Source organism: Coregonus lavaretus (assembly GCF_964263955.1).
Source record: "Coregonus lavaretus genome assembly, chromosome: 3".
NCBI classification, from domain to species: Eukaryota; Metazoa; Chordata; class Actinopteri; order Salmoniformes; family Salmonidae; genus Coregonus; species Coregonus lavaretus.
Genome location: NC_139990.1, coordinates 34,903,522 through 34,974,667, shown reverse-complemented (window position 1 = coordinate 34,974,667; position 71,146 = coordinate 34,903,522). Strand labels below are relative to the sequence as shown.

At 44.9% G+C, this 71,146-nt stretch overlaps 1 protein-coding gene across 1 annotated transcript; it reads right to left on the bottom strand.

Annotated features, from left to right (window-relative positions):
• Positions 1 to 22,193: 22,193 nt before the first annotated feature.
• On the bottom strand, positions 22,194 to 64,372 carry LOC311123329 (protein argonaute-3-like). Its single transcript, XM_084158168.1, has 19 exons — positions 63,837 to 64,372; positions 48,770 to 48,941; positions 48,451 to 48,571; positions 48,125 to 48,333; positions 46,118 to 46,254; positions 45,655 to 45,789; positions 41,183 to 41,270; positions 40,565 to 40,712; positions 40,269 to 40,388; positions 39,856 to 39,999; positions 39,364 to 39,530; positions 37,852 to 38,036; positions 31,616 to 31,775; positions 29,810 to 29,900; positions 29,404 to 29,598; positions 29,040 to 29,174; positions 28,831 to 28,932; positions 28,350 to 28,549; positions 22,194 to 28,127 (listed from the first exon to the last, which is right to left on the bottom strand). The coding sequence occupies exons 1-19, from the start codon at positions 63,853 to 63,855 to the stop codon at positions 28,019 to 28,021; spliced, it is 2,637 nt and encodes an 878-aa protein (XP_084014294.1). The 5' UTR covers positions 63,856 to 64,372; the 3' UTR covers positions 22,194 to 28,018.
• Positions 64,373 to 71,146: the final 6,774 nt, after the last annotated feature.

Here is a 71,146-nt window from a genome sequence, read left to right as displayed (position 1 = left end):
TCCGTACCTTCAGGCTCTGATCAGTCCCTACACCCAAACGAGGGCATTGCGTTCATCCACCTCTGGCCTGCTGGCTCCCCTACCTCTGCTGAAGCACAGTTCCCGCTCAGCCCAGTCAAAACTGTTCGCTGCTCTGGCACCCCAATGGTGGAACAAGCTCCCTCACGACGCCAGGACAGCGTAGTCACTCACCACCTTCCGGAGACATTTGAAACCCCACCTCTTTAAGGAATACCTGGGATAGGATAATGTAATCCTTCTACCCCCCCCTTACCCCACCCCCCCAAAAAAAATTATTTAAAAAATATATATATATACAGTGGGGAGAACAAGTATTTGATACACTGCCGATTTTGCAGGTTTTCCTACTTACAAAGCATGTAGAGGTCTGTAATGTTTATCATAGGTACACTTCAACTGTGAGAGACGGAATCTAAAACAAAAATCCAGAAAATCACATTGTATGATTTTTAAGTAATTAATTTGCATTTTATTGCATGACATAAGTATTTGATACATCAGAAAAGCAGAACTTAATATTTGGTACAGAAACCTTTGTTTGCAATTACAGAGATCATACGTTTCCTGTAGGTCTTGACCAGGTTTGCACACACTGCTGCAGGGATTTTGGCCCACTCCTCCATACAGACCTTCTCCAGATCCTTCAGGTTTTGGGGCTGTCGCTGGGCAATACGGACTTTCAGCTCCCTCCAAAGATTTTCTATTGGGTTCAGGTCTGGAGACTGGCTAGGCCACTCCAGGATGTTGAGATGCTTCTTACGGAGCCACTCCTTAGTTGCCCTGGCTGTGTGTTTCGGATCGTTGTCATGCTGGAAGACCCAGCCACGACCCATCTTCAATGGTTTTACTGAGGGAAGGAGGTTGTTGGCCAAGATCTCACGATAAATGGCCCCATCCATCCTCCCCTCAATACGGTGCAGTCGTCCTGTCCCCTTTGCAGAAAAGCATCCCCAAAGAATGATGTTTCCACCTCCATTCTTCACGGTTGGGATGGTGTTCTTGGGGTTGTACTCATCCTTCTTCTTCCTCCAAACACGGCGAGTGGAGTTTAGTCCAAAAAGCTATATTTTTGTCTCATCAGACCACATGACCTTCTCCCATTCATCCTCTGGATCATCCAGATGGTCATTGGCAAACTTCAGACGGGCCTGGACATGCGCTGGCTTGAGCAGGGGGACCTTGCGTGCGCTGCAGGATTTCATTCCATGACGGCGTAGTGTGTTACTAATGGTTTTCTTTGAGACTGTGGTCCCAGCTCTCTTCAGGTCATTGACCAGGTCCTGCCGTGTAGTTCTGGGCTGATCCCTCACCTTCCTCATGATCATTGATGCCCCACGAGGTGAGATCTTGCATGGAGCCCCAGACCGAGGGTGATTGACCGTCATCTTGAACTTCTTCCATTTTCTAATAATTGCACCAACAGTTGTTGCCTTCTCACCAAGCTGCTTGCCTATTGTCCTGTAGCCCATCCCAGCCTTGTGCAGGTCTACCATTTTATCCCTGATGTCCTTACACAGCTCTCTGGTCTTGGCCATTGTGGAGAGGTTGGAGTCTGTTTGATTGAGTGTGTGGACAGGTGTCTTTTATACAGGTAACGAGTTCAAACAGGTGCAATTAATACAGGTAATGAGTGGAGAACAGGAGGGCTTCTTAAAGAAAAACTAACAGGTCTGTGAGAGCTGGAATTCTTACTGGTTGGTAGGTGATCAAATACTTATGTCATGCAATAAAATGCAAATTAATTACTTAAAAATCATATAATGTGATTTTCTGGATTTTTGTTTTAGATTCTGTCTCTCACAGTTGAAGTGTACCTATGATAAAAATTACAGACCTCTACATGCTTTGTAAGTAGGAAAACCTGCAAAATCGGCAGTGTATCAAATACTTGTTCTCCCCACTGTATATATATATATATATATATATGCAAGATAAATAATCATGGGGGATTGGAAGTGATGCAGACAATTACATTAATGGAAGTTACAATCTATCTGCAATATTAAAGCTGATCTAATAATAATAAATAAAATAATTATCATGCAAGGAACAACGCAGCTAACTTGGCTAGTCTTGTGAGCTAGCTAGGTGGTCTTGTTAGCTAGCAAGCTAGCTTGTTATGTATGCTTGTTGTTAGCTTCTAAAACTGATGTGTATAATTATAAGGGACACTTCATGTTTTGTGAATATTTACATTTACAGTGGGTGAGCTCCATTCCTGACAGGCTGATCACATTCAATTTCAGTCTCGGAGGCTGAGAAGTCAGGATGCTGCCTAGTGGGGTGTTCCATAGGCAGATCAGCTGTCAAAGTGCTTTATAGGCAGGTGCATATCTGATCCAGGGAGTGAGCTCTATTCCTGGCAGGCTGATCACATTCAATAGCAGCCTCTGAGGCTGTTAAATCAGGATGCTGCCTTGTAGGCTGTTTCATAAGGTTCCTTGCAGACAGCTTACAGGCAGCATCCTGACTTATTAGCCTCTGAGGCTGCTATTGAATCTGATCAGCCTGCCAGGATTAGATCGCACCCACTCTTGATCATATACATAATGCACTGACTGCGAATTTGCTTGCAAGGAACTTTACCTATAAAACAGCCTACAAGGCAGAATCCTGACATATGAGCCTCTGAGGCTGCTTTTGAATCTGATCAAGCTCTCAGGCTGAAATTGAATATGATCAGCCCATCGCTAGCTAGCTAGCTAGCTAGCTCTCTCTCACTCACTCATTCACTCACTCACTCACTCACTCACAAGACTAGCCAAGTTAGCTACGTTGTTGCTGCATTCGATTGGCTGTGGTCTTGGGGGTGGAACACAACCTGGGAGATAGAGCTACCTGTCAGGCATCATTCAGGGCTTAAATGCCCCACTAGGGCATAATGCCACATGAGCTTTTAGCTCAAGGTAAAGGACATTTAGCTTGCTAACATTCTAACTTATAAACTGATGAGCTCCAAACACAAATTAAAGCACAATGTCTCCAAACAAAATTGTACAAAAGGCTGTGAAGTATTTGTAGTTAATCATACTAGTAATGTTAGTTCATCATATCAGAGGTGTAGCTCCGCCCACCGGTGAAGTGGAGCAGAGCATGCTGGGCGATCTCCAGCTTAGAGAAGAAGATCAGCTGGAGAGAAGTCAAGTGAGAGAAAGCTCCAGCCATCCTTGTTTTCCCACCAGTTAGCTTTCATTGTGTTAGCCAAGGCCAGTGTGTGTCCTTGTTATATGTAAGTACATATTTCATATCTTTCAGGTGTCTGAAGATGCACTCTGTGACAATAATGTCATATTTATGGTTATACTAATTAGTCGTTTCTACTGCAAGCTAGCTATTGTGAGCTGGCTAGCTCTGTTTTGGCTTTCATATCATTTCGGACATTTAACCCTGTATTTGTAAAGGATAATGTCCCCCAGTTCGTTGTTTATGTGCCCTGTAATTGTATAGGTGTATGACAGTATTATATGGGTATTACATTATATTTCATTGTTTAGAGGTATTCAAGTTCATTATGCAGTTGTAGTCCTGTACTGAAGATGATGGTGCTATGGTTTGGAGCACACGTGAGGTGGCAAGAGATGTGAATTGGAGATTGTATTCTGTCATTCACTATTGTATCTTTATTTCTCTCTTTACTTGCAGACCACACACACACTTTGGTGTGTGCCTTAGCCCATCCATACTACATACACTGTGTGGTGCTGTTCAGTGCCTGTGCATATTCAGCGTTATTAAACCACCTCAACTGGAATCCTACCTGTCTGTCATCTGTGCCCTTACGAGTACACGGGAGCGAACACAACCTAAAGAATATACAGTCTACCAAGTCCTCACTTACATTGTGGTTCGTTCGAGCCGGATAAAGGTGTTTACTCCCGGATCAAGATGCAGCGAGTTACCAGTGAAGCCTGGACCTGGTCTGATCATCCAAGGTGCCAAGCTTCATCTTATCCAAGTTATAGTAGCACTACACAGTATGTGCATGGGCAAGAAGACTAAGTTCAGCCTCGCATGGAGGGAGCTGCCAAGATGACACCCCTCACTCCACCCAGTCCCTTCCTATCCAGCCAGGCCAGATGGGACACAAGTCCAGATGAGTGGGAGACCTTAAGAGAGTACAGGTCTGTCCTAAACCCTCATCTGACCCACGAGAGCAGAAGGATGAGCCACAGTAAGCAGAGTAAGGAGCAACATAGAGGTCTGTCCATGGTCTACAACAGTCACTGGGAACACAGGAAGCGACCTACAGAGCACGAGCTAGTGAGAGAGAACATTGAGCAAGAGAGAGCCCAGCTGCGGCAGTCCCATTAAGCTATGCAGGTCAGACTCACTCAGCTACGTGAGCAACAAGAAGAGATGGTACAGCTCGCCGAGACTCTCCGCTCCGTGCTGCCACAGCTCACATCCCAGTCTATTGCTAGTCTCTCTCCCACTAAGCCACCCCCTACAGAGGCCTCATCCCAAGGTATCCTTCCAGCAGAGTTCTGCTGGCACCACCACGGCCCACGTCAGAGCTGGTTGAGCATATGAAGCCATCACCCAACGAAGAACATACGGCTTGCGATGGACAGTATGACAACAGTGAGTGGCCTGACCCCCCCAACATGGCCTCCAGCATTTGATGAGTCACTACTGCCATGTCATCCGTGACATTCCAAGCCTACAGTGCGGCTACCAAGAGCCTCCTCCAGCAGCTATGAGTTCCCTCAGTCACTCCACCTGTCAGGAGGCTACTCCTCCACCAGTGGTCCAGCTAAGAGACATACCTACCTGTCAGCTCCTAGACACTCCCAGTGTGGAGTACCAGCCCACTGACGGTGCCAGGGTGTGTCTACCCATCCCTTCCATTTGGTTCTCAGTTTGCCTCAGCATGGGTATCCAGCCTGTTCCTGACAGGGTGTTTCAGTCTGCCGCCACGAAGGACCTATCAGTCAACATTAGCCTGCAGCCAGCCGCTATTTCAGAGTTGCCACCCGCTCCTGCTACAGAGCCAAAGTTAATCACTGAGGTGGACTCTTCAGCTGCTCCGGCTACAGAGCATCAGCCAGTAGTAGCCATTGTGGTGCTAAAGACCAAGATGGTGCTACAGCCCTCTCCGCCCACAGGAGCTCTGCCTACCCCTGTCCTGGAGCCCAGACCAGCTACCACAGATGGGGCCCAGTCTGTCCCTTCCCCAGGGTTACTGCTGATCCCTACAAAGCTAACCCATTCTTCCCTCAAGTTCCTGTATGCAACTGACTATGGGGCCGAGCCTACCCCGTGCGCTAGTCTCCTGTCTCTTCCTGCTATAGGAGCTCAGCCTACCCCTGTCAAGTCAGACTCACTGTCTGCCAGGCATGAGGAACAGCCTTCTCCAACCACGAGGGCCCAGCCTGCTTCCGTCATCGTAGACCCGCTGCCTCCTACCCGGGCAGCCCAGCTGGACCTGAAGGTACAACTTGGCCCTGTCTTCAGGTCACCAGCTCCTGCAACAGAGAGCCATTGAATTGCAGCCACAGGCCCACAGACCGCCGTTGATGCAGATCATCAGCCAGCATCTCCCTGGTTGCCACCAGCCGCAGCCCAGTGATCCTCAGCCCCTGTCTCAGTATCTCTGGCACCAGCTGCAGCCCAGAGGCCACCACCTGGCTTTACACTAGGAGTCATCCCTGTTTCAGTTAGGGGGGCTTCACCAGAAGCCAACGACAAGCCCCCACCTGCTCCTGATGAGGAGCCCAGTTCATCTCTAGCCACGGGCCCTCCACTTGGCCCTGGCTTCCAGACAACGGCTGCCCATGCAGTGTGGTTCCCACTTATCTTAGTACAAAGAGACCAGCCCAGCTCCCTTGGGGAGCCCCCACCTGGTCTTGAGTGGGAGCTCACTATGGCTTCCTCCACAGGGGCCGCTTCAGCCTCCACCCTGAGGTCCCATCCTCGCCAGCAAGGTCATCTCCGATCCTGTGGGGAAGCTTCCACCTGCTCCTCATCGGAGACCTTCAGCGACGCCTCCTGAGAGGCCAGAGCTTGACCCTGACTTCTGGGCCCTTCAGTCTTCTGCCCTACAACCTCCGCTAGTCCCTGCCTGTGAGGTCCATCCTGGCTCAGTCGAGGAGCCCCAATCTGCCACTCAACGAGAACCCTCTGCAGCTCTAGCCCAGGGTCCATAGTCACACCCTGTCTGGGGAGCTCTGCTGCTTTCTCTGGAGAACACATCTGTCCCTGCTGTGAGACCTCAGCTCAGCCCGATTTTCAGCTCAGATCTGGCTCCTGACCCCTCGTCTGGAGGTCCCTGCCTGATCCGGTTGGGGAGTCTCCGCAAGAGCCGGAGCCCTTTATGCTGTCCACCATAGAGCTACCACCTGGCCCTGCTCTAGGGATCAAGCCAGTTCCTGCCAATGGAGCCCAGAGCGCTCCCTCCTTCGAGTCTCTGACTGTGTCATCCCCAGAGACTGTTCCCTCTGACAAGTCTTCCCCTAGTACAGATACCCTGCTGGTAGCCCCAACAGCCTCTGATAGTCAGTTACTGGAGACCTGTTGAACCATGTAGTAGGACCTGCCTGCCAGCCTTTACTTGCCACAGTGTCCTGCCCTTAGTTATTAGTCAGGCCATGTTGCCAGGCCTTTAGCTCCTCAGTCACCAGACACTCAGGTGTCCCTGGTGCCCTATTAGCTAAGCAGTCAGGTGTTCCCCCTAGTTTCCTGCCAGCTAACACCCTAATAGTTTGGACTGTTTCCTGCTGTTGGAACAAAGCAGCGATCCATCAGTGACATTCACCCCTCTCCCAGGAGGACATTCTCACCACAGTGTGCCCCTGATGGACTAAGTGTTCCCACCCGGCTGTTATGGACATCAGCTCCTCTACTCCAAAAGAGCAGGGAACCCTTTCCATCATTTAAGTACTGGACTAGAGTTTATTTGTTATTAGTGGTTATACCTAGCCAGGCCCTCTGCTGATAGGGCGGATAGACACCACTAGACATCTGGTCTCATGTCTGTTAAGTTTGGGTATGATATGTAAGGAAGAGTTCATTTAGTCAAGTTAAGTATTGAGCCTTTCTTAGGAGTGAATTAACATAATGAATTCAGGGGCAGCTGTACAAAAGGCTGTGAAGTATTTGTAGTTAATCATATTAGTAATGTTAGTTCATTATATCAGAGCTGTAGTTCCGCCAACCGGTGAAGTGGAGCAGAGCATGCTGGGCGATCTCCAGCTTAGAGAAGATCAGCTCGAGAGAAAGCTCCAGCCATCCTTGTGTTTTCCCAACACTTAGCTTTCACTGTGTTAGCCAAGGCCAATGTGTGTCCTTGTTGAAATGTAAGTACATATTTCATATCTTTCAGGTGTTTATGTTTGAAGATGCTCTCTGCGACGTTGTCATATTTATGGTTATGCTAATTAGTATTTCTACTGCAAGCTAGCTAGCTCTGTTTTGGCTGTCATATCATTTCGGACATTTAACCCTTTATTTGTGTCCCCCAGTGCGTTGTTTATATGCCCTGTAATTGTATAGGTGTATGGCACATCATTATATGGGTATTTCACTGTTTAGAGGTATTCAAGTTCATTGTGCAGTTGTAGCCCTGTACTGAAGATGATCAAATCAAATCAAATTGTATTTGCCACAAGCGCCGAATACAACAGGTGTAGACCTTACAGTGAAATGCTTACTTACAAGCCCTTAACCAACAATGCAGTTCTAAGAAAAAATAAATAATAATTAAAGAGCAGCAGTAAAATAATATAACAGTAGGGAGGCTATATACAGGGGGTACCGGTACAGAGTCAATGTGCGGGGGCACCAGTGAGTCGAGGTAATTGAGGTAATATGTACATGTGGGTACAGTTAAAGTGACTATGCATAGATGATAAACAGTGTAGCAGCAGCGTAAAAGAGGGGGTGGGGTGGGGTGGAACAATGCAAATAGTCTGTGTAGCTATAATTAGCTGTTCATGAGTCTTATGGCTTGGGGGTAGAAGCTGTTAAGAAGCCTTTTGGACCTAGACTTGGCGCTCCGGTACCGCTTCCCGTCTACGACTAGGGTGGCTGGAGTCTTTGACAATTTTTAGGGCCTTCCTCTGACACCGCCTGGTATAGAGGTCCTGGATGGCAGGAAGCTTGGCCCCAGTGATGTACTGGGCCGTACGCACTACCCTCTGTAGTGTCTTGCGGTCGGAGCCCGAGCAGTTGCCATTCCAGGCGGTGATGCAACCAGTCAGGATGCTCTCGATGGTGCAGCTGTAGAACCTTTTGAGGATCTGAGGACCCATGCCAAATATTTTCAGTCTACTGAGGGGGAATAGGCTTTGTCGTGCCCTCTTCACGACTGTCTTGGTGTGTTTGGACCATGATAGTTTGTTGATGATGTGGTCACCAAGGAACTTGAAGCTCTCAACCTGTTCCACTACAGATGAATGGGGGTGTGCTCAGTCCTCTTTTTTCCTGTAGTCCACAATCATCTCCTTTGTCTTGATCACGTTGAGGGAGAGGTTGTTTTCCTGGCACCACACAGCCAGGTCTCTGACCTCCTCCCTATAGGCTGTCTCATCGTTGTCGGCGAACAGACCACTGTTGTGTCGTCGGCAAACTTAATGATGGTGTTGGAGTCGTGCCTGGCCATGCAATCATGGGTGAACAGGGAGTACAGGAGGGGACTGAGCACGCACCCCTGAGGGGCCCCCGTGTTAAGGATCAGTGTGGCAGATGTGTTGTTACCTACCCTTACCACCTGGGGGCGGCCCGTCAGGAAGTCCAGGATCTAGTTGCAGAGGGAGGTGTTTAGTCCCAGGGTCCTTAGCTTAGTGATGAGCTTTGAGGGCACTCTGGTGTTGAACGCTGAGCTGTAGTCAATGAATAGCATTCTCACGTAGGTGTTCCTCTTGTCCAGGTGGGAAAGGGCAGTGTGGAGTGCAATAGTGATTGCATCATCTGTGGATCTGTTGGGGTGGTATGCAAAATGGAGTGGGTCTAGGGTTTCTGGGATAATGGTGTTGATGTGAGCCATGACCAGTATTTCAAAGCACTTTATGGCTACAGATGTGAGTGCTACAGGTCGGTAGTCATTTAGGCAGGTTATCTTAGTGTTCTTGAGCACAGGGACTATGGTGGTCTGCTTGAAACATGTTGGTATTACAGACTCAGTCAGGGACATGTTGAAAATGTCAGTGAAGACACTTGCCAGTTGGTCAGCGCATGCTCGGCGTACACGTCCTGGTAATCTGTCGGCCTTGTGAATGTTGACCTGCTTAAAGGTCTTACGCACATCGGCTATGGAGAGTGTGTATTCGGGAGAGTGGTCGGGAGAGGTTGTGTTTTCTCTAGCAGGAGGTAAGCTTGGCTTCTTATATGGTGTTGAGTAAAGCTTAAACCATGTATTTAGATTGTAGGTAGGTATTGTAGTTAGGTATTGTAGGTAGTTTACTTAGGTAGTTATTGTAGGTTATTGTAGGTAATTATTGTAGGTAAGTATTGTATTCGGCGGAGCCCGGCGAAGCACGAGGCTAGCTAACCCACTACCTGGACCAATAAAGCTAGCTAGCTAGCGGGTAGCTACTGGTAACTTTTAGCAACTGTGGATAGTTGTTTCCAATGTTATTTCACGCTTAAGAGTACCTGTAATTAAGCCAGCTAGCTACCTACCATTCAGCTGTTTTTCTAACCTCATTATCCGAGGCACTAACGCTAGGTAGTTAGTAGCTACTGTACTTAATTACAGCTACTGATTGCAGAAGACCAATGTCTTCTTGTCTGCCACCCAGACAGCTGGCGTCGGGTAAGTTTGGCTTTATACATAGCTTGGGCTTTGTCGAGTAAGGCTTAAACTATGTATTTAGATTGTAGTTAGGTATTGTAGGTAGGCATCGTGGGCTGTTGTGGGTAGTTATTGTAGGTTAGCATTGTATTCGGCGGTGCCGGGTGTAGCACGAAGCTACCTAGCTAGCTAACTCACCTCCTGGACTAGCTGGCGAGTAGCTATTAGCAACGGTAGCAACTAAATACAATATCCTTTTAGCCAGCTACATTTGTTCGCAGCGCCGCCGTTTTTCAAACAAAGTCAACACAGCAGCCATTGCTAGCTAGCCAACACGACCAGCTAGCTGTACTGTAGCAGCTAAATACAATATATTTGTGCTAGCTAGCCAACGTTTAATTATTGCTGCGTTATGAAAGGAACTAGACACGGACACGAATTATCTGTTTAGTGTGTTAACACACTATTGGTAGTTTGTTGTAACCAAGTATTGGTGCTAAACTGTGTGTTATTGGATGCTAGCATGCTAGTTAGCTATGGCATCATAGTTAGCTAGCTGAATAAAGTAAGTTGAGTCTATTCCTTGAAACATTGAACCGCTGTAGTTCACAACAATTCTAATTTCTAAAGTGGAAGTTGGGAGAGTTTTATTCGGGTGGTTCAGTGAAACAATTATAGTTTCTGAGGTGGAAGTTGGGAGAGTTATATTTGGGAGTTTTGGTTTTTACTCTCTCCTTTCCCAGATGTTTAGTTCATTTCATTCCGATCTCCTCTGCATTATTGTAGCCATTTGCTACAGCCTGTCAACTATGCCTCTGCCTATGCCTGTTCTCTCCTCTCCGCACAGGCTACACAAACGCCTCACACCGCGTGGCTGCTGCCTCTCTAACCTGGTGGTCCCTGCACGCACCCCACACCTGGAGTTCCAGGTCTCAGGCAGCCTCTGGAACTGCCGTTCTGCTGCCAACAAGGCTGACTTCATCCCAGCCTATGCTACCCTCCAGTCCCTCGACTTCCTGGCGCTGACGGAAACATGGATTACCACTGAAAACACTGCTACTCCTACTGCTCTCTCCTCGTCTGACCATGTGTTCTCGCATACCCCGAGAGCATCTGGTCAGAGGGGTGGTGGCACAGGAATCCTCATCTCTCCCAAGTGGACATTCTCAATTTTTCCCCTAACCCATCTGTCTATCTCCTCATTTGAATTCCATGCTGTCACAGTCACTAGCCCATTTAAGCTTAATATCCTTGTCATCTATCGCCCTCCAGGTTCCCTTGGAGAGTTCATCAATGAGCTTGATGCCTTGATAAGTTCCTTTCCTGAGGATGGCTCACCCCTCACAGTTTTGGGGGATTTCAACCTCCCTACGTCTACATTTGACTCATTTCTCTCTGCCTCCTTCTTTCCACTCCTCTCCTCTTTTGACCTCACCCTCTCACCGTCCCCCCCTACTCACAAGGCAGGCAATACGCTTGACCTCATCTTTACTAGATGCTGCTCTTCTACTAATCTCACTGCAACTCCCCTCCATGTCTCCGACCACTACTTTGTATCCTTTTCTCTCTCGCTCTCCTCCAACACTACTCACTCTGCCCCTACACAGATGGTAATGCGCTGCCGCAACCTTCGCTCTCTCTCTCCCACTACTCTCTCCTCTTCCATCCTATCATCTCTTCCCTCTGCTCAATCCTTCTCCCTCCAATCTCCTGATTCTGCCTCCTCAACCCTCCTCTCCTCCCTTTCTGCATCCTTTGACTCTCTGTGTCCCCTATCCTCCTGGCCGGCTCGGTCCTCCCCTCCAGCTCCGTGGCTTGATGACTCATTGCGAGCTCACAGAACAGAGCTCCGGGCAGCGGAGCGGAAATGGAAGAAAACTAAACTCCCTGCCGACCTGGCATCTTTTCACTCCCTCCTCTCTACATTTTCTTCATCTGTTTCTGCTGCTAAGGCCACTTTCTACCACTCTAAATTCCAAGCATCTGCCTCTAACCCTAGGAAGCTCTTTGCCACATTCTCCTCCCTGCTGAATCCCCCCCCCCTCCTCTCTCTCTGTGGATGACTTCGTCAACCACTTTGAAAAGAAGGTTGACGACATCCGATCCTCGTTTGTTAAGTCTAATGACACTGCTGGTCCTGCTCACACTGCCCTACCCTATGCTTTGACTTCTTTCTCCCCTCTCTCTCCAGATAAAATCTTGCGACTTGTGACTGCAGGCCGCCCAACAACCTGCCCGCTTGACCCCATCCCCTCCTCTCTTCTCCAGACCATCTCCGGTGACCTTCTCCCCTACCTCACCTCGCTGATCAACTCATCCTTAACCGCTGGCTATGTCCCTTCCGTCTTCAAGAGAGCGAGAGTTGCACCCCTTCTCAAAAAACCAACACTCGATCCCACTGATGTCAACAACTACAGACCAGTATCCCTTCTTTCTTTTCTTTCCAAAACTATTGAGCGTGCCGTCTTTAGCCAACTCTCTTGCTATCTCTCTCAGAATGACCTTCTTGATCCAAACCAGTCAGGTTTCAGGACTGGTCATTCAACTGAGACTGCTCTTCTCTGTGTCACGGAGGCTCTCCGCACTGCTAAAGCTAACTCTCTCTCCTCTGCTCTTGTCCTTCTAGACCTGTCTGCTGCCTTTGATACTGTGAACCATCAGATCCTCCTCTCCACCCTCTCCGAGCTGGGCATCTCCGGCGCGGCTCACTCCTGGATCGCGTCCTACCTGACCGGTCGCTCCTACCAAGTGGCGTGGCGAGAAGCTGTCTCCGCACCACGTGCTCTCACCGCTGGTGTCCCCCAGGGCTCAGTTCTAGGCCCTCTCCTATTCTCCCTATACACCAAGTCACTTGGCTCTGTCATATCCTCACATGGCATCTCCTATCATTGCTACGCTGACGATACACAACTAATCTTCTCCTTTCCCCCTTCTGATAACCAGGTGGCGAATCGCATCTCTGCATGTCTGGCAGACATATCAGTATGGATGACGGATCACCACCTCAAGCTGAACCTTGGCAAGACGGAGCTGCTCTTCCTCCCGGGGAAGGACTGCCCGTTCCATGATCTCGCCATCACGGTTGACAACTCCGTTGTGTCCTCCTCCCAGAGTGCGAAGAGCCTTGGCGTGACCCTGGACAACACCCTGTCGTTCTCCGCTAACATCAAGGCGGTGATCCGTCCTGCAGGTTCATGTTCTACAACATTCGGAGAGTACGACCCTGCCTTACACAGGAAGCGGCACAGGTCCTAATCCAGGCACTTGTCATCTCCCATCTGGCTTACTGCAACTCGCTGTTGGCTGGGCTCCCTGCCTGTGCCATTAAACCCCTACAACTCATCCAGAATGCCGCAGCCCGTCTGGTGTTCAACCTTCCCAAGTTCTCTCACGTCACCCCGCTCCTCCGCACACTCCACTGGCATCCAGTTGAAGCTCGCATCTGTTACAAGACCATGGTGCTTGCCTATGGAGCTGTGAGGGGATCGGCACCTCTGTACCTTCAGGCTCTGATCAGTCCCTACACCCAAACGAGGGCATTGCGTTCATCCACCTCTGGCCTGCTGGCTCCCCTTCCTCTGCGGAAGCATAGTTCCCGCTCAGCCCAGTCAAAACTGTTCGCTGCTCTGGCACCCCAATGGTGGAACAAGCTCCCTCACGACGCCAGGACAGCGGAGTCACTCACCACCTTCCGGAGACATTTGAAACCCCACCTCTTTAAGGAATACCTGGGATAGGATAAAGTAATCCTTCTACCCCCCCCCCCCCCCCCCCCTAAAAAAATAAAAAATAAAGACAAAAAATAAAAGATATATAATAAATAAAAAATAAAAAAATAAAATAAGATATTGTAAAGTGGTTATCCCACTGGCTATAGGGTGAATGCACCAATTTGTAAGTCGCTCTGGATAAGAGCGTCTGCTAAATGACGTAAATGTAATGTAAATAGTCATCCGGAACAGCTGATGCTCTCATGCATGCTTCAGTGTTGCTTGCCTCGAAGCGAGCATAGACGTGATTTAGCTCGTCTGGTAGGCTCGTGTCACTGGGTAGCTCGCGGATGTGCTTCCCTTTGTAGTCTGTAATAGTTTGCAAGCCCTGCCACATCCGACGAGCGTCAGAGCCGGTGTAGTACGATTAAATCTTAGCCCTGTATTGACTCTTTGCCTGTTTGATGGTTCGTCTGAGGGCATAGCGGGATTTCTTATAAGCGTCCGGGTTAGAGTCCCGCTCCTTGAAAGCAGCAGTGCTACCCTTTAGCTCAGTGCGGATGTTGCCTGTAATCCATGGCTTCTGGTTGGGGTATGTACGTACGGTCACTGTGGGGACGACATCATCGATGCACTTATTGATGAAGCCAGTGACTGATGTGGTTTACTCCTCAGTGCCATCGGAAGAATCCCAGAACATATTCCAGTCTGTGCTAGCAAAACAGTCCTGTAGCTTAGCATATGCGTCATCTGACCACTTCCTTATTAACCAAGTCACTGGTGCTTCCTGCTTTAGTTTTTGCTTATAAGCAGAACTCAGGAGGCTATAATTATGGTCAGATTTTCCAAATGGAGTGCGAGGGAGAGCTGTGTGTTGAGTAAAGGTGGTCTAGTTTTGTTCCCTCTGGTTGCACATTTAACATCCTGGTAGAAATTAGGTAGAACGGATTTAAGTTTCCCTGCATTAAAGTCTGCTCAATCCCTTTGTTATGACAAGCCTAAATAACTTCAGGAATAAAAATGAACTTAACAAGTCAGATAAGTTGCATGGACTAACTCTGTGTGCAATAATGGTGTTAACATGATCTTTGAGTGACTACCCCATCTCTGTACCCCACACATACAATTTGTACGGTTCCTCAGTCGAGCAGTGAATTTCAAGCACAGATTCAAGGACAAAGATCAGGGAGGTTTTCCAATGCCTTGCAAAGAAGGGCACCCATTGGTGCAATAAGACACTAAAGTAATACTGCAAAAAATGTGGCAAAGAAATGAACTTTTTGTCCTGAATACAAAGCATTACGTTTGGGGCAAATCCAACACATTTTTACATTTACGTCATTTAGCAGACGCTCTTATCCAGAGCGACTTACAAATTGGTGCATTCACCTTATAGCCAGTGGGTTAACCACTTTACAATGTTTTTTTTATTTTTATATATATATACAGTGGGGAGAACAAGTATTTGATACACTGCCGATTTTGCAGGTTTTCCTACTTACAAAGCATGTAGAGGTCTGTAATTTTTATCATAGGTACACTTCAACTGTGAGAGACAGAATCTAAAACAAAAATCCAGAAAATCACATTATATGATTTTTAAGTAATTAATTTGCATGACATAAGTATTTGATCACCTACCAACCAGTAAGAATTCCGGCTCTCACAGACCTGTTAGTTTTTCTTTAAGAAGCCCTCCTGTTCTCCACTCATTACCTGTATTAATTGCACCTGTTTGAACTCGTTACCTGTATAAAAGACACCTGTCCACACACTCAATCAAACAGACTCCAACCTCTCCACAATGGCCAAGACCAGAGAGCTGTGTAAGGACATCAGGGATAAAATGGTAGACCTGCACAAGGCTGGGATGGGCTACAGGAAAGTAGGCAAGCAGCTTGGTGAGAAGGCAACAACTGTTGGTGCAATTATTAGAAAATGGAAGAAGTTCAAGATGACGGTCAATCACCCTCGGTCTGGGGCTCCATGCAAGATCTCACCTCGTGGGGCATCAATGATCATGAGGAAGGTGAGGGATCAGCCCAGAACTACACGGCAGGACCTGGTCAATGACCTGAAGAGAGCTGGGACCACAGTCTCAAAGAAAACCATTAGTAACACACTACGCCGTCATGGAATGAAATCCTGCAGCGCACGCAAGGTCCCCCTGCTCAAGCCAGCGCATGTCCAGGCCCGTCTGAAGTTTGCCAATGACCATCTGGATGATCCAGAGGATGAATGGGAGAAGGTCATGTGGTCTGATGAGACAAAAATATAGCTTTTTGGACTAAACTCCACTCGCCGCGTTTGGAGGAAGAAGAAGGATGAGTACAACCCCAAGAACACCATCCCAACCATGAAGAATGGAGGTGGAAACATCATTCTTTGGGGATGCTTTTCTGCAAAGGGGACAGGACGACTGCACCGTATTGAGGGGAGGATGGATGGGGCCATTTATCGTGAGATCTTGGCCAACAACCTCCTTCCCTCAGTAAAACCATTGAAGATGGGTCGTGGCTGGGTCTTCCAGCATGACAACGATCCGAAACACACAGCCAGGGCAACTAAGGAGTGGCTCCGTAAGAAGCATCTCAACGTCCTGGAGTGGCCTAGCCAGTCTCCAGACCTGAACCCAATAGAAAATCTTTGGAGGGAGCTGAAAGTCCGTATTGCCCAGCGACAGCCCCAAAACCTGAAGGATCTGGAGAAGGTCTGTATGGAGGAGTGGGCCAAAATCCCTGCAGCAGTGTGTGCAAACCTGGTCAAGACCTACAGGAAACGTATGATCTCTGTAATTGCAAACAAAGGTTTCTGTACCAAATATTAGGTTCTGCTTTTCTGATGTATCAAATACTTATGTCATGCAATAAAATGCAAATTAATTACTTAAAAATCATACAATGTGATTTTCTGGATTTTTGTTTTAGATTCCGTCTCTCACAGTTGAAGTGTACCTATGATAAACATTACAGACCTCTACATGCTTTGTAAGTAGGAAAACCTGCAAAATCGGCAGTGTATCAAATACTTGTTCTCCCCACTGTATATATATATATATTTTTTAAATATTTTTTTTTGGGGGGTGGGGTAAGGGGGGGGGGTAGAAGGATTACATTATCCTATCCCAGGTATTCCTTAAAGAGGTGGGGTTTCAAATGTCTCCGGAAGGTGGTGAGTGACTACGCTGTCCTGGCGTCGTGAGGGAGCTTGTTCCACCATTGGGGTGCCAGAGCAGCGAACAGTTTTGACTGGGCTGAGCGGGAACTGTGCTTCAGCAGAGGTAGGGGAGCCAGCAGGCCAGAGGTGGATGAACGCAATGCCCTCGTTTGGGTGTAGGGACTGATCAGAGCCTGAAGGTACGGAGGTGCCGTTCCCCTCACAGCTCCGTAGGCAAGCACCATGGTCTTGTAGCAGATGCGAGCTTCAACTGGAAGCCAGTGGAGTGTGCGGAGGAGCGGGGTGACGTGAGAGAACTTGGGAAGGTTGAACACCAGACGGGCTGCAGCATTCTGGATGAGTTGTAGGGGTTTAATGGCACAGGCAGGGAGCCCAGCCAACAGTGAGTTGCAGTAATCCAGACGGGAGATGACAAGTGCCTGGATTAGGACCTGTGCCGCTTCCTGTGTAAGGCAGGGTCGTACTCTCCAAATGTTGTAGAGCATGAACCTACAGGATCGGGTCACCGCCTTAATGTTAGCGGAGAACGACAGGGTGTTGTCCAGGGTCACGCCAAGGCTCTTCGCACTCTAGGAGGAGGACACAACGGAGTTGTCAACCGTGATGGCATGAGAGGAGGACAAAATGGCTTCGGTGGCGGCAGAGGTGGTTACTAACCAGACCCGACCCTGCTTAGCTTCCCCGGGAGGAAGAGCAGCTCCGTCTTGCCAGGGTTCAGCTTGAGGTGGTGATCCGTCATCCATACTGATATGTCTGCCAGACATGCAGAGATGCGATTCGCCACCTGGTTATCAGAAGGGGGAAAGGAGAAGATTAGTTGTGTGTCGTCTGCATAGCAATGATAGGAGAGACCATGTGAGGATATGACAGAGCCAAGTGACTTGGTGTATAGAGAGAATAGGAGAGGGCCTAGAACTGAGCCCTGGGGGACACCAGTGGTGAGAGCACGTGGTGCGGAGACAGATTCTCGCCACGCCACTTGGTAGGAGCGACCGGTCAGGTAGGATGCAATCCAAGAGTGAGCCGCGCCGGAGATGCCCAGCTCGGAGAGGGTGGAGAGGAGGATCTGATGGTTCACAGTATCAAAGGCAGCAGACAGGTCTAGAAGGACAAGAGCAGAGGAGAGAGAGTTAGCTTTAGCAGTGCGGAGAGCCTCCGTGACACAGAGAAGAGCAGTCTCAGTTGAATGACCAGTCTTGAAACCTGACTGGTTTGGATCAAGAAGGTAATTCTGAGAGAGATAGCAATATATTTGGCTAAAGATGGCACGCTCAATGGTTTTGGAGAGAAAACAAAGAAGGGATACTGGTCTGTAGTTGTTGACATCAGAGGGATCGAGTGTTGGTTTTTTGAGAAGGGGTGCAACTCTCGCTCTCTTGAAGACGGAAGGGACATAGCCAGCGGTCAAGGATGAGTTGATCAGCGAGGTGAGGTAAGGGAGAAGGTCACCGGAGATGGTCTGGAGAAGAGAGGAGGGGATAGGGTCAAGCGGGCAGGTTGTTGGGCGGCCGGCCGTCACAAGTCGCAAGATTTTATCTGGAGAGAGAGGGGAGAAAGAAGTCAAAGCATAGGGTAGGGCAGTGTGAGCAGGACCAGCAGTGTCATTTGACTTAACAAACGAGGATCGGATGTCGTCAACCTTCTTTTCAAAATGGTTGACGAAGTCATCCACAGAGAGGGAGGAGGGGGGGAGGGGGAGGAGGATTCAGCAGAGAGGAGAAGGTGGCAAAGAGCTTCCTAGGGTTAGAGGCAGATGCTTGGAATTTAGAGTGGTATAAAGTGGCCTTAGCAGCAGAAACAGATGAAGAAAATGTAGAGAGGAGTGAGTGAAAAGAAGCCAGGTCCGCAGGGAGTCTAGTTTTCCTCCATTCCCGCTCGGCTGCCCGGAGTCCTGTTCTGTGAGCTCGCAATGAGTCATCAAGCCACGGAGCTGGAGGGGAGGACCGAGCTGGCCGGGAGGATAGGGGACATAGAGAGTCAAAGGATGCAGAAAGGGAGGAGAGGAGGGTTGAGGAGGCAGAATCAGGAGATTGGAGGGAGAAGGATTGAGCAGAGGGGAGAGATGATAGGATGGAAGAGGAGAGAGTAGCGGGAGAGAGAGCGCGAAGGTGGCGACGGCGCATTACCATCTGAGTAGGGGCAGAGTGAGTAGTGTTGGAGGAGAGCGAGAGAGAAAAGGATACAAAGTAGTGGTCGGAGACATGGAGGGGAGTTGCAGTGAGATTAGTAGAAGAACAGCATCTAGTAAAGATGAGGTCAAGCGTATTGCCTGCCTTGTGAGTAGGGGGGGACGGTGAGAGGGTGAGGTCAAAAGAGGAGAGGAGTGGAAAGAAGGAGGCAGAGAGAAATGAGTCAAAGGTAGACGTAGGGAGGTTGAAGTCCCCCAGAACTGTGAGGGGTGAGCCATCCTCAGGAAAGGAACTTATCAAGGCATCAAGCTCATTGATGAACTCTCCAAGGGAACCTGGAGGGCGATAGATGACAAGGATATTAAGCTTAAATGGGCTAGTGACTGTGACAGCATGGAATTCAAATGAGGAGATAGACAGATGGGTCAGGGGAAAATAGAGAAAGTCCACTTGGGAGAGATGAGGATTCCTGTGCCACCACCCCGCTGACCAGATGCTCTCGGGGTATGCGAGAACACATGGTCAGACGAGGAGAGAGCAGTAGGAGTAGCAGTGTTCTCAGTGGTAATCCATGTTTCCGTCAGCGCCAAGAAGTCGAGGGACTGGAGGGTAGCATAGGCTGAGATGAACTCTGCCTTGTTGGCAGCAGAACGGCAGTTCCAGAGGCTGCCTGAGACCTGGAACTCCACGTGGGTGGTGCGTGCAGGGACCACCAGGTTAGAGAGGCAGCAGCCACACGGTGTGAGGCGTTTGTATAGCCTGTGCGGAGAGGAGAGAACAGGGATAGACAGAGGCATAGTTGACAGGCTGCAGAAAATGGCTACAATAATGCAATGGACATCGGAATGAAATGAACTAAACATCTGGGAAAGGAGAGAGCGGGGCCTCCCTCACCACAACACCCAAATATAACTCTCCCAACTTCCACCTCAGAAACTATAATTGTTGTAAACTACAGCGGTTCAATGTTTTCTAGGAATAGACTAACTTAGTTTATTCAGCTAGCTGACTAGGTACAGTATTCTTCCGTGAAAATCGTCCAGGGCACCTAGTCATAAGATGCCGCAGCCTGCTAGCATTCCGGACTCCAACAACATGGTTTAGCACCAATACTCGGCCACAACAAACCACCAGTGTGTCAGCACGCCAAGCAGATCGTTCGTGTCCGTGTCTAACGTTGTGGGTTAGTCCCGACAGCTTGAGCGAGTCCGTCGTCAACTTATTCAGCCAGTTAGTTAGCTAGAATAGTTAGCATACTAGCTAGCCATTGCTTTCAGACAAAGAAGAAACCCCTCCTTTCACGGCACGAACACACACGAGCCAAACTAACGTTAACTAGTCACCCATGTCCCGAATTCCTTGAACGACTATGGCTACCAAAAAACACAAATGTATGTTATGACTTACCCCTAGCAGCTACTGTTAGCTAGCCAAGTGCAAAGCTAGCCACTGAATTGACTCAGCCAGTTCGCGTCTGTTCGCGAGGTCGTTCCAGCTATTGTTTACTAGTTGCTATCCAGGTAGCAACAAGCTAGCTAAATTTCAAGCACAGTAGCCACTTACTACCTAGCGTTAACGGTTCAGACAATGAGGTTAGAAAACAGCTGAATGGTAGGCAATTATTGTATGTAACTATTGTAGGCAGCCAGCTGGCGTAATTACAGGCACTCTCAGGCGTAAAACAACTATACCGTTGCTAATAGTTGCCAGTAGCTATCCGCCAGCTAGTCCAGGTGGTGGTTTAGCCAGCTAGCTTCGTGCTACGCCGGGCTCAGCCGAATACAATACTAACCTACAATAATTACATACAACAACCCACGATAACTACCTACAATACCTAACTACAATCTAAATACATAGTTTTAGCCTTACTCGACAAAGCCCAAACTATGTATAAAGCCAAGCTTACCCGACGACCTCACCCTCACCCGACGACGACCTCACCCACCGACGACGACCTCACCCGACGACACAACCTTCAGCGTCTGAGTACCACTCTTCAGATTTGCAAGCATAGTGGTGGCTGCATCATTTCAGGGTATGCTTGTCATCGGCAAGGACTAGGGAGTTTTTTAGGATAAAAAAAATAAACTGGGCTTAAATGCCCCACGAGGGCATAATGCCACATGAGCTCTTAGCTCAAGATTAAGGACATTTAGCTTGCTAACATTCTAACTGATGAGCTCCAAACACAAATTGTACAAAAGGCTGTGAATTATTTGTAGTTAATCATATCAGAGCTGTAGCTCCGCCCACCGGTGAAGTGGAGCAGAACATGCTGGGCGATCTCCAGTTTAGAGAAGATAAGCTCGAGAAGTCAAGTGAGAGAAAGCTCCAGCCATCCTTGTGTTTTCCCACCAGTTAGCTTTCGTTGTGTTAGCCAAGGCCAGTGTTCATCCTTGTTGATATGTAAGTACATATTTCATATCTTTCATGTGTTTGTCTGAAGATTCACTCTGCGACGATAATGTCATATTTATGGTTATGCTAATTAGTAGTTTCTACTGCAAGCTAGCTATTGTGAGCTGGCTAGCTCTGTTTTGGCTGTCATATCATTTCGGACATTTAACCCTGTATTTGTAAAGGATAATGTCCCCTAGTGCGTTGTTTATATGCCCTGTAATTGTATAGGTGTATGGCACATCATTATATGGGTATTACATTATATTTCTCTGTTTAGAGGTATTCAAGTTCATTGTGCAGTAGTAGCCATGTACTGAAGATGATGGTGCCATGCTTTGTAGCACACGTGCGGCATTCACTATTGTATCTTTATTTCTCTTTACTTGTAGACCACACACACTTCGGTTGAAACAAGTTGCCAGATGACTAAGTGCCTTAGCCCATCCATACTACCTGCCTGTGCATATTCAGCATTAATAAACCACCTCAACTGGAATCCTACCTGTCTATCATGTGCCCTTAACAGCACACGGGAGCGAACAAAGTAAAACCTAACCTAAAGAATATACAGTCCACCAAGTCCTCACTTACACAAATGAAAGCATGAGGTTTGCATGAACTTTACCATCCCTTAATGTAGCAATCAATAAAAATGTATGTGCTGATCCACCATGGGCTCACTGCCTCAGCCATACTGGCAATCTATCATCAATATGTCCACTCCTATTTGTAGAGTTTATTTTGGTATCTCGACAAAACAACTTATGTCGTGATCATGAGAAATAAGTAGCTACGATGGGAAAATAATTTCAAATCCATCATGGTATATTATTGAGGGGTCAAATTGGCTTGTCTCTTCTATTGGGGGCCCTGACCCCCATCCCTCACTCAAGTTACACTCCTGACTCCAGCACCATCACAGTTGAAAACCATATCTCAGTCTGGCTAGGAATGAAGCAGAAAAAACTGCAAGAATCAACATACATTACTCATACATTCTCTCAATGAATACACCAACACAGATTTCATACATACAGTATTTAATTAAAACAACAATTAAATATGACAACCAAATAAAAAGGCTCAACTTAGGACCAGGATCAGACAAATACAAAAAAAAAATCTTTACATATAATTATACTTCTAAAAGTGTCACAATTATTTCAGAATCAGGCAAAAATTCTAGCACATACTGTTACCAAAGCAATTTGTCAATTGTATCTTATTAAGTATGATATGCAGCCAACCACACTAGAGATGCAGGGTTTGGAGATTTTCAGAGGAATCCTTTCTTAGGCAAGCAGGCACTCCTGTGGCACAACTGGACCACTGCATGTTGTTCTCTGTCTATAAACCTCTAGCTGTAACACATTAAAGTTCTTTCAATAAAGGTCTTGAGAAGAAATGTATACAAATGTATAATGCCAGAGCAGTGGTTCTAAACAAATAGGATGTATTTCTGTCTAGGCCTAGAATAATGGTTGGGTTATACCAGGGCTGCTTCCCAAATGGCCCCCTACTTCCTATATAGTGCAATAATTTTGGCCAGAGCCAATATTAGTGCACTATAAAGAGAATAGAGTGCCATTTGGGAGTTTGAGAGCATTTAGCATCCAAAATGTGGCAAATGGAATGCAAGCGGCTCTCACACGACAGTCATTAAAAATAGGTGTGCTTTGGGTGAAAGCCTGGGGTAGTGTCCGAAATGCCACCCTATTCCCTTCATAGTGCTCTACTTTTGGCTCTGGTCAAAAGTAGTGCACTATATAGGGAATAGGGTGGCATTTGGGAAGCAATCCTGGTGTAACCCAACAGCCAGTTGCTCAGAGCCTAAAGATCACATTGTTTATTGCTGTTCACTTTAGAACACCCCATCACTGAACATCTACTAAAGGATTAAAGGGAACCGGGGTGAAAATCCCATGCATTACAGTAAACTGTTTGCCACCTGAAGAGGGTGGCAGTCTAAAATAGCCACTAGTGCCCAGTTATTAAATGCAACATTTTTGGTTGTGCCATGTGATTGCCTGCCCACCTTAACATCCCCACAAGCTTTTTTGGTCCTGACACCTCAAAACTGATTGGTTCTGCATATTGTTGTGTTCTTGGCATACTGTATGTCAGTGGTACACAGACATGTTGTACAGTATTGTCATGTATCTATGTAGAGAGGGGCATATTGCCCTCAATGTTTTGAAATTAAGATATCTTTGATTTACTTGTTTTCAGCACCATCAGAAAAAGGCACGGTCTATGGACTATTGTCCAAGTATTAACCTTCACCCCTTTCCCACGAAAAACTTAAGAGATTCAGACAAATGTCTCAAATTAAATCAGCACTCAAAATGGAGGTCACATTCACTACCTGTTCTAGAAGACCAGGCTCTGTGAGATTAATGGAATCTACTGAATGGAAACTAGGGTAATTTCCAGAGATCGTTAATTCAATGAACAGAGAGGAGGGTGATGGGAAATAGGGGGTGGTTCATCCAATCGGTCACTACACAACACCTGCCCCGAAAAATCAACAATCCCCCTCACAGTAGGTCATTTAAATGCAGCAGATGTAACTTCGGTACGACACGCTTTGCTTTAACGTGGAACAAATAAACATATCAGTCTAGTGCATTATTCAATTTGGATTATTTATTAGTTACTATATTACTATTGTCTTCTATATTATATTATTGTTCTATTTTTATAGAATCTGTTAGCAAAAATAAGTGTTCATTATAATATTATTACATATATTTTAAATATACAAATATCTCCATTTCGGAATTTAAAATGCTTTAGAATAATGTGAAAGAAGGCATCTGATGTCCAGCTTTTAGAGAGGGGAGGGCATCACATGGAGGAGCCTGGTTTGATTCCCAAATGCCCAACATAGTGCACTACTTTTGCCAAGAGCCTTATGGGCCACCCCATTCCCTACATGGTGCACTACTTTTGCCCAGAGCCCTGGTCAAAAGTAGTGCATTATATAGGGAATAGGCTGCCATTATATAGGGAATACAGTACTTTCGGAAAGTATTCAGACTCCTTGACCTTTTCACATTTTGTTACGTTACAGCCTTATTCTAAAATGGATTAAATTGTTCCCTGCGTTGTCTTGGCTGTGTGCTTAGGGTTGTTGTCCTGTTGGAAGGTGAACCTTTGCCACAGTCTGAGGTCCTGAGCACTCTGGAGCAGGTTTTCATAAAGGATCTCTCTGTACTTTGCTCTGTTAATATTTTCCTCGATCCTGACTAGTCTCCTAGTACCTGCCACTGAAAAACCTCCCCACAGCATGATGCTGCCACCACGCTTCACCGTAGGGATGGTGCCAGGTTTCCTCCAGACGTGATGCTTGGCATTCAGGCCAAAGAGTTCAATCTTGGTTTCATCCGACCAGAGAATCTTGTTTCTCATGGTATGAGAGTCCTTTAGGTGTCTTTTGGCAAACTCCAAGCGGGCTGTCATGTGCCTTTTACTGAGGAGTCACTTCCGTCTGGCCACTCTACAATAAAGGCCTGAATGGTGGAGTGCTGCAGAGATGGTTGTCCTTCTGGAAGGTTCTCCCATCTCCACAGAGGAACTCTGGAGCTCTGTAATAATAATAATAATAATAATATGCCATTTAGCAGACGCTTTTATCCAAAGCGACTTACAGTCATGCGTGCATACATTTTTGTGTATTGGTGGTCCCGGGGATCGAACCCACTACCTTGGCGTTTAAAAGCGCCGTGCTCTACCAGCTGAGCTACTGTCAGAGTATCCATCGGGTTCTTGGTCACCTCCCTGACTAAGGTCCTTCTCCCCCGATTGCTCAGTTTGGACAGGCGACCAGCTCTAGGAAGAGTCTTGGTGGTTCCAAACTTCTTCCATTTTAGAATGACGGAGGCCACTATGTTCTTGGGGACCTTCAATGCTGCAGACATTTTTTGGTACCCTTCCCCAGATCTGTGCCTCGACACAATCCTGTCTCTGAGGTCTACGGACATTTCCTTCGACTTCATTGCTTGGTTTTTGCTCTGACATGCACTGTCAACTGTGGGACCTTATATAGACAGGTGTGTGCCTTTCCAAATCATGTCCAATCAATTGAATTTACCACAGGTGGACTCCAATCATGTTGTAGAAACATCTCAAGGATGATCAATGGAAACAGGATGCACCTGAGCTCAATTTTGAGTCTCATAGCAAAGGGTCTGAATACTTACTGTATGTAAATAAGGTATTTCATTTTTTATTTTTTATTATACTTTTGCAAAAGATTCTAAAAACCTGTTTTTGCTTTGTCATTATGGGGTAGTGTGTGTAGATTGATGAGGGGCGAAAAAATAAGGCTGTAATGTAACAAAATGTGGAAAAGTCAAGGGGTCTGAATACTTTCCGAATGTACTGTAGGCTGCCATTTGTCTCCCCTGTATTACCCCCCCCAGCATTTCTCAATGAGTTCAAAGCACGTGAATGCATCCAATTGGTATATACGACTTCACAACTGGTAAATTTCCACCTCCCACTTGGTTACGAACGGCAGCATAAGCTCCCAATGCCCCGCCTCCTAGATGCCCACTGGGCTCTAGAGGTCGATTCCGTGGCATTGTAGAGATAATTCCTTCCTGTGTTACTGCTGTACAGACATAAAACATATATTCACACAAGCAGGGCAGCTACACATTAGCCCACAGTTGCAGTTGATCAGATCATACCTACAGTGTTCTTCAAGTAAAATCAAATGCTGGTAATGTCTGACATCTTGCAGGAAAGTGTGCATTTTGCTGGGACTTAATTCACACATACCCCGGGGGCCGAGCTGTATTGATGACTAAAAGATCCTCTGGGAATTAAAGCATGTCCCCTGTATCGTAGGTGGAAAGTCCTCTCTATGTTACTCCTGATCCTTTAAAAACACTGAATGAAGCTCATATTGTCTGACTACAACAGAGGGGGCCTATCCCACCCCACCACTCGACACACTGCACGTCTCAGCACCAGGGCATGTGTCTCACCTGAAACACATGCATCTTTAAGTGCAGTAAATTGTCATATTCTTATAGTCTTTGTACAAATATATATGAACGAAATAAAATGTGTTATAGCAGCTAGTTTGGTTCTGGTAACACGTAGCTATAGGACAATGAGCGTGGCAGAGTGCTGGCCATGCTACAACGCTGCCGCTTCTTTTGCAAAGGCAGTGATGGATCAACAGTATGCCAGTCAGACAAGGCTCATACCACCCATGCTCCAAGCCCCATGCAGATGACCCCAGTCCTCCCCCTCACAACCCCACGAGGCACATTGGTTTGGTCCAACTGGAACGAGACAAAACTCAAAGGCCTCACCTGGAGGATACTGCACAGCAAGGCAAAGGGAGAGTGACAATGCCCACAAAATGTGACAAAACGGCTTGATAAAACTTGTAAATATGAAGGCTTACTTTGAACAGTGCAAAATGAGTCCAACAACCAGAGGGCTAAAATGAACGAGACAGATCCGTTAGCTGACTGCCCCCACCTTCAATTGATCAGTCTACATATTATAAAATAATTTACATTAAAAACCCAAGACAGTCCTAGACAACATATCATGCTTACAGTAACACCTGGATGAGATTCTTTGACTATATAATTAAACTAACGAACTGATCTCAGAGGAGCTCCAACTAAAATAGATACGTCTTTCAAATTCTTCTTCTTTCCACCTAAAAACGGGCACATAATTCACCCCATTTACTAAAGAAAACGTACTTTGTCATAGGTCACCCCCCAGATAACCCACAACCATTTTGTGGCATCAATCCTTGCCCCAGTTTACATTCTTTATCCATTATCACCTGCCCATGTCCGATCATAATGGCCCAAAAATATCCAATCGGTATGTTAACCATAGAACCCATTTTCTGCATTAACGACTTATTGCACTAAAAAGGTGTGACATCATCAGTTACTTAGTTAACATTTGAAAAACCTCTATGGTCGTCGACAAACAAACGAACAGTGCTCTATTGCTGAAAATGAATGTTAAATAAGATTAATCTCAAATAGCAGGAGGAGGAATAAAACAAAGATAAAGTGAAATCTGTAGCTACCACAGTGAACTCTGTAAAGGTTCTGAGTAGGTCCATGGTGTGGCCAGGGTTGATATTCTATAAGTACTCAACAGATAATCCCTAAAACAATGGCTATATAAAAAAAAAACGTTTAAAAAACTTGATACTGATAGAGAGTGCAGTGTTACAAACTCTGACAGGCGCAATGACTGCAAGTAAGTCACCATTGGCTTAAAGAGTAGTGACTGGGCGAGCAGCTTGCCGTATGAAAAAGGACGTAGCTGTGATTCACGAGCGTTCTCGACTAACAGGCATCGCCATAGCAATCAGACTTCTACAGAACATACGAAAATGCACATATAACGACAACAAGCTAACTAAGACATGTAAAAGACGTCAATTTATATGATTGAACCCCATGGATAGGAAAGTCATCATATCATCACTGGGTTGAGGAACAAGACTGATCCTCACTGGACCTGCTATGTCCCCACACACCCACTGAAACCATCCTTATCAATTCCCCTGTATTGTCTTCTACACTCTGGCATTTTGAAAGTAAGACAAAGCAAAAGTTGAGCACAGCTCAAGGAGCAGTATCAGATAAAATCCATAATTAATTAAAAACACAGCAAAGGATTGGCTGGTTTCGTATTGCATAACGTTGCTGTACTCCTCTCTGGTTGTTGTTATCCTTAGCGGCTTGGCATCCACTCGTCAGGACCAGAGCTGCGCCAGCCCAGGGTCCGATATGAGACCCCCACTAGGACACAGAGGCTGATACGGTGGAGTGTTGGGAGGGGTATTCAAGCTCTCAGGCGAAATACATGGTCCTCAGTGTGTCGTGATGAATCTGAACAGCCTTGGCGAGGGCCGTGGGGTCTCGGCCGTTACTCTGCCCCGAGACGTGGCTGCCCTCCGCACTGCGTGTGTTCAAGAGAAGGAAGTGAGGAAATGAGAAAGGGAAAAGGACAGAAAGAGAGGGAGAGAACCTTTATCTTGAATGAACTTGAATATTATTTTATAGTCAATACATGATATCGGCCTCCAGTTTCTTTTTACCTGATAAACAGCACAAGACAATGATTTTAGCCCTACGGAAAAGTATACTCATCACACCGAAATGAATCCCTTTCCCCCCTCACCTGTCATGTTCTTTGTCCACCAGGTGGTAGCGGGCGCGGAAGGCCACCAGGTGGGCGTAGTAGGCTGGCGCGGGGATGGAGACCGAGCGGGTGCAGCGGACATAGGTGTGGCACAGCTGGTAGGTGAGCAGCTGGAACTCGTCAGCAGTGAAGCAGTTGTCGTCCCACAGGACGTGGTAGTGGGATGGTCGGCTCGTACCCTGTAGGGAGAAGGCCAAGTCTGTAATACCACAGGGACAATGCAGGTTCCATGGAGAGAATACCAGCATTGATTCAACACTGACAATTAAGTGTAGTGGAAAGCAATAGAGGCCGACGAACCTCTGGGAAAGTATCAATGACGGCAAGAATCGACATTAGAGAGAAATAAGCAGGAGATACTACCTGAACTTGTCTAATAAGAAATGCTGACTTTAGTTTTAGAATGTTTTCCTATTTTATGCATATTGAACACAACCCTGGAATGAGTCTTGACACACACCTGTATTCCTGCGTGGCTGCAGAGGTAAAAGTCAAACTCATAGGGGTGAGTGATGTCTGTGTCCACAGTGGTGCCTGCAGGAATGTTACCACTTCGTCCAACCTGCCAAAGAAACAACACCCCATTTAAAAACAGTTCAACAACCAATCTAAACCTAGCACATAAAGTAAATCATTAATGTACAAGGAGAGATCCATAGCACCACTTACCCGCTCGTTGCGGTCGGCACAGAAGAGGCGTGTGTGGTGGCGTTTCTGCACCACGATGTAGGTGATGCCTGGCTGGTACTCCTTCTCCAACATGATACAGGCTTCCCTGATGGCCAGCAGCTCATAGTACAGCACCTGCCACACAAAGAGAAGTCAACTCACCAGCAAAGAGTGGCGAGCGGTGAAGAATTCAAGGTTGATGGCTAATAGCTCATGATAAAGCTTAAGACTCAAGCTTAAGGCTAATAGTCTATGAAGAACATTGCTATTTGTAATAGATGTATTTCTCAACATAGGGACATCATTTGGCTTGGCTGCCAACTTTAAATGAGAGATTGAGGGGGACATAAGTATTTGAACTAACCTGTCTGAACTGACCCTCTGACACGCCATCCCTGTAAAATATTATTCTGGTGGGTTTGTAGCGGGTGGACTTATAGAACTGGATGAGGAGCTCCCGCACCATGGAGGCCAGGTCCTGGATCACCTCCTGTCTGGGTCTCTGGACCCTCACGGTGGCACAGTACCTGCTGGGGTGGGCGTCCATACTGCCCACCACCTGGATAGGGCCAGAGAAGGGGAGATGGTCAGAAAAATGACTTCTGACACCATGTTTTCAGAACGCTATTGTAGGGGTCTGGGTAACAAAACAAACTAGTAGATTACCAATGTACTAGATCCATCAGACCCCATGACAACTAGATGGACAGACAAGGCAGTGTTTTAGAGGAAAGTGCCAATGGAAACTAGAGTGACAGGAAGAGACTGACCGCGGCGATGGATGGCTTCTTTCCGTCTCCGGCTGGAGGGTGAGTGACGTCGGCCCCCAGGAAGATAACAGGCTGCTGGAACACTGAGGGACTTGGTGGGGAGAGAGCGAGAGAGACAAACATCAGACATACACTACCGGTCAAAAGTTTTAGAACACCTACTCATTCAAGGGTTTTTATTTGTACTATTTTCTACATTGTAGAATAATAGTGAAGATATCAAAACTATGGAATAATGTAGTAACCAATAAAAGGGTTAAACAAATCACAATATATTTTACATTTGAGATTCTTCAAATAGCCACCCTTTGCCTTGATGACAGCTTTGCACACTCTTGACATTCTCTCAACCAGCTTCACCTGGAATGCTTTTCCAACAGTCTTGAAGGAGTTCGCTGCTTTTCTTTCACTCTGCGGTCCGACTCATCCCAAATCATCTCAATTTGGTTGAGGTCGGGGGATTGTGGAGGCCAGGTCATCTGATGCAACACTCAATCACTCTCCTCCTTGGTAAAATAGCCCTTACACAGCCTGGAGGTGTGTTGGGTCAATGTCCTGTTGAAAAACAAATGATAGTCCCACTAAGCCCAAACTAGCTGGGATGGTGTATCGCTGCAGAATGCTGTGGTAGACATGCTGGTTAAGTGTAATCACAGACAGTGTCACCAGCAAAGCACCCCCACACCATAACACCTCTTCCTCCATGCTTTACGGTGGGAAATACACATGCGGAGATCATCCGTTCACCTACACCGCGTCTCACAAAGACACGGCAGTTGGAACCAATAATCTCCAATTTGGATTCCAGACCAAAGGACAGATTTCCACCGGTCTAATGCCCATTGGTCGTGTTTCTTGGCCCAAGCAAGTCTCTTCTTATTGGTGTCCTTTGGTAGTGGTTTCTTTGCAGAAATTCGACCATGAAGGCCTGATTCGCACAGTCTCCTCTGAACAATTGATGTTGAGATGTGTCTGTTACTTGAACTCTGTGAAGCATTTATTTGGGCTGCAATTTCTGAGGCTGGTAACTCTAATGAACTTATCCTCTGCAGCAGAGGTAACTCTGGGTCTTCCATTCCTCTGGCGGTCTTCATGAGAGCCAGTTTCATCATAGCGCTTATGGTTTTTGTGACTGCACTTGAAGAAACGTTCAAAGTTCTTGAAATTGTCCGTATTGACTGACCTTCATGTCTTAAAGTAATTATGGACTGTCGTTTCTCTTTGCTTATTCAAGCTGTTCTTGCCGTAATATGGTATTTTACCAAATAGGGCTATCTTCTGTATACCCCCCTACCTTGTCACAAAACAACTGATTGGCTCAAACGCATTAAGAAGGAAAGAAATTCCACAAATTAACTTAAGGCACACCTGTTAATTGAAATGCATTCCAGGTGACTACCTCAGGAAGCTGGTTGAGAGAATGCCAAGAGTGTGCAAAGCTGTCATCAAGGCAAAGGGTGGCTATTTGTGGCTATTTGAAGAAACTCAAATAAAATATATTTTGATTTGTTTAACACTTTCTTGGTTACTACATGCTTCCAAATGTGTTATTTAATAGTATTGATGTCTTCACTATTATTCTACAATGTAGAAAATAGTAAAAAAATAAAGTAAAACCCTTGAATGAGTAGGTGTTCTAAAACTTTTGACCGGTAGTGTATATCCAGTCCAAATAGGTGTGTTTGTCATAAAGTATATATGCGTTTCTGCTAAATAGCACATAAGTGTTTTCTAACCCCTATTTGGGTGATAGAAAACACTTTTCTGCCCGTGGCCACACACACCCGCTCTTTCACTCTGCTTTACCGTTGGTGTGGCACCAGGATGTTGTTGATGCCCCCCAGTTTGACGTTGATCTTGAGGCAGAGGTTGGAGAGGGTCTGGGGGGACGTCTTCACCACGTTCTTCACCTGGACACACTGAGTGGCCATGCCCAGGAGAGTGTCTCCAACCCGCTTCACCTCAGCTGTGGGAGAGACAAAGGAAACCATTTTACACCTGGTGCCTTATTGTAGGACACAGGTAACTATTTACACCCAATGCAATATTACAGGAAACCGGTAACCTTCTTACACCTAATGACATCTTGTACATGGTATGCTCAGGCTATGGAAACAACAAAGATAAATACACACACACACACACACACACACAGTGCATTCGGAAAGTATTCAGACCCCTCCACATTTTGTTACGTTACAACCTTATTCTAAAATTGATTAAATAAAAAAAATGTCTAATCAATCTATACACAATACCCCATAATGACAAAGCAAAAACTGGTTTTTAGATTTTTGGCAAAATTATTAAAAATAAAAAACATACCTTGTGTACATAAGTATTCAGACCCTTTGCGATGAGACTGAAAATTGAGATGTTTCTACAACTTGGAGTCCACCTGTGGTAAATTCAATTGATTGGACATGATTTGGAAAGGCACACACCTTTCTATTTAAGGTCCCACAGTTGACAGTGCTTGTCAGATCATAAACCAAGCCATGAGGTCGAAGGAATTGTCCGTAGAGCGCCGAGACAGGATTGTGTCGAGGCACAGATCTGGGGAAGGGTACCAAAAATGTCTGCAACATTGAAGGATCCCAAGAATACAGTAGCCTCCATCATTCTTAAATGGAAGAAGTTTGGAACCACCAAGACTCTTCCTAGAGCTGGCCGCCCAGCCAAACTCAGCAAATGGGGGAGAAGGGCCTTGGTCAGGGAGGTGACCAAGAACCCGATGGTCACTCTTGACAGAGCTCCAGAGTTCCTCTGTGGAGATGGGAGAACCTTGCAGAAGGACAACCATCTCTGCAGCACTTCACCAATCAGGCCTTTATGGTAGAGTTGCCAGATGGAAGCCACTCCTCAGTAAAAGGCTCATTACAGCCCGCTTGGAGTTTGCCAAATGCCACCTAAAGACTCTCAGACCTTGAGAAACAAGATTATCTGATCTAATGAAACCAATATTTAACTATTTGGCCTGAATGCCAAGCATCACGTCTGTAGGAAACCTGGCACCATCCCTACGGTGAAGCGTGGTGGTGGCAGCATCATGCTGTGGGGATGTTTTTCAGTGGCAGGGACTGGGAGACTAGTCAAGATCGAGGGAAAGATAAACAGAGCAAAGTACAGAGAGATCCTTGATGAAAAGCGCTCTGGAGCAGGTTAGGACCTCAGACTGGGGCGAAGGTTTACCTTCTAACAGGACAACGCAGGAGTGGCTTCGGGACAAGTCTCTGAATGTCCTTGAGTGGATCAGCCAGAGCCCGGACTTGAACCCGATCAAACATCTCTGGAGAGACCTGAAAATACTTGTGCAGCGACGCTCCCCTCCAACCTGGGAGAAACTCCCCAAATACAGGTTTGCCAAGCTTGTAGCGTCATACCCAAGAAGACTGAAGGCTGTAATCGCTGCCAAAGGTGCTTTAACAAAGTACTGAGTAAAGGGTCTGAATACTTATGTAAATGTAATATTTCCTTTTATTTTTTTATATACATTTGTAAAATTTTCTACAAACCTGTTTTTGCTTTGTCATTATTGGGTATTGTGTGTAGATTGATTGACAATATAATCAATTTTAGAAGGCTGTAACGTAACAAAATCTGTAAAAAGTCAAGGGGTCTGAATAATTTCCAAATGCAGTGCATATACAGTACCAGTTAAAAGTTTGGACACACCTACTCATTCAAGGGTTTTTCTTTATTTTTACTATTTTCTATATTGTAGAATAATAGTGAAGACATCAAAACTATGAAATAACACATATGGAATCATGTAGTAACCCCCCCAAAAAAAGTGTTAAACAAATCAAAATACATTTTATATTTGAGATTCATCAAAGTAGCCACCCCTTGCCTTGATGACAGCTTTGCACACTCTTGGCATTCTGTCAACCCGCTTCATGAGGAATGCTTTTCCAACAGACTTGAAGGAGTTCCCACATATGCTGAGCACTTGTTGGCAGCTTTTCCTTCACTCTGCGGTCCAACTCATCCCAAACCATCTCAATTGGGTTGAGGTCGGGTGATTGTAGAGGCCAGGTCATCTGATGCAACACTCCATCACTCTCCTTCTTGGTCAAATAGCCCTTACACAGCTTGGAGGTGTGTTTTGGGTTATTGTCCTGTTGAAAAACAAAGGATAGTCCAACAAAGCGCAAACCAGATGGGATGGTGTATTGTTGCAGAATGCTGTGGTAGCCATGCTGGTTAAGTGTGCTTTGAATTCTAAATCAATCAATCAACGACAGTGTCACCAGCAAAGCACCCCCACACCATCACACCTCCTCCTCCATGCTTCATGGTGGGAACCACACATGCAGAGATAATCCATTCACCTACTCTGCGTCTCACAAAGACACGGCGGTTGGAACCAAAAATCTCAACATTTGGACTCATCAGACCAAAGGACAGATTTACAGCAGTCTAATGTAAATTGCTTGTGTTTCTTGGCCCAAGCAAGTCTCTTCTTCTTATTGGTGTCCTTTAGTAGTGGTTTCTTTGCAGCAATTCGACCATGAAATCAAATCAAATCAAATTTTATTGGCCACATGCGCCGAATACAACAGGTGCAGACATTACAGTGAAATGCTTACTTACAGCCCTTAACCAACAGTGCATTTATTTTTAATAAAAAAGTAGAATAAAACAAAAAAGTGTTGAGGAAAAAAAGAGCAGAAGTAAAATAAAATAACAGATAACAGTAGGGAGGCTATATATACAGGGGGGTACCGGTGCAGAGTCAATGTGCGGGGGCACCGGCTAGTTGAGGTAGTTGAAGTAATATGCACATGTGGGTAGAGTTAAAGTGACTATGCATAAATAATTAACAGAGTAGCAGCAGCATAAAAAGATGTGGTGGGGGGGGGGGGGGGCATAGTCCGGGTAGCCATGATTAGCTGTTTAGGAGTCTTATGGCTTGGGGGTAGAAGCTGTTGAGAAGTATTTTGGACCTAGACTTGGCACTCCGGTACCGCTTGCCGTGCGGTAGCAGAGAGAACAGTCTATGACTAGGGTGGCTGGAGTCTTTGACAATTTTGAGGGCCTTCCTCTGACACCGCCTGGTATAGAGGTCCTGGATGGCAGGAAGCTTGGCCCCAGTGATGTACTGGGCCGTACGCACTACCCTCTATCCACAAATTAACAAGGCACACCTGTTAATTGGATCCCTACAAATCATCTGGGTTAGACAATCTGGACCCTTTCTTTCTAAAATTAGCCGCCGAAATTGTCGCATCCCCTATTACTAGCCTGTTCAACCTCTCTTTCGTAACGTCTGAGATCCCCAGAGATTAGAAAGCTGCCGCGGTCATCCCCCTTTTCAAAGGGGGTGACACTCTAGATCCAAACTGTTACAGACCTATATCCATCCTGCCCTTCCGTTCGAAAGTTTTTGAAAGCCAAGTTAACAAACAGATCACCGACCATTTTGAATCACACCGTACCTTCTCCGCTATGCAATCCGGTTTCCGAGCTGGTCATGGGTGCACCTCAGCCACGCTCAAGGTCCTAAACGATATTATAACCACGATCGATAATAGACAGTACTGTGCAGCCGTCTTCATCGACCTGGCCAAGGCTTTCGACTCTGTCAACCACAGCATTCTTATTGGCAGACTAAATAGCCTTGGTTTCTCAAATAGCCTGCAACACTCTACTCAGCAAATTGGATGTAGTCTATCACAGTGCCATCCGTTTTGTCACCAAAGCCCCATATACTACCCACCACTGTGACCTGTACGCTCTTGTTGGCTGGTCCTCACTACATATTTGTCTCCAAACCCACTGGCTCCAGGCCATCTATAAATCACTGCTAGGCAAATCCCCGCCTTATCTTAGCTCATTGGTCACCATAGCAACACCCACCCGTAGTATGCGCTCCAGCAGCTATATCTCACTGGTCATCCCCAAAGCCAACACCTCCTTTGGCCACCATTCCTTCCAGTTCTCTGCTGCGAATGACTGGAACGAACTGCAAAAATCTTAACTGGCTTACCTGGTTTAATAAAGGTGAAAAAAATAAAAAATATATATGAAATTCATTCCAGGTGACTACCTCATGAAGCTGGTTGAGAGAATGCCAAGAGTGCAAAGCTGTCATCAAGGCAAAGGGTGGCTACCTTGAAGAATCTCAAATATAAAACATTTTGATTTGTTTAACACTATTGGTTACTACATGATTCCATATGTGTTATTTCATAGTTTTGATGTCTTCACTATTATTCTACAATGTAGAAAATAGTAAAAATAAAGAAAAACCCTGAAATGAGTAGGTGTGTCCAAACTTTTGACTGGTACTATATATATATATATATATATATATATATATATATATATATACATATATACAGTGGGGGGGAAAAGTATTTAGTCAGCCACCAATTGTGCAAGTTCTCCCACTTAAAAAGATGAGAGAGGCCTGTAATTTTCATCATAGGTACATGTCAACTATGACAGACAAAATGAGGAAAACAATTCCAGAAAATCACATTGTAGGATTTTTAATGAATTTATTTGCAAATTATGGTGGAAAATAAGTATTTGGTCAATAACAAAAGTTTCTCAATACTTTGTTATATACCCTTTGTTGGCAATGACACAGGTCAAACGTTTTCTGTAAGTCTTCACAAGGTTTTCACACACTGTTGCTGGTATTTTGGCCCATTCCTCCATGCAGATCTCCTCTAGAGCAGTGATGTTTTGGGGCTGTCGCTGGGCAACACGGACTTTCAACTCCCTCCAAAGATTTTCTATGGGGTTGAGATCTGGAGACTGGCTAGGCCACTCCAGGACCTTGAAATGCTTCTTACGAAGCCACTCCTTCGTTGCCCGGGAGGTGTGTTTGGGATCATTGTCATGCTAAAAGACCCAGCCACGTTTCATCTTCAATGCCCTTGCTGATGGAAGGAGGTTTTCACTCAAAATCTCACGATACATGGCCCCATTCATTCTTTCCTTTACACGGATCAGTCGTCCTGGTCCCTTTGCAGAAAAACAGCCCCAAAGCATGAAGTTTCCACCCCCATGCTTCACAGTAGGTATGGTGTTCTTTGGATGCAACTCAGCATTCTTTGTCCTCCAAACACGACGAGTTGAGTTTTTACCAAAAAGTTCTATTTTGGTTTCATCTGACCATATGACATTCTCCCAAACTTCAGACGGGCCTGGACATGTACTGGCTTAAGCAGGGGGACACGTCTGGTAATGCAGGTTTTGAGTCCCTGGCGGAATAGTGTGTTACTGATGGTAGGCTTTGTTACTTTGGTCCCAGCTCTCTGCAGGTCATTCACTAGGTCCCCCCGTGTGGTTCTGGGATTTTTGCTCACCGTTCTTGTGATCATTTTGACCCCACGGGGTGAGATCTTGCGTGGAGCCCCAGATCGAGGGAGATTATCAGTGGTCTTGTATGTCTTCCATTTCCTAATAATTGCTCCCACAGTTGATTTCTTCAAACCAAGCTGCTTACCTATTGCAGATTCAGTCTTCCCAGCCTGGTGCAGGTCTACAATTTTGTTTCTGGTGTCCTTTGACAGCTCTTTGGTCTTGGCCATAGTGGAGTTTGGAGTGTGACTGTTTGAGGTTGTGGACAGGTGTCTTTTATACTGATAACAAGTTCAAACAGGTGCCATTAATACAGGTAACGAGTGGAGGACAGAGGAGCCTCTTAAAGAAGAAGTTACAGGTCTGTGAGAGCCAGAAATCTTGCTTGTTTGTAGGTGACCAAATACTTATTTTCCACCATAATTTGCAAATAAATTCATTAAAAATCCTACAATGTGATTTTCTGGATTTTTTTTTCTCATTTTGTCTGTCATAGTTGACATGTACCTATGATGAAAATGACAGGCCTCTCTCATCTTTTTAAGTGGGAGAACTTGCACAATTGGTGGCTGACTAAATACTTTTTTTCCCCACTGTGTGTGTGTGTGTGTGTATATGTATATATATATATATCATAATAATAGTAGTATACTAATAAATAAAGTAAACACACAAATAAATCATATGTGAAACAAAATGAAACAGTGTCTAGTCTGTGACCGTACCATAGACAGGGGTCTTCCCAGGCAGGATGACGATGATGAGCTGCAGGCCAGTGTAGGTGTTCTTCAGGTGCCTGAACATGGGCTCCACACTGTCCGATCCCTGGGCGTATTTACAGAAACATGGCTGGCCCTGGATGGGCATCCCAGCATCCTTAGAGATCTTACGCAGCTGGTCAGTGAAACCCCTGGAGAGACGGAGGGAAGGAGAGAGGATGAGAAGATGAGGAGATCCAAAGAGACAATATGGACGGACACAGAGAGACGTAAGTGTGGCATAAACCAACTAAAGTATATTATACTGAAAAAATATATAAAAGCAACATGAAGTGTTGGTCCCATGTTTCATGCGCATGAAATAAAATATCCCTGACATTTTCCATATGCACAAAAAAGCTAATTTCTCTCAAATGTTTTGCACAAATTTGTTTACACCTCTATTAGTGAGCATTTCTTCTTCGCCAAGATAATCCATTCACTTGACAGGTGTGGCATATCAAGAAGCTGATTAAACAGGCCATTCTAAAATGTGCAACACAATGTCACAGATGTCTCAAGTTTTTGAGCTTGCAATTGGCATGCTGACTGCAGGAATGTACTCCAGAGCTGTTGCCAGAGAATTTAATGTTCATTTCTCTACCATAAGCTGCCTCCAACGTTGTTTTAGAGAATTTGGCAGTACGTCCAACCGGCCTCACAACCGCAGTCCACCTGTAAACACGCCAGCCCAGGACCTCCACATCCGGCTTCTTTACCTGCTGGATCGTCTGAGACCAGCCACCCAGACAACTGATAAAACTGTGGGTTTGCACAACCGAATAATTCTCAGCGAAGCTCATCTGCGTGCAGGTATGGGCAGGCATAAGCTACGGACAACGAACAAAATTGCATTCTATTGTTGGCAATTTGAAGGCACAGAGATACCGTGACGAGATCCTGAGGCCCATTGACGTGCCATTCATCCGCTGCCATCACCTCATGTTTCAGCATGAGGTGACGTGTACGACAGCGTGTTCCAGTTCCCGCCAATATCCAGCCACTTCACACAGCCATTGAAGAGGAGTGGGACAACCTTCCACAGGCCACAATCAACAGCCTGATCAACTCTATGCGAAGGAGAGGTGTCACGCTGCATGAGGCAAATGGTGGTCACAACAGATACTGACTGGTTTTCTGATCCAAGCCCCTACCTTTTTTAAAAGGTATTTGTTACCAACAAATGCATATCTGTATTCCCAGTCATTTGAAATCCATAGATTAGGGCCTAATTTATTTATTTCCTTATATGAACTATATATAACTCAGTAAAATCTTTGATATTGTTACATTTTGTGTTTATATTTTTGTTCAGTGTAATACATTTGAAATAACATAGATATGATAATAATACTATTTTTATATTGATTATAATGTTATTGCATTGGGCTGAGTATTTAACTGTTGAAACAGAGACCTCTGTGTGTGTGTGTGTATGATGTACAGTATGTATGCATGTATGAGACAGACAGCACTCACTTGAGGATCTCCTCGCGACACTGCCTCTGCGTGGCGAAGCAGGCGATGGCCCACATCTTGATCTCCACCCCGGTGTGGAACTGTTTGCCCCTCATGTCCCACACGCCGTGGCTGGGTGTGGCCACCGTGCGGTTCTGCAACGACACCGCAGGGTTCATCTGCTGGGGCTGCCACACACACACACACACACAGAAAGGGGGAGAGACTGATTGTTTCAAACAAATTTAAGAATTCTTTGAAATGGTCATTTAATGTATCTAAAAACACTGTCATGCCATTCGTCATAGCCTTCACACAAGAAAAGTAGTAATCATTATTTTCAGAGACTGAAAAACAGAGGTGGGTGAAAGGGTGGTATTGGTTGACAGTTGGTCAAAAGCGACAAAAGTAAAAGAGCCAGGGGCAAGAAAGAGAGAGAGAGAGAGATGGGGAAGCTAAATCACAGACGCGCACAGTGAAATGCGGATGAAGGATGATTTAAAGGGTAGGTACCATGAACTGTTCCGAGCTCACCCTGCCGCCGTACTGCAGCCCGGGGGCTGGCAGCACACGGCCCGTCACCTGAGCCATCTCGTCACGCACGCGGAACTGGAACTCCTGGACGAACGGGTCCACCTCATAGTTCGCACTACGCACCTGGACACAGAGAGGGGGGGATGGGGGGGAGGGGGGGATGAGAGAGGAGGAGGATAGAGGGGTAGGACAGAGGGAGGGGTAGTAGCAAAACAGGAAATCATTAGTTTGGTGGTGGATGAGGCGGGTTTTCCACTTACTATAGTATGTAAGCGCTTTGAGCATCTGGAAAAGCACTATATCAATGCAATCAATTAGTATGATTAATTATAAAGACACTCAGTAGTTGTAATAACTCCCAGTCATTGGAGGGCGCTTTAGACAGTACTCACCAGCCTGCTGATCTCCTCCTGTCTGTCTGGGGCAGAGCGGGCCGTGGCTTTGATCATGGTGGACGTCTGGTTATCAGTGAGTTTTTTAATACAGCGCTGGCCAGCTACTATGTTGCACACCTGCAAGGAGACACACATAGGAATGTGAGTTAAAGTAATTTAATACAATAGAGAGAGCCGCATTGGTACAGTTTTATGCTTAGGGCCCAGAGTTTATCCTGACCACATGAATGACCAGGAAAGACTAACTCAGGGCTCTACAAAGAGCCAATGGCAATAATATTATTGGTACTCACCTCCAGGGGCAGGTAGGTGTGTTTCTGCTCCTGGCCCACCTGGAGGCAGGGGAGGTGGGGGTACTTCAGCTGCAGGCTGTACTTCTCTCTGAAGTACTGGGCCACCGTGCGCTCCACTGTCTGACCATTCTCCAGCTGCAGGGGGAACCTGGGGGTTTGGAGAGGAGAAACATGGAGTTTGTGACTTTGTGCTCATCTAATTGTCATGTTTAACTCTTAGGGGTGGTTTCTCGGGACACTGATTAAGCGAAGTCCTGGACCAAAAAGCATTTTCAATGGAGATTCTCCATTGAGCTTGCTTTTTAGACCAAGACTTAAATCTGTGTACAGGAAGCTGCCCATTAGTCCAATTTAGAGACAATTCAAGGCTTCGGTCCAGGCTGTGTCAGAGTTAAACTAAATTGTTATATTTGACATTTTAGCAGACACTCTTATCCAGAGCAACTTACAGGAGCAATTAGGGTTAAGTGCCTTGCTTAAGGGCACAGACAGATTTTTCACCTAGTCAGCTTGGGGATTCGAACCAGCGACCTTTCGGTTACTGGGCCAACGTTCTTAACTGCTGGTCTGCCTGCTGCCAAACAACATATCCCTGTCTCTCTGTGTATAGGTACTCACGTCTGGTGGCTGGCAGGGCGGCGGGTCACGTTACACACTCTGTACTTCCTCCGCATCGTCCCGCAGTGGGTCACTTCCACCTTCAGACCTAGACACAGCAAAGCAAGGAGGAGGTGCATGTGTGTGAGAAGAACTATCCATTCAAAATTAATCATGGCCCTAATCTATGGATTTCACATGACTGGGTAGGGGTGCAGCCATGGGTGGGCCTGGGAGGGCATAGGCCCACCCACTTGGGAGCCAGGCCCATCCAATCAGAATTTTTCCCCACAAAAAGGCTTTATTACAGACAGAAATACTCCTCAGTTTCATCAGCTGTTTGGGTGGCTGCTCTCAGATGTTCTCGCAAGTGAAGAAGCCAGATGTGGGGGTCCTGGGCTGGTGTGGTTACAAGTGGTCTGCGGTTGTGAGGCCGGTTGGACGTACTGCCAAATTCACTAAAACGACGTTGGAGGCGGCTTATGGTAGAAAAATTAACATTAAATTCTCTGGCAACAGCTTTGGTGGACATTCCTGCAGTCAGCATGCCAACTGCACACTCCCTCAAAACATGAGACATCTGTGGCATTGTGTTGTGTGACAAAACTGCATATTTTCGAGTGGCATTTTATTGTCCCCAGCACAAGGTGCACCTGTGTAATGATCATGGTATTTAATCAGCTTCTTGATATGCCACACCTGTCAGGTAGATGGATTATCTTGGCAAAAGAGAAATGCTCACTAACAGGGATGTAAACACATTTCTGCACAATATTTAAGAGAAATAAGCTTTTTGTGCGTATGGAACATTTCTGGGATCTTTTATTTCAGCTCATGAAACACTTTACATGTTGTGTTTATATTTTTGTTGAGTATAAAGTACCAGTCAAAAGTTTGGACACACCTACTCATTCAAGGGTTTTTCTTAAATTTTTACATTGTAGAATAATAGTGAAGACATCAAAACTAAGAAATAACACATATGGAATCATGTAGTAACCACCCATGGCTGCGCCCCTGCACAGTCATGTGAAATCCATAGATTAGGGCCTAATGAATTTATTTCAGTTGTTGCACTTATATTTTTGTTCAGCATAAAATGATTCAGCAACACGGATATGAGTGAGTGAAGTAACACAATACCAATATCCCTACAACTTAAAGTTAGAATGACAAAAACATTATCAAATCAAATGTTATTTGCCACATGCACCAAATACAACAGGTGTAGACCTTACAGTGAAACGCTTACTTACAAACCCTTAACCAACAATGCAGTTTCAAGAAAAAAATTGTTAAGTAAAAAAATTGATAAGTAAAAAATAAAAATAATTAAAGAGCAGCAGTAAAATAAAATAACAGTAGATACAGGGGGTACTGGTACAGAGTCAATGTGCGGGGGCACCATTTAGTCGAGGTAATATGTACATGTGGGTACAGTTAAAGTGACTATGCATAGATAATAAACAGAGTAGCAGCAGCGTAAAATAGGGGGTGGGGTGGGGGGGACAATGCAAATAGTCTGGGTAGCCATGATTAGCTGTTCAGGAGTCTTATGGCTTGGGGGTAGAAGCTGTTAAGAAGCCTTTTGGACCTAGACTTGATACTCCGGTACCGCTTGCCGTGTGGTAGCAGAGAGAACAGTCTATGACTAGGGTGGCTGGAGTCTTTGACAATTTTTAGGGCCTTCCTCTGACACCGCCTGGTATAGAAGTCCTGGATGGCAGGAAGCTTGGCCCCAGTGATGTACTGGGCCGTACGCACTACCCTCTGTAGTGCCTTCCGATCGGAGGCTGAGCAGTTGCCATACCAGGCGGTGATGCAACCAGTCAGGATGCTTTCGATGGTGCAGCTGTAGAACCTTTTGAGGATCTGAGGACCCATGCCAAATCTTTTCAGTCTACTGAGGGGGAATAGGCTTTGTCGTGCCCACTTCACGATTGTCTTGGGGTGTTCGGACCATTATAGCTTGTTGGTGATGTGGACACCAAGGAACTTGAAGCTCTCAACCAGTTCCACTACAGCCCCGTCGATGAGAATGGGGGCGTGCTCAGTCCTCTTTTTTATTCCCCCTGTGTCTTGATCACGTTGAGGGAGAGGTTGTTATCCTGGCACCACACGGCCAGGTCTCTGACCTCCTCCCTATAGGCTGTCTCATCGTTGTCGGTGATCAGGTTTACCACTGTTGTGTCGTCGGCAAACTTAATGATGGTGTTGGAGTCGTGCCTGGCCATGCAGTCATGAGTGAACAGGGAGTACAGGAGGGGACTGAGCACGCACCCCTGAGGAGCCCCAGTGTTGAGGATCAGCATGGCAGATGTGTTGTTACCTACCCTTACCACCTGGGGGCGGCCCGTCAGGAAGCTTTGAGGGCACTATGGTGTTGAACGCTGAGCTGTAGTCAATGAATAGCATTCTCACATAGGTGTTCCTCTTGTCCAGGTGGGAAAGGGCAGTGTGGAGTGCAATAGAGATTGCATCATCTGTGGATCTGTTGGGGCGGTATGCAAATTGGAGTGGGTCTAGGGTTTCTGGGATAATGGTGTTGATGTGAGCCATGACCAGCCTTTCAAAGCACATCACGGCTACAGACGTGAGTTCTACGGGTCGGTAGTCATTTAGGCAGGTTATCTTAGTGTTCTTGAGCACGGGGACTATGGTGGTCTGCTTGAAACATGTTGGTATTACAGACTCAGTCAGGGACATGTTGAAAATGTCAGTGAAGACACTTGCCAGTTGGTCAGCGCATGCTTGGAGTCAACGTCCTGGTAATCCGTCTGGCCCTGCGGCCTTGTGAATGTTGACCTGCTTAAAAGTCTAACTCACATCGGCTACGGAGAGCGTGATCACAGTCATCCGGAACAGCTGATGCTCTCATGCATGCTTCAGTGTTGCTAGCCTCGAAGCGAGCATAGAAGTGATTTAGCTCGTCTGGTAGGCTTGTGTCACTGGGCAGCTCGCAGCTGTGCTTCCCTTTGTAGTCTGTAATAGTTTGCAAGCCCTGCCACATCCGACGAGCGTCGGAGCCGGTGTAGTACGATTCAATCTTAGTCCTGTATTGACTCTTTGCCTGTTTGGTGGTTCGTCGGAAGGCATATCGGGATTTCTTATAAGCGTCCGTGTTAGAGTCCCGCTCCTTGAAAGCAACAGCTCTACCCTTTAGCTCAGTGCGTATGTTGCCTGTAATCCATGGCTTCTGGTTGGGGTATGTACGTACGGTCACTGTGGGGACGACATCATCGATGCACTTACTGATGAAGCCGGTGATTGATGTGGTGTACTCTTCAATGCCATCGGAAGAATCCCGGAACATATTCCAGTCTGTGCTAGTAAAACAGTCCTGTGGCTTAGCATCTGCGTCATCTGACCATCTGACCACTTCCTTATTAACCAAGTCACTGGTGCTTCCTGCTTTAGTTTTTGCTTATAAGCAGGAATCAAGAGGATAGAATTATAGTCAGATTTGCCAAATGGAGGGCGAGGGAGAGCTTTGTACACGTCTCTGTGTGTGGAGTAAAGGTGGTCTAGAGTTTATTTTCCTCTGGTTGCACGTTTAACATGCTGGTAGAAATGAGGTAGAACGGATTTAAGTTTCCCTGCATTAAAGTCCCCGGCCACTAGGAGCGCTGCCTCTGGATGAGCGTTTTCCTGTTTGCTTATGGCCTTATACAGCTCATTGAGTGCAATCTTCGTGCCAGCATCGGTTTGTGGTGGTAAATGGACAGCTACGAAAAATATAGAAGAAAACTCTTGGTAAATAGTGTGGTCTACAGCTTATCATGAGATACTCTACCTCAGGCGAGCAAAACCTCGAGACTTCCTTAGTATTAGATTTCGTGCACCAGCTGTTGTTTACAAATATACACAAACCGCCACCCCTTGTCTTACCGGAGTTAGCCGTTCTATCCTGCCGATGTAGTGTATATCCCGCCAGCTGTATGTTATCCATGTCGTCGTTCAGCCACGACTCGGTGAAACATAAGATATTACAGTTTTTCCCGTTGGTAGGATATCCTTGATCTTAGGTCGTCCATTTTGTTTTCCAATGATTGTACGTTGGCTAATAGGACTGATGGAAGAGGCAGATTACTCGCTCGCCATCGGATCCTTACAAGGCACCCCGACCTACGTCCACGATATCTCCGTCTTTTTCTCATGCGAATGACGGGGATTTGGGCCTTGTCGGGTGTTTGTAGAATATCCTTCGTCCAATATGAGGTGAGTAATCGCTGTCCTGATATCCAGAAGCTATTTTTGGTCATATGAAACGGTGGCGGAAACATTATGTACAGAATAAATTACAAATAACGCCAAAAAACACACATAATAGCGCAATTGGTTAGGTGGCCGTAAAACAGCAGCCACCTCCTCCGGTGCCATCGTCACTGGGTGTGATTTCAACAGTGATGCAAGGAGTCTAGCAGCGTGTTTCACTAAAGTGTTAGTTAGCATTCTGGTGCCTGGGGTGGTGGTCGTGACGTTACTCTGCATACCTTTGATCTCTTTGGTGAACTTGACCCTGTGGGAGTCGGTGAGGGGCCGGGGCTGCTCGTCTATGTTGTGGATGTCCAGGACCTCACACATGAACTGGATCATCGGCTGGGCCTTGTAGAACGCCGTGGCCGATACTATAGAGGAGAAGTGGTCAAATTAAAATAAGGTACTTGAATGCGGCTAAGGATCCAAATTCTGATAGCTTACAACCAAATTCAGATGTACCAAATTCTGAGTACAAATTTTAGGGATAGGCTGCATTCTATATCATTTGGACCAATCAAAGACCTGACTGACTAAACAAAATGCAACTAAACACAGACTGACTGAGATGCTACACAGCTGCTACATCATCATCCAGACAACATGGAAGGAAACAAGTCCCTGCCACCAGTGAAGAATATGTTATTGTCCACTTTATTAGTGTCCATGTTCCTTACAGTCAAGGGAAAAGGCCCTCACCGTCAATGTTGAGCATCATCTTCCACATGGCGGGCCGCACCGACTGGTGGAAGCCGAACCACACCTCCCTGCCCCCGCCCAGGGGGTGGTCATAACCCTCTGGGGAGGAGAAGAAGGAGCGCCCCACTGGGGTATACCTGGGGAGAAGAAAGAGAGGGTCACCTTTCACAGCCAGAACATTATTTGATCCCCTGCTGATTTTGTACGTTTGCCCACTGACTAAGACATGATCAGTCTATAATTTTAATGGTAGGTTTATTTGAACAGTGAGAGACAGAATAACAACAACAAAATCCAGAAAAACGCATGTCAAAAATGTTATGAATTGATTTGCATTTTAATGAGGGAAATAAGTATTTGACCGCTCTGCAAAACATGACTTAGTACTTGGTGGAAAAACCCTTGTTGGCAATCACAGAGGTCAGACGTTTCTTGTAGTTGGCCACCAGGTTTGTACACATCTCAGGAGGGATTTTGTCCCACTCCTCTTTGCAGATCTTCTCCAAGTCATTAAGGTTTCGAGCCTGACATTTGGCAACTCGAACCTTCAGCTCCCTCCACAGATTTTCTATGGGATTAAGGTCTGGAGACTGGCTAGGCCACTCTAGGACCTTAATGTGCTTCTTCTTGAGCCACTCCTTTGTTGCCTTGGCCGTGTGTTTTGGGTCATTGTCATGCTGGAATACCCATCCACGACCCATTTTCAATGCCCTGGCTGAGGGAAGGAGGTTCTCACCCAAGATTTGACAGTACATGGCCCCGTCCATCATCCCTTTGTTGCGGTGAAGTTGTCCTGTCCCCTTAGCAGAAAAACACCCCCAAAGCATAATGTTTCCACCTCCATGTTTGACGGTGGGGATGGTGTTCTTGGGGTCATAGGCAGCATTCCTCCTCCTCCAAACATGGCGAGTTGAGTTGATGCCAAAGAGCTCGATTTTGGTCTCATCTGACCACAACACTTTCACCCAGTTCTCCTCTGAATAATTCAGATGTTCATTGGCAAACTTCAGATGGGCCTGTATATATGCTTTCTTGAGCAGGGGGACCTTGCGGGCGCTGCAGGATTTCAGTCCTTCACGACGTAGTGTTTTACCAATTGTTTTCTTGGTGACTATGGTCCCAGCTGCCTTGAGATCATTGACAAGATCCTCCCGTGTAGTTCTGGGCTGATTCCTCACCGTCCTCATGATCATTGCAACTCCACGAGGTGAGATCCTGCATGGAGCCCCAGGCCGAGGGAGATTGACAGTTATTTTGTGTTTCTTCCATTTGCGAATAATCGCACCAACTGTTGTCACCTTCTCACCAAGCTGCTTGGCGATGGTCTTGTAGCCCATTCCAGCCTTGTGTAGGTCTACAATATTGTCCCTGACATCTTTGGAGAGCTCTTTGTTCTTGGCCATGGTGGAGAGTTTGGAATCTGATTGATTGATTGCTTCTGTGGACAGGTGTCTTTTATACAGGTAACTGTATAAACTCCCTTTAAGAGTGTGCTCCTAATCTCAGCTCGTTACCTGTATAAAAGACACCTGGGAGCCAGAAATCTTTCTGATTGAGAAGGGGTCAAATACTTATTTCCCTAATTAAAATGCAAATCAATTTATAACATTTTTGACATGCATTTTTCTGGATTTTTTTGTTGTTATTCTGTCTCTCACTGTTCAAATAAACCTACCATTAAAATTATAGACTGATCATTTCTTTGTCAGTGGGCAAACGTACAAAATCAGCAGGGGATCAAATACTTTTTTCCCTCACTGTAGCTTCATTAGGTTGTATATATGTTTTTGAAAGAATCTATACTATAAACTACTACTATATTCTGGACTATAAGTGTGGATAAATACACATATACTCTTAAACTACGCAACCAACAGAATAGCTTGTTCCACAGCATAGAGCTCCTGACAGCCGTTCTACAGTACATGAACACTCCTAGGCCCTGGGACCATAGATAAACTGAAATCTGTAATGCCACTGCTGTCCAGTAGGGCGGCAGTGACTCACTTCATGGAGGGCAGGTGTCGCAGCACCACGTCGACAGCGTGTACAGGGTTGGTGCTGATGGGCTTGTCCAGCTCCAAGGGCTCAGGCATGGTGCGCCCCGTCAGGACCTCGTGCAGCAAGTGCCAGCTGACTAGCGACACAAACTTGATGGACACTTTGAAGGGGCGATCCTTACCGCCGTCCCCTGGCAGGGTGACGTCCAGATCCACCTGAGGAGAATTGAGTTCAAGCTATGGCAACTCAATTTATCACCAGCACACCCATCTGACATTCAACATGGTAAATTACACTACAAATGTTATATTGTGTGTGTATGTGCATCTCACCCCTGCTGTGGCGACTGGTAGGGGGTTGGCTGTGTAGAGGCTCCTCTTCCCATCGTAGACTGGCCTTCGGTCCCCAAAGATGGTCACCTTGAAGTGCTTCACCATGGAGTCCACCACCTCCCTATAGGGGCACCAGAGAGACAAATATATCAATACTCCAAAACTGATCCATAACCCTGGTCTTTAATGTTGGTAAAGTGATGCTGAGTACAGTTCATGTGATCACATGAAATATCTGCAGCCAGTTTGTGTTGGTTTGAGAATGTTCATGCTAACAGATATGATAGGTTTGTGGGTTTGATCGAGCGCAGCTGTATACCTGTTGACGCGACGCGGGCACTTCTCGGGCTTGATGTCTACCTCATAGAGGTAGACGTCCATCTTGGGGATATCCACCTGGAAACAGTTGGCCAGCAGCTTGATAGGCTTCCCCATGGTGCCAAAGCCAGGCCGCCGCAGAACTGAGAACAGGGCCTGGGCCCCAACATCTCCTAGAGAGAGGAGGGTGAGAGTAAGAGTGAGTGAGAATTCTCCTGAGTAACACTTTGTTGGAGAGTAGAGTAAGGGTGTGCCAGCCACACTACACAAATGTTACCAAAGCGCTTTCATGACAGCCTCGTCGAAAACTACTCCGGTAATCATGACGTCACAAAACCACACACACTTTTGACTCAGATGAGCCGCACACTACCTACTCTGACACCCACACAAAAGACATGACACTAGTGATGTGCAGTTGGCGAACGATTCGTTCTTTTTGAACTACTCTTTCTACTGACTCGAGAGTCATGATTTGTATTTCTGAGTGACTTGTTCATTTTAGTCGTTAGTTTGACCTGCTGGCCGCAATGAATTCTACAGCAGGATTAGCACGCGCTCCTCCGGTGACGTGATCCGACCAACAACTGCCTGTCATATGTGTGCACAGGCAAAATATACTGAACAGAAATATAAACGCATCATGTAAGGTTGTTTTTTTAACAGAAATGTTTGGTGATCGACTAGGATCGGTGGAATACATGTTGGCTTATAGAGCAAAAATGATTCTGGGTGCCACAGTAAAAGTATTGTAGGGAATATACACTAGGGTCTGTAGAATGTACACTGAACAAAAATATAAACGCATCATGTAAAGTGTTGGTCCCATGTTTCATAAACTGAAATAAAAGATCCCAGAAAATTTCCATACGCACAAAAAGCTTATTTCTCTAATTTGTTTACATCCCCGGCCTCACAAATGCAGACCATGTGTAACCACGCCAGCCCATGACCTCCACATCTGGCTTCTTCACCTGCGGGATCATCTGAGACCAACCAATATCCAGCAACCTGACAGCTGATTAAACTGTGGGTTTTCCCAACCGAATAACTTCTACACAAACTGTCAGAAACCGTCTCGGGGAAGTTCATCTGCATGCTCGTCATTCTCACCAGGGTCTTGACCTTACTGCAGTTTGGCGTCGTACCCGACTTCAGTGGGCAAATGCTCACCTTCGATGGCCACTGGCACACTGAAGAAGTATGCTCTTCACAGATCAATCCCAGTTTCAACTGTACCGGGCAGATGGCAGACATGGCGTCATGTGGGCGAGTGGTTTGCTGATGTCAACATTGTGAACAGAGTGCCCCATGGTGGCGTGGGGTTATGGTATGGGGCAGGCATATGCTACCGACAGCGAACACAATTGCATTTTATCAATGGCAATTTGAATGCACAGAAATACCGTGATGAGATCCTGAGGTCCATTGGCATGCCATTCATCCACCGTCATCACCTCTTGTTTCAGCATGATAATGCACAGCCCCATGTCGCAAGGATCTGTACACAATTCCTGGAAGCTGAAAATGTCCCAGTTCTTCCATGGCCTGCATACTCACCAGACGTCACCCATTGAGCATGTTTGGGATGCTCTGGATCGACAGCGTGTTCCTGTTCCTGCCAATATCCAGCAACTTCGCACAGCCATTGAAGTGTGGGACAACATTCCACAAGACACAATCAACAGCCTGATCAACTCTATGTAAGGGAGATGTGTCGTGCTGCATGAGGCAAATGGTGGTCACACCAGATACTGACTGGTTCTCTGATCCATGCCCCTACCTTTTTATTTTCAGGTATCTGTGACCAACAGATGCATATCAGTATTCCCAGTCATGTGAAATCCATAGATTAGGGCCTAATGAATTTATTTCAATTGACTGATTTCCTTATATGAACTTTAACTCAGTGAAATTGTTGCATGTTGCTTTTATATTTTTGTTCAGTGTAGATCATGCTGCAGGCAGTATAGAGAACAAAAATACATGTTTAGAACTGATAATTGATCGCATTGTGCAAGAATGAATTATTGAATGATATGATGGACACAGCTTTGTAAAACCAAAACATACACAGCCTCTGCTCAACAAACTAGACAACAAATCGTTTGGGGTGCTGCAGTTCACTAATTATATTGTGCTCATCACCCTCACGGTAGTCAAGCAATGCATTCTGCCAACAGTCATTCACAATCTAGTCCGGTTGTGGCCACAACTAGACCTCGTTTCAAATGTACCATTAAATAATAGTATTTGTATGCCTAGCAATCAACAAATGTACATGTAATGTGGTTTTGTAGAGTCAGATTGTACTGTCTGTGATGCCGTGTCCACAGTGTCTATCACTCGCTCCCATGTGTGTCGTTGCCATGTCAACAGCACCCATGTGGCTGCAACTTCTCCATGGCAACGCAGACCATGCTGACAAGAGGAACAACAGACACACATACCGACCTCATCAAGGGTCCAGCTTAGCTGTGGAAAGATCAAAGGAAGATGGTCTAATCTTGAGTTGGACAATGAATGTTGTCAGCCAGGAACACAAATAGCCTATACACTCAAACCTTAACTCATACACTGACTGCACTAATAACAACTAGTTAGCTACTGAACCTGAACCTAACAAGAAACAACCGAGTGTACAAGAGTGGGCAGCAATGGAGGAGTGGATGGCTAACTAACTGCCTTTTTTTTCTCCTCCTCTTCCATTTACAGTTAGGCTGCAAGTCTACCCACACAGAGCTCTGGATCATGGGCTATCTTGGCTTACACATACAGAACCTACACAATAAACACCATGTGAAAGTTGTAGGCCTATACAACATAGATCATCACAGTGAGTCTGCCAGTTGTGTTCAGCCAGGTACAGGCACTCAGCAGCTGTATCCTACCTCTCTGGCTCCTCTCTAAAGCCATGTTAACACACATGGGTCATTCGGTGTGTGCAAAATGGATCCAAATATTTTAATTCCCCTAAAATACAGCACAACAAAGTGTCCTTTGGAGGAAGTAGGCAACTTAACTTGGCTTTTATCTCCTAGGCCTCATATTAGATACCAAAAACAGATTAAGATTTGATGTCAAATGGACAAAAAAAATCAGAAAACATGATGATCCATCAGACTGTGTCGAATGAGTGCTATGAAAGCAGACAGCACAAATCATATCATCCATCTCCAATCATGGTTGGTTTCAATGTTTCGACTGCTCAAAAGTATGCCAACCACCATTTTTCTCACAAAGCTGCTGCCCCTAGGTGATAGTTAATTGACTTTATGTGGCTTTCATGCTGAATTTATTGATAATTAAGTGAGGCTACAGTGAGCACCATTCAATAACTTCTGACACCAGCTGGTGTGGAAGGCAGGCAGGCAACCCCCACACAGCCAACCACACACACAGCCAGCCAGCCTCTCATGGGCTTGAGATAATGAGGCACACCTGACGGGCTTGCCACCTGCCTATGACAGCCGTCGGTGAACCGAACTTAGCAGGCATAAAAGAAAAGCCTGAAACTAGATACTGTTGGGGGAGGTTCTCTTCTGCACTGTTCAACCAATCCAGTAAATGTGGAGGAGTTAAGATGGAGTGTCGCCTTGTTAACGTCCTAAAGCGGAAGTCATCTCACAGTCACAGGCTCTCTTTCGATTTCCCCTGAAAACCAGAACATCTGTTCCGCCAGCATGAAGTATGGTAAAAAATTATAATAATAACAATAATAAAATGATTTGTATTATATTAATCAACTTTAGAAAACACTTTGTTAATCCCACTGTTAATTAACCCATTTGTATTGCACGATGTTCATATTGGACATACATGTTGCACCGTACATAACTCCCTGTATGTTGTGTCGCAGTAAAAGGGGGGTCCATTCTACGCATGAGCACGTCTACTGTCCAAGTTTACACCCAGAGGAACGTCACTTCTCATTCTGCAGCCCTTAAAGAGTGGCCTATCAGCCTAAATCCAATCAGTTTTTCATTTTGGACTACATATTGCACCGTACATAATTCCCTGTACAAAACAGATGAGTTTGAACAAAAAGCTAGTCATAGGAAGTGTTGCTAGACTTTTACTGTGGTCATATAGGTTTGGGTGGGGCCCCTAGACACGATATGGTACAAATGTATCACTGTACAGGAAAAACGACCAATTGTTTGTGTCCATAAAACCAGGGTCCAGTCTGCCCTTTTGTACTGTCGCTTTAACTCTCTGCTGACTGACTAATTCAGGACTATATCTTAATTACAAAACAATAAATTATTATTTTTTGCTTCCGGTGTGAAATAAAACACCATTCTATACCAGACTTGCCCTATAATGGAGGTGACAAATTCTGAATATTAGCAGGTGATTAGGTGAGAAGCTAACAGCTTAAGCGAAACAATGGAAACAATGTGATCAGTAGATGGAGTGTTAACTGGCTGGCATACCTGTAAATGACCTACATTATCCTAATGACGAGAAGGCTGCAGACTTTACACATTTAAAATCAGCCAGCCTTACGTGACAAAACATGCATCAGGTGAAGTGTTTTGGCAAGACCATTTTTTTTGAGGCAGTAACATGGAAACAATGTTGATTCAACCAGTTTGTGCCCAGTGGGCTGAGACTACCCATGAGATGAAGAGGATCTTGCATTCAATTGGAATATTCTGTTTTACTGTTGATGTTGTACAGTTTCATGAAAAGTATTTGACTGATTAACTTCATTGTGATATTTGTTATGAATAAAGTATGCTTAAAAAAAATATGCATATCTTGAATTTTTGAATGAATGTATTGTTTGTTTGTAGAATGAGTGACACTACTCGGAGTGTAAACTTTTTGGATTTGGAAAGGACAAGTGCTCCCAAGTACAATGGAGCCCCCTTTTACCAAACCATGAGGTCAAAGGAATTGTCCGTAGAGCTCCGAGATAGGATTGTGTCGAGGCACAGATCTGGGGAAGGGTACCAAAAAATGTCTGCAGCATTGAAGGTCCCCAAGAACACAGTTGCCTCCATCATTCTTAAATGGAAGAAGTTTGGAACCACCAAGACTCTTCCTAGAGCTGGCCGCCTGGGGGAGAAGGGCCTTGGTCAGGGAGGTGACCAAGAACCTGATGGTCACTCTGACAGAGCTATAGAGGTCCTCTGTGGAGATGGGAGAACCTTCCAGAAGAACAACCATCTCTGCAGCACTCCACCAATCAGGCCTTTATGGTAGTGGCCAGGCGGAAGTCACTCCTCAGTAGACAGCCCGCTTGGAGTTTGCCAAAAGGCACCTAAAGGACTCGCAGACCATGAGAAACAAGATTCTCTGGTCTGATGAAACCAAGATTGAACTCTTTGGCCTGAATGCCAAGCGTCACGTCTGGAGGAAACCTGGCACCATCCCTACGGCAAAGTTATATTTCTAACTTTGTTCCAGAGTTTTTTGCGCTGTTGGGATGTTGTAATAAAACTAGGCTACACTGCATTACACACCGCAATGGATTTCCCAATCATGAGCCCTGGCCTGCCCTGCTCTTGTAGATGTAAACCTTTTTGTGCTGCCTAACCAATGGCTGTGCTGTGTACAGTGGCACTTCAGGAGGCGAGTCAAAGGCTTATTCTGAAAATCATTTTTGATTTGTCAAAAAAATGTAATACAGTGGGGAGAACAAGTATTTGATACACTGCTGATTTTGCAGGTTTTCCTACTTACAAAGCATGTAGAGGTCTGTAATTTTTATCATAGGTACACTTCAACTGTGAGAGACGGAATCTAAAACAAAAATCCAGAAAATCACATTGTATGATTTTTAAGTAATTCATTTGCATTTTATTGCATGACATAAGTATTTGATCACCTACCAACCAGTAAGAATTCCGGCTCTCACAGACCTGTTAGTTTTTCTTTAAGAAGCCCTCCTGTTCTCCACTCATTACCTGTATTAACTGCACCTGTTTGAACTCGTTACCTGTATAAAAGACACCTGTCCACACACTCAATCAAACAGACTCCAACCTCTCCACAATGGCCAAGACCAGAGAGCTGTGTAAGGACATCAGGGATAAAATTGTAGACCTGCACAAGGCTGGGATGGGCTACAGGACAATAGGCAAGCAGCTTGGTGAGAAGGCAACAACTGTTGGCGCAATTATTAGAAAATGGAAGAAGTTCAAGATGACGGTCAATCACCCTCGGTCTGGGGCTCCATGCAAGATCTCACCTCGTGGGGCATCAATGATCATGAGGAAGGTGAGGGATCAGCCCAGAACTACACGGCAGGACCTGGTCAATGACCTGAAGAGAGCTGGGACCACAGTCTCAAAGAAAACCATTAGTAACACACTACGCCGTCATGGATTAAAATCCTGCAGCGCACGCAAGGTCCCCCTGCTCAAGCCAGCGCATGTCCAGGCCCGTCTGAAGTTTGCCAATGACCATCTGGATGATCCAGAGGAGGAATGGGAGAAGGTCATGTGGTCTGATGAGACAAAAATTGAGCTTTTTGGTCTAAACTCCACTCGCCGTGTTTGGAGGAAGAAGAAAGATGAGTACAACCCCAAGAACACCATCCCAACCGTGAAGCATGGAGGTGGAAACACAATTCTTTGGGGATGCCTTTCTGCAAAGGGGACAGGACGACTGCACCGTATTGAGGGGAGGATGGATGGGGCCATGTATCGCGAGATCTTGGCCAACAACCTCCTTCCCTCAGTAAGAGCATTGAAGATGGGTCGTGGCTGGGTCTTCCAGCATGACAACGACCTGAAACACACAGCCAGGGCAACTAAGGAGTGGCTCCGTAAGAAGCATCTCAAGGTCCTGGAGTGGCCTAGACAGTTTCCAGACCTGAATCCAATAGAACATCTTTGGAGGGAGCTGAAAGTCTGTATTGCCCAACGACAGCCCCAAAACCTGAAGGATCTGGAGAAGGTCTGTATGGAGGAGTGGGCCAAAATCCCTGCTGCAGTGTGTGCAAACCTGGTCAAGACCTACAGGAAACGTATGATCTCTGTAATTGCAAACAAAGGTTTCTGTACCAAATATTAAGTTCTGCTTTTCTGATGTATCATATACTTATGTCATGCAATAAAATGCAAATTAATTAGTTAAAATTCATACAATGTGATTTTCTGGATTTTAGTTTTAGATTCCGTCTCTCACAGTTGAAGTGTACCTATGATAAAAATTACAGACCTCTACATGCTTTGTAAGTAGGAAAACCTGCAAAATCGGCAGTGTATCAAATAATTGTTCTCCCCACTGTATATCTGTGGAGGGACTGGTAAAGGTTCGACCTAGTGCTACAGTAGGAGTTGACTGTACTGATAGTGACGATGTTGTCGGTGGTGATAGTTAACCGTACTGATAAATGCATAGAGCAGTATAATTTGGCACAACAGATGATAAATGAAAATAATGCTGTTGAACCACCAAATCTGAAACATAAATTGTATGGGGGTGGCAGGGATGTTGGGGATGATCAGAAAGTTAAGAATCACAAAAACAATTTCACAAATAAAATTAATGTTTGTATTACCATGCTATTTCCATGGCAATACATTCTGTTATGCAGCATAATGAAATTTTGATTTCCAATTTTGGGAGGAAGTTGCCAAAACCTTGCAATGGCCAATTGGAAAACCCATTGTCACTAAACGTAGTGTCAAAAATCTTAGGAATATGTGGGACAAGAATAGAGGTAACATTTATACATTCTATTGCTAGTGACAACAAGGTGAAATTAAACAAAATGGTACAAATAGAGAATGTAAATGAGGATCAGGTACAAAACCTATTGCCTGTGGAGAGTTTGAATGAATGAGTGAATGTCAACTGCTCAGAGAAGAGCCTCAGACTGTTAACTTAATATGCAGAATGTACACACTTTTGAGGATAAAGAACCTGCTTCTGATCATCCTGATTTATCCAAGAGTTCATATGATGGAGTGTCAGTGGTGCAGCCCAATCAAATCTCAGACACCCAAGATATTGGGAATGAATACTACCACTTAGAGACAATGTTGTGGTAGAGGTTTATCAGATGAGTAAATCGTAAGCTCTATGAAAACTGAATCAGATAAGCAGCATGTAACTAGAGAGGTTGACATCGAAATAAGCAAGGATACACTGAAGTGTGTTTTGTCAGATGAGGCACATTTGTGGTCCTCTGTAGCTCAAATTGGTAGAGCATGGCGCTTGTAACGCCAGGGAAGTGGGTTCGATCCCCGGGACCACCCATACTTAAAAATGTATGCACACATGACTGTAAGTCGCTTTGGATATAAGCGTCTGCTAAATGGCATATTATTATTTTGGAGGGTTCATGCTTACCACTCCAAAATAATAGTGTGTTTACGTTGACTCGTGACAAATGGGAAAGGATCCATTTAGAGAGAAGTGGTAGGTATTTTAAGAAGTTATCCTGGTTAGGCCTATTTGCACCACCGAGAAGCGGGGTCCAGAAAAGTTGGATCTGCAACCTCGGCAGCTGTGGTGTTTATATGTGCTTGTTTTCTAAAGCAGTCTTATGAGAGGGCAATGTCAATAAACTTTCAAAATGGCATGCAATACTGTGTTACATGGGTTATTACTTAGTTGAAAGAAGTTAAGATTTTAAGCTTGAATGATAGAGCAGACCGATGAAACAAAGCTATATGCTTAATAAATAAATGATATTTAAATATAAAATGTGATATTTATTTCATATAGTGGTGGGCACCAATATTGATAATTTGCTAAGATATCGATACCGTTTGATATCGATATGAGCAAGGCATATCATGATATTGGTTTAGTCTTCCTGTTAACCTACACTACTCTCCACACCACCCCCATCATGCTCCATTGATGGGGGATCATTATTTTCCTTTTCATTCTAGAATAACATTTCAACAAGTGTGATATTGAGAAAAACCTCTTCTTTACTAACAACTTTATTGGTCATAGTAGGTCAATAACAAGACGATCGCTGCAGGGTTCCAACATCCCGAGCTACAGTACACAATCCCTCTGAACTGAAATTACACAAATGTATCCTGGCCACACCTTACGATCACACAAGGCTAATTTACACACTGCTCCAGGGTCAATGAAGGGAGGTTAGTATAGCCGCCGTCTCCCGTACTGGAATTTAACAACCCCGGGCCTTTTTAAATTCACTCGCCGTTTAAACAGGTCATACAGTGCCTTTGGAAAGTATTCAGACCCCTTGATGTTTTCCAAATTGTAACGTTATAGCCTTATTCTTAAATTGATTAAATTGTTTTTGTCCCCTCAATCTACACACAATACCCCATAATGACAAAGCAAAAAAAGGTTTGGAAATGTTTGCTAATTTATAAAAAATTATTACATTTACATAAGTATTCAGACCCTTTACTCAGTACTTTGTTGAAGCACCTTTGGCAGCAATTACAGCCTTGAGGCTTCTTGGGTATGACACTACAAGCTTGGCACACCTGTACAGTGGGGAAAAAAAGTATTTAGTCAGCCACCAATTGTGCAAGTTCTCCCACTTAATAAGATGAGAGAGGCCTGTAATTTTCATCATAGGTACACGTCAACTATGACAGACAAATTGAGGGAAAAAAATCCAGAAAATCACATTGCAGGATTTTTTATGAATTTATTTGCAAATTATGGTGGAAAATAAGTATTTGGTCACCTACAAACAAGCAGATTTCTGGCTCTCACAGACCTGTAACTTCTTCTTTAAGAGGCTCCTGTCCTCCACTCGTTACCTGTATTAATGGCACCTGTTTGAACTTGTTATCAGTATAAAAGACACCTGTCCACAACCTCAAACAGTCACACTCCAAACTCCAGTATGGCCAAGACCAAAGAGCTGTCAAAGGACACCAGAAACAAAATTGTAGACCTGCACCAGGCTGGGAAGACTGAATCTGCAATAGGTAAGCAGCTTGGTTTGAAGAAATCAACTGTGGGAGCAATTATTAGGAAATGGAAGACATACAAGACCACTGATAATCTCCCTCGATCTGGGGCTCCACGCAAGATCTCACCCCGTGGGGTTAAAATGATCACAAGAACGGTGAGCAAAAATCCCAGAACCACACGGGGGGACCTAGTGAATGACCTGCAGAGAGCTGGGACCAAAGTAACAAAGCCTACCATCAGTAACACACTACGCCGCCAGGGACTCAAATCCTGCAGTGCCAGACGTGTCCCCCTGCTTAAGCCAGTACATGTCCAGGCCCGTCTGAAGTTTGCTAGAGTGCATTTGGATGATCCAGAAGAGGATTGGGAGAATGTCATATGGTCAGATGAAACCAAAATAAAACTTTTTGGTAAAAACTCAACTCGTCGTGTTTGGAGGACAAAGAATGCTGAGTTGCATCCAAAGAACACCATACCTACTGTTAAGCATGGGGGTGGAAACATCATGCTGTGGGGCTGTTTTTCTGCAAAAGGACCAGGACGACTGATCCGTGTAAAGGAAAGAATGAATGGGGCCATGTATCGTGAGATTTTGAGTGAAAACCTCCTTCCATCAGCAATGGCATTGAAGATGAAACGTGGCTGGGTCTTTCAGCATGACAATGATCCCAAACACACCGCCGGGCAATGAAGGAGTGGCTTCGTAAGAAGCATTTCAAGGTCCTGGAGTGGCCTAGCCAGTCTCCAGATCTCAACCCCATAGAAAATCTTTGGAGGGAGTTGAAAGTCCGTGTTGCCCAGCGACAGCCCCAAAACATCACTGCTCTAGAGGAGATCTGCATGGAGGAATGGGCCAAAATACCAGCAACAGTGTGTGAAAACCTTGTGAAGACTTACAGAAAACGTTTGACCTGTGTCATTGCCAACAAAGGGTATATAACAAAGTATTGAGAAACTTTTGTTATTGACCAAATACTTATTTTCCACCATAATTTGCAAATAAATTCATTAAAAATCCTACAATGTGATTTTCTGGAGAAAAAAATCTCATTTTGTCTGTCATAGTTGACGTGTACCTATGATGAAAATTACAGGCCTCTCTCATCTTTTTAAGTGGGAGAACTTGCACAATTGGTGGTTGACTAAATACTTTTTTTTCCCCACTGTATTTGGGGAGTTTCTCCCATTCTTTTCTGCAGATCTTTTCTGCAAGCTCTGTCAGGTTGGATGGGGAGCATTGCTGCCCAACTATTTTCAGGTCTCTCCAGAGATGTTTAATCGGGTTCAAGTCCGGGTTCTGGCTGGGCCACTCAAGGACATTCAGAGACTTGTCCCGAAGCCACTCCTTTGTTGTCTTGGCTGTGTGCTTAGGGTCGTTGTCCTGTTGGAAGGTGAACCGTCGCCCCAGTTTGAGGTCCTGAGCGCTCTGGATCAGGTTTTCATCAAGGATCTCTCTGTACTTTGCTCCGTTCATCTTTCCTGAGTAGTCTCCCAGTCCCTGCCGCTGAAAAACATCCCCACAGCATGATGCTGCCATCACCATGCTTCACTGTAGGGATGGTGCCAAGTTTCCTCCAGACGTGATGCTTGGCATTCAGGCCAAAGAGTTCAATATTGGTTTCTTCAGACCAGAGAATCTTCTTTCGCATGGTCTGAGCGTCTTTAGGTGCCTTTTGGCAAACTCCAAGCGGGCTGTCGTGCCATTTACTGAGGAGTGGCTTCCGTCAGGCCACTCTACCATAAAGGCCTGATTGGTGGAGTGCTGCAGAGATGGTTGTCCTTCTGGAAGGTTATCCCATCTCCACAGAGGAACTCTAGCGCTCTGTCAGAGTGACCATTGGGTTCTTGGTCACCTCCCTGACTCAAGCCCTTCTCCCCTGATTGCTCAGTTTGGCCGGGCGGCCAGCTCTAGGAAGAGTCTTGGTGGTTCCAAACTTCTTCCATTTAAGAATGATGGAGGCCATTGTGTTCTTGGGGACCTTCAATGCTGCAGAAATTTTTTTGGTACCCTTCCCCAGATCTGTGCCCCGACACAATCCTGTCTCAGAGCTCTACTGACAATTCCTTCGACCTCATGGCTTGGTTTTTGCTCTGACATGCAGTGTCAACTGTGGGACCTTATATAGACAGGTGTGTGCCTTTCCAAAACATGTCCAATCTATTGAATTTACCACAGTCAATCAAGTTGTAGAAACATCTCAAGGATTATCAATGCAAACAGGATGCATCTGAGCTCAATTTCGAGTCTCATAGCAAGGTATTTCAGTTTTTTACTTTTAATAAAAAAAAAACTGTTTTTGCTTTGTCATTAAGGGATATTGTGTGTAGATTCTTTTGGAGATGTAATCCATTTTAGAATAAGGCTGTAACGTGTGGAAAAAGTGGGGGGGTCTGAATACTTTCTGAAGGCACTGTATATTATTTCAAAATGATTAATCTTCCCTTTGAAATGTATTTCAATATTTCCTGCGTTCAAGAAAATTTGGAGACAGCAAACTTTATCAACTACGTACAGCACTTTGCAGGGAAGAAATCTTCAAAAGGAAAATCCTTCAAATTGGTGTTGCAATTAATTATTATGTGTTCTTTCTGTTAAGGAATAAAAGGGACAATGTTTCAGCGCATGGATTTCCAGCAACAAATGATACTTAAATTATTTTGGGCACCTGCTTTTTTATAATTGTGTATGCTTGTGGAAATTATATTCGTCCACAGGTGAAGACAGAGGAGGATTCCTATTCGATATGTATTTGATAGATGTATAACTTACATGTACACTACATGAACAAAAGTATGTGGAGACCTGCTCGTCGAACATCTTAAAAAAAAAATTATGGGCATTAATATGGAGTTGGTCCCCCCTTTGCTGCTACAACAGCCTCCACTCTTCTGGGAAGGCTTTCCACTAGGCTGTACACACTTCATTAGTCTCTCATTCACAATTTGACAAGCACTTGATAATGCCTCGAATTTCACCACGGCCATGCCTTTTGTGGCCAGTGGCCGTTGTGCTCTTGGCCCTGAGTGCTGCACAATCCGAAGCACCTCTCACTCACATGGCTCTCCATCACGTAATCGGGTCTTTCCCACAGATTACAAGTGAAGACAGACACATCGGGGACACAACTGCGTGCGTCCTTATCCAATTCTGAGGTGCATATTGAAGATAAAAATTACGCAATCAGGCTGACGCAACAGATCAGAACGTTTAGCTTAAAATGTTGATAAACTATTTGGCTATTTCACATTATAAGCACAGCAATGCGCACATGGCAGTAGGCTATAAGCACGAATGTTCCATTAGCGGGAAAACACCATTATCAAAAGTGACCGCAAACACGATTACGCACGTAATGCTTTTATTATAAAGGTGCATTTTTATGGTGAAAATTATCTTCCCCAAACTTGAAACTCACGCACTGCTTATGTATGCCAGTTAGGCTCTAAACCCCTTGTAAAGCGGATTAATGTGATTCATTTTAAGAAGTTATTTTGAGGTGTGCGACTATGATTCGAAAAACTCGCAAAAAAGGCAGTTTCTTCTGTTGGGCATCATTCACAAGTGATAATATATAATTCACAAGTGATAGGCTAATATTGTCACCCATCAGACTATTCTTGACTTTACATATACTAAATAATATATGTGTGAAATTAGTTTTGTGGTTAATTTTCATGCGAGCCAGGTAGGCTATACTTCTGTTGTAAAGATAAGCAATGTGCTTAATATTAGGAAAGTTGAGAAATAAATATAGTGGGCCTAGCCTATAGAAAGCTGATGGGATCCTCCTCTTTTTAATAGAGGCCATCACTCTTTTTCCTCACTCAATTGCATAGCCTATAGAAATGTTGCGCAACATTTGCTAATGGGCTGTCATGAAGTGTTTGATTAGATTTTCGATCACATTTGCATTGATGTCAGAGTGATTAGAGGGACAATATAGTGCTGAGTACCAGGCAGTTAGCAAGTTTGGTAGGCTACTAATGACCATCAGTAGCATCAGAGCTTGGAGAAGCCTAATTACCGTGATTAAACGGTCACGTAAAATTTGACTGCCTTCATGACTCGTGACCGCCGGTGTGGCGGTAATACTGTCACCGCAACAGCCCTACTCCCAACCACACTTTTACCTATGCACATATAATTGTTTTTCCAATATGTAATTTATAGGCCTATAGTGTATTGCATTGGGACCATTTGAGTGGGTGGAGTCGAAAGTGTTACTGGGCATACAGGCCTCAGTCCCCCATGAAATAACACCATATATAGATTCTACAGATCCTACTAAGTATTCCTTACCCTACTTTTACATCGGAACAAATAATAGTTTTTCCTGTACAGTGCTATATTTGTACCGTATAGTGTCCAGGCACCCCATTTTAAGCTGTTTGACCACAGTAAAAGGCCAGCAACAATCCGTAAAAAGGCCAGCAACACTCAGAGCCCGATGAAATAACACCAACATATACAATTCTACAGATTCTACTAAGTATTCCCTACAATACATTTACTGCGGCACCCAGAATAGTTTGTTCTATAAGACAATATGTATTCCATATAGTGATTTGCATTGTGGCCGCCAATGGAATGGGTGGAGTAAAAGGCCAGCAACACCCCATGAAATGACACCATATATACAGACCCTACTGAGTATTTCTTACAATACTTTTACTACGGCACCCAGAATCGTTTTTGCTCTATAAGCCAATATGTATTCCATATACAGTGATTCGCATTGAGGGCATTTATTTGACCTTCAAACATGTTTTTTAAAACCCCAAATGTAATGCAAATGATCTCTTCAATATGAACACATATGAATCATTGTTAATGTTTAGACAATACTTTTTCATATATCATGAATAAATACAGGTTATTGACATTTTTCTACTATTACGTGGGGGACTTTTATTTGGAAAATTTCCCAAATCCTGTGATCCGGAAGTACTTTTTTTGTTGCTGCCGACGAGACGCTGATCTGGCAAACCATCTGGTCACCCAAATTACTTTTCTAACCCAGACAGTAGAGTGAAAGGCCTGAATGTGTTTATTTTAATGCATTATCTGATTGGTAGGCCTACTAGGATTTTGGTTTGACTGTATGCTATCCTTTAAGGAATTCAACTGATAGTTAGCCTAAAAAACTTCAACAATTTAATAAGGGGTTTGACAGACAGGTGTATGAATATACCTGAAGTTCCGATTTCCATTCATGAGGTCTCTGTCCCCGGCTTCCAATGGTCAAATCTCAGCGCAGCTCCTGTTCGTCTGACGCTATTTACTCAGCGTTGGAGATGTTCCACCCGACAACTCTCTCAAGCCGACACCCCGGCTTCTGTCGCTGATGTGGACACGGGCCGCTTGGGGTGTCCACTTAACTGGAGATCCTCCCAAATTGCCCCCGTTGTCAACCGGCACAAGTTGAACGACGTGTCCCCTTCCTTTCGTTAGAGCACTAATTGTTCTCAGCTGACAATATATATATATATTCAAAGACTCAAGTCTCAGAAAACATTTCAGAGCCTCGGATACTCCACTGCTCCTATTCCTGAACGGTTTTAAGGCTATACCTCAATCGTTTAGAGTTTCGCCTTGTCATTAGTTGCCAGGATAATAACAACATCATGTTTGTTTTTCGGACCATAAAAGTTAACCTTTTGCCGCTCTTTCGGTGTTGTTCTGCCGGCAAATTGGTGTTTCACTCCCCGGTGCGTTCTCGGTGCTACCGCTGTGAAGCAGGCGAGATTAACTAAGTACTTTCCGGGTCACGGATATCTTCTTCTTCTGTGGTATATTGGCGATTGCACAATTTAATGTACATCCCGCCACCTACTGTGCGGGATGGAAACAGGATTCCCCCAAAAACTACCAACAAAAAACTACCAAACTACAACAACAAAAAACGAAATCAAACAACTTTACTGTTAAAAGATGCTTCAGAGGACGCATGACTTAACCTTCGCCTCTCAGCGATGAGACTGGATCGCAATTGGATATCACGAAATTGGGGAGAAAAAGGGGGTAAAACAAACAAAAAATGTTTTAATAAAATATCTGATCCCTTACAAAGGCTCAAGGGGAGCCTGGGAGTGCGGGCCGTCTTCCGGCGCCAGTACCCCATGCAAGACTTCAGATGTAAAATCCTTAATTCCCAAAAACTTTTCTGCCGCAGCCACAATAATATCCAGTTTCTTTGATTTCTTTGAGACTTGAGCCATACAGTTTATAACTGTGGCAATGAACGCCACAAAATCCAACTTTTTAACACACAGGGTATCTTTTGACTGGCAGCAAACATTTACCACAGGCTGTGGTGCATCCACTACCATATCTTCACTAGCATCACTTGTTTTCACAATTATTTTAATCGCCTCCGCATAGGAGATTCGATTGTTCACTCTTTTGCCACCTCAATCTCCTTCACCCTTACAGGGCACTCCAGGAACTCGGTATCATGATCCCCACCCGTCGTCCTTCTACACATTATTCTTCAGTATACTCTGTCCATCTGCACAAACTTGAAACATGGCCAAATCCTTTACAGTTCTTACACTGACATCATACATAACCAAGCTTCACATGCATAGGAAGGTGCTCTTTATCAAAAAAAGAACAGGACCGACAGACATTCTTCTTTTTAGCCATTCACCCAGCGGGTCAGACGCCTGGCACCAACCACACCAGGAATTTTCTTCAGGTATTCAACTTGAACATCTGTCGTCACCCCTGAGATGACTCCTTTGACGGGTGCTCTGCTCTGAAGTTCAATGCAGGTAGCTTAGTGGTTAAGAGCGTTGTGCCAGTAACCGAAAGGTTGCTGGTTCTAATCCCCAAGCCGACTAGGTGAAAAATCTGTCAATGTGCCCTTGAGCAAGGCACTTAACCATAATTGCTCCTGTAAGTCGCTCTGGATAAGAGTGTCTGCTAAATGACAAAAAAAATGTAACACCTCAAACGGGTTTCCCACATATGGCATCCTTACTCAACAAATGCATCCCAACAAGAAGCGATTCATTCATAGACGTATCCTCCACTCCAATTTTAGACAATTTCCTTGTTGTTCCAGTTTTTGACACTACTGCTGTCCATTCAGGACATTCATCTTCATCAACTTTGCTCGACAGGCTAATTGATTCGAACTCAGCATCCGCTTCTGCCATTTTACCTTACTGAAACCTCGCACTCCCCAGCAACCAAACTGTAATTTCTCCAACTTCCACTAGGGACACAGATTTTTGGGTTCCTTCAGAATATGGGTCCTATCCTATACACATTGTTAATGAATAATTTGGGTGAGAATGATGGAAAATGTGGATAATTATCGATATATTTTATACAAACTATCATACAAAGAATAATTATAAGTATTTCTATAAGATTTGTGATTTATTTGTTTATTTTTCATAGGGTGTCCAATCAAAAATGCATATTTTGACCAATGGCTAAGATAAAATGTCAGTTGTGTAGATACTCCTCTAAGAAAACCAATGTTCCAAACCTCATGTCTCTACCATAATCCGCTCAAATGTTATTGGAGTTTTTACCCTTGTAGAATGGTCAAGATTAGGGTGACTAAATCAATGGAGGCCTGAGAAAAAAAGTGCTCAAAAATCAGGAAAATGGCATTGCATCAGCGAGAATTAAGGCAAACTGACAGGCTCACAATTTAACTCTTCTTTCTTCTTGAATCCAGAGGACATATAGAGGTAAGGTAAATATCGATTTTGAGACATGACATGTAGTATTTTCATATTCTAGTATACGCTTTTGTGACATCCATAAGGTTATGTATCACACTTTATATACACTGAGTACACAAACATTAAGAACACCTGCTCTTTCCATTACATAGATTGACCAGGTGAATCCAGGTGAAAGCTATGCTCCCTTATTGATGTCAATTGTTAAATCCACTTCAATCCGTGTAGATGAAGGGGAAGAGACAGGTTAAATAACTATTTTTAAGCCTTGAGACATGGATTGTGTATGTGTGCCATTCAGAGGGTGAATGGGCAAGACAAAATATTTAAGTGCCTTTGAACGGGGTATGGTAATAGGTGCCAGGCGCACTGGTTTGTGTCAAGAACTGCTGCTGGGTTTTTCACGCTCAACAATTTCCTGTGTGTATCAAGAATGGTCCACCACCCAAAGGACATCCAGCCAACTTGACACAACTGTGGAAGCATTGGAGTCAACATGGGCCAGCATCCCTGTGGAACGCTTTCAACACCTTGTAGAGTCCATGCCCCGACGGATTGAGGCTGTTCTGAGGGCAAAAGGGGGAGGTGCAACTCAATACTAGGAAGGTGTTCCTAATGTTTGGTATACTCAGGGTATAACTATAATATATTAAATTGTAGGCCTATAGAAACAATATATGGCTTGCTTCATATATGCTGAGGAATAAAATATACCTAAATGTCCTTCCAATGTAAAAATACAATGTTAAAATGTTATGTGAAGTTGAAATGTATTTTGCCGACTGTTACATTTTGAATGAGGTTACATTCTAGGCTATCATTGAACAACCTAGTATGACACTAGTCTCGAAAACCAGACACTAGTGTTGCCTAGGGTCTGGATCTCAAGACTAGTATGACACTCACATTCACATTCTACAAAGTTAAGGCGCCCTCATACTAGGTTCGGTTTTCTCCTAGCAGAACTCGGCTAGGCGAAGCAAACGTCTGGGCCTCGCATACTCCCTTAAAGACCTTTGCTTGAAAAATGAGAAGAAAGCGGCAATATTGCTGTTTGTCCCTCTTGAGATGCCATAGCAACAACATAGCTAGTATACACTTCCTCAAAATAGTCTGAATTAATCAAATTAATTAAGATAAATCAAGAAATCTGTAATTAATTTAGATGTTTTTGCTGAGGAGAACTTAGCCACACAATTTTACATCTAAGATGTTTGGTGCAGTATTTCTCAAGTGAATTTTTTGTTGTTGCATGAAAACTAGTCATTTCTTGTTGAATGACAACAAACACTTCATTGAAGAATACCGTCCATAGTTCCCACTCCTACTAGGAGTAGTACTGTTGACCAATCACCAACGAAGGGACATAGACTTCAGCTACTAAACTTGCCTCAAGGAAAAATATTGTGTGTAGGCCTATTTATCATTGTAAATAAAGAATACATGCTTCAAATGCGTTTGTAGATAACAGCAATGGAAGAGGGTGAAAGGATTTGCTGCTCCAGCTGTCAGAAAATGGAATAGGTGTACTAGTTAGATAGGGCAGGTTGTGGAAGGACATTATGAAAATACTATCCAGTTCAAGTCCATAGAGAGGAAAACTATGAAGACAGACAGAGATTAAGCCTGTTTCTTTGTGATATTGTCTGTCCTCAGATATGGTCTGCAGATGAAGAGGTCCCAATGAATGTCCCAAGACACTGCTGGCACATCCTTATGTGCCATGGGTTGTATGTGTACTTATGTTAGCTAAGTTAAAAGTCACACACAATGTAGCCTACAAACTTATTACAACTGGAGCAGGCCAATCCTGCTCCTGGAGGTATTTATTAAATGTTTTATTTAAGACCTAGGTCTCTTTTTAAAATGAGCCATATGTAATACAACATACAGTGCATTCGGAAAATATTCAGACCCCTTGACTTTTTCCACATTTAGTTACGTTACAGCCTTATTCTAAAATTGATTAAATTGTTTTCCACTGTCACACCCTGGCTCTGGGACTCATTATGTTGAGCCAGGGTGTGTTCATTTCTATGTGTGTATTTCTATGTTGGTGTTCATTCTAGATTGTTGTATTCTATGTTTGCCTGAGTGACTCCCAATCAGAGGCAACGAGTGTCAGCTGTTGGCTGGTTGTCTCTGATTGGGAGCCATATTTAAACTGTATGTTTTCCCTTTGTGGTTGTGGGTTTTTGTTCCGTGTTCGGTCATTGATACCGTGGACGTCACGAGTCGTGTTTTGTTTTGTATTTTGATGCTTTAACTAATTAAAGTATGTTTGTTCATCACGCTGCGCCTTGGTCTACTCCTTACCTCGACCTTGACATCCACCCTCATCAATCTACACACAATACCCCATAATGACAAAGCAAAAACATGTTTTTAGTTTTTTTTGCAAAAATAAATAAATAAAATAATATAGGGAAATATCACATTTACATAAGTATTCAGACCCTTTACTCAGTACTTTGTTGAAGCACCTTTGGCAGCGATTACAGCCTTGATTATTCTTGGGTATGACGCTACAAGCTTGGCACACCTGTATTTGGGGAGTTTCTCCCATTGTTCTCTGCAGATCCTCTCAAGCTCTGTCAGGTTGTATGGGGAGCATCGCTGCACAGCTATTTTCAGGTCTCTCCAAAGATGTTCGATCGGGTTCAAGTCCGGGGTTCTGGCTGGGCCACTCAAGGACATTCAGAGACTTGTCCCAAAGCCACTCCTGCATTGTCTTGGCTGTGTGCTTAGGGTCATTGTCCTGTTGGAAGGTGAACCTTCGCCCCAGTCTGAGGACCTGAGCACTCTGGAGCAGGTTTTCATCAAGGATCTCTCTGTACTTTGCTCCGTTCATCTTTCCCTCGATCCTAACTAGTCTCCCAGTCCCTGCCGCTGAAAAACATCCCCACAGCATGATGCTGCCACCACCATGCTTCACTGTAGGGATGGTGCCAGGTTTCCTCCAGATGTGACGCTTGGTATTCAGGCCAAAGGGTTCAATCTTGGTTTCATCAGACCAGAGAATGTTGTTTCTCATGGTTGGAGTCCTTAAGGTGCCTTTTGGCAAACTCCAAGCGGGCTGTCATGTGCCTTTTACTGAGGAATGGCTTCCATCTGGCCACTCTACCATAAAGGCCTGTTTGGTGGAGTGCTGCAGAGATGGTTGTACTTCTGGAAGGTTCTCCTTTCTCCACATAGGAACACTGGAGCTCTGTCAGAGTGACCATCGGGTTCTTGGTCACCTCCCTGACCAAGGCCCTTCTCCCCCGATTGCTCAGTTTGGCCGAGTCTTGGTGGTTCCAAACTTCTTCCATTTAAGAATGATGGAGGCCACTGTGTTCTTGGGGACCTTCAATTATGCAGAAATGTGTTGGTACCCTTCCCCAGATCTGTGCCTCGGCGCAATCTTGTCTTAGAGCTCTACAGGCAATTCCTTTGACCTCATGGCTTGGCTTTTGCTCTGACATGCACTGTCAACTGTGGGACCTTATATAGACAGGTGTGTGCCTTTCCAAATCATGTCCAATCAATTGAATTTACCACAGGTGGACTCCAATCAAGTTGTAGAAATATCTCAAGGATGATCAATGGAAACAAAATAGCTGTGCAGTGACGCTCCCCATCCAAACTGACAGTGCTTGAGAGGATCTGCAGAGAAGAATGGGAGAAACTTCCCAAATACAGGTGTGCCAAGCTTGTAGCGTCATACCCAAGAAGACTCAAGGCTGTAATCGCTGCCAAAGGTGCTTCAACAAAGTACTGAGTAAAGGGTCTGAATACTTATGTACATATGATATTTCTCTTTTGTTTGTTTGTTTGTCATTATGGGGTATTGATGAGGGGGAAAAAATGATTCAATCAATTTTAGAATAAGGCTGTAACGTAACAAAATGTTGAAAAAAATCAAGGGGTCTGAATACTTTCCGAAGGCACTGTATAGTCATATATTTAGCGTATCTTACTTGGATATGGTCAGTACGTTGCATCGCAGACTGCCACCAGGACCATTTAGAAAAAGCCCTTGTAGTTGTAGTAATCGCTGCCCGAGTTTGCCGGATCTCAGATACTAACATGTTTTCCGTCGACAGCTCCTACACAAAAATCTCTGCCCATTATGCCACGGAGGGATAAGCAATAAAACCCTCCCTCAGGACATGCCAGATACCCTGGCACACTTCTATGACGATGGCACAAACTGTAGAGATTCCTAGCTTATATAAATTATAACTCGCAGCGATACTTTGCTTTGTGCTACGACTCGCCAAAAACCTAAAGGTCACAGACAGCCTTTCACAGCACTTACGGGCAAGCTGTGAGTTCTCTCATGCGAGATGTGAGGGGCAAACCGCTGAGCATGTAGTAAAATCTGGCAACCGACATTCGAAAGTATTGAAAATGTCTTTCCTCGTCAATGCTTCACATTGGACAAGTGGACGAACTTGCCATTTTCTCAGTCTTTATTTCTCTTCTCCTCCTGAGTAGTAACAGTAATTTTAATGGTAGGTTTATTTGAACATCAAGGGGATGTAGCTCAGTTGGTAGAGCATGGCGTTTGCCACGCCAGGGTTGTGGGTTCGATTCCCACGTGGGGCCAGTATGAAAAATAAAAAAATAATGTATGCACTCACTAACTGTAAGTTGCTCTGGATAAGAGCATCTGCTAAATGACTAAAATGTTTTTATTTTATTTTTATGTAACAGTGAGAGACAGAATAACAACAACAAAATCTAGAAAAACGCATGTCAAAAATGTTATAAATTGATTTGCATTTGAATGAGGGAAATAAGTATTTGACCCCCTCTC

Bases quoted from the DNA above. Each gene is read 5' to 3' on its own strand.
- LOC311123329 (XM_084158168.1), bottom strand. The intron at 28,933-29,039 runs GTAAGTGGTGCT...TTTCTTTGGCAG, and splicing joins GTGCCGACCGCAACGAGCGG to GTTGGACGAAGTGGTAACAT. The intron at 28,128-28,349 runs GTGAGGGGGGAA...GAACACACGCAG, and splicing joins GTGGACAAAGAACATGACAG to TGCGGAGGGCAGCCACGTCT.